We start from the raw sequence: 72,089 nt of genomic DNA, 5'->3' as shown, positions 1-72,089 counted from the left end.
CACTCCTGTAAAATTTTAAAAATGTTTAATAAAGACAATAAGAGACATAAAGTAAAGCAAAGAGATACGGCCGGGTGCCTTGGCGTGCTGCCAAGAGCACACCTGGTATCTCAGGAGTGTCCTTTTTATCCCATCCTTGCTGTGAGAGGTTAATGCATATTCAAGCATGTCCCCTCCCTGGTTCCACCTTCTTGGATCATGTTTTTTTTCAATTTTATTTTCTGCTGGTCAGCATAATTTTTGCTGGTCATCATTATTCTAGCTGGTCAGCATTATTTTGGAGTTTTTGCTTTCCTTTCTGCTGCAGATGGTCACTTGTTGATAAGAGTCCGGGCCCCTTATACTTCCTCAGAGAGCAGATGGGCTTCATATCTTTCCCCCTTGCCAACGTCCTGGTACCGGCTTTTTGATAACAGTTTGCTCTCCATTTCCTGCTGCTGATAATAGCCTGTTTTCCACAGCTTGATCCTCTCATTGTCTTGTCTGTTGGAGTTATCTTGCCTTCTCCGGATGAGACATATCCTTACCATTCAGAATTCCTATCTAAGCCTATAACTTGCTAAGACAGAAAAGAATATAGTGAAAACATATAATATGTTTATCAGAATAATTGTGAAAAGCCAATATTTACAACATGAATTCACAACAATGACAAAAAAATGTTGAGCAGTAAGTATTGAGATTACTTCTTCATCGCACCTAACCAATTTTATGACAATTTACAGTATTTTCATTACAGAAAAAAAGGGTTCTGTGTTTGAATCCCCTCAGACACAAGAAGAGCTTGAGCTCTTGTGCACTGCATCCTAAAGAGGCACTCTCCACACTGGGAAAACAGGGCACTGTGGCCAATATCACGTTAAATGGATGGGCGTAAATAGCTTTTGAAAAATTATGAACTCCACTTAGGTGATTATAGACCTTTGCCAAGGACAAGATCACTCTTGTCAGTTGAAGAGACTGAGGCACCTAAATGCTCAAAGAAAGTGGTCTTTTAAGCTTTTTCTTCTGGCAATCTCTAACAAGCTTTCTCTTCTTATGCCAAGTGGGTTACAGTGCCCTCCTACTTCTGATGCACTTGTTTTACAGATTTCAATCTACATCTGAAATTTAATCAAAGGGGAAACTTTAAGAGAATTATAATAGGCCTCAGATGGTAACACAGAAGAGATGACAATCTCTCCTGGCATCCACAGGTTTCCAAATTAACTCTGTGTTGGGGTTAGGTGTCTTTTTTTTTAGTTCAGGCTTACCCGTGGAGTTTTTACCCATTAGCTGTGGGGACAACCTGACTATGGGTACTTGGTGGGTGCTTGACAAAGGACAACGAGTGGCCGGGCCCAGGGGGGGAAGGGGGGGGCAGGAAAAAAAGGAGGGTGGGGACAGTTTGGCAGGTTTTCTTCAGCTTCAAAGAAGGACACGTTGGGGGCAGAGCTGCTGTGGTGCGGAGAAAGGAATTTCTCCATCACCCAGATGGAGTTGCTGCTTCTTCTCCTTCTCCCCTCTTTGTTGGTGGCCTCTCACCCCCTGTTCTGCCGGGACGTGTGGCAGTGACAGCCACCGCCGCGGAGCTGCTGATACACCTCATCCACCAGCCCAGGATCTCAGCTCATCCCTGCTGTTCCACCTCAGCCACTGGCCCAGGATCTCAGCTCATCCCTGCTGTTCCACCTCAGCCACCAGCCCAGGATCTCAGCTCATCCCTGCTGTTCCACCTCAGCCACCAGCCCAAGATCTCAGCTCATCCCTGCTGATCCACCTCAGCCATCAGCCCAGGATCTCAGCTCATCCCTGCTGTTCCACCTCATCCACCAGCCCAGGATCTCAGCTCATCCCTGCTGTTCCAGCCGAGTGTTCCTCAGAGCCCTGCAGGAGCACCGGGACTGACTGCCCGAGGGGTTTGTGAAAACAAAGCCTCTCCTCCATCCCATCTCAGCCGAGAAAGCTGTCCCGGGGCCCCTGGTTCTGTTTTCTTGTTATTTCTGTAGTTATTGTTTGTTTGTTTGCCTGGTTATACTAGTAAAGAACTGTTATTCCTATCCCCAGATCTCTGCCTGAAAGCCCCTTGATTTCAGAATTATAATAATTCGGAGGGAGGGCGTCTACAATTCTTTCATTCCAAGGGAGGCTCCTGCCCTCCCTAGCAGACACCTGTCTTCTAAAACTGGGACACTCTAGAAGATTTTCCCTTTGCTCATAGTTTCTGCATTTTCAAGCATATTAAACAATATATCTGTTTTAATTGTTATTTTTTTTTTGTTTTAGTTATAGATTGGGTTGGAGTATATGAATATTTGAAGAGAAGTGTGTTACTCAGCTGTGTATTATTCAACAAATTCATATACACAGTGTGAGGGTTTGGTAAGACACAGTTTTTTCAGCTGTTTTTTTTTTTTAAGTTATATGCTTAATGAAGTATTTGCATAAAGGGTTAGAGACCCAGGATAACCTCTTCCCATATTTTCTCTGCAATTTTAGAGAAAAACCAACTCATCTAAAAAACAAATTGATAAATTCTTTTTTATTTTTTTAAAACTGCCTCTAATATCACACCTACCTGCTCCTGCATGTAGAACAGAAGCAGAGACAGCAAACTGTGATTATTTCTCCCATTTAATATTTGTTCTCTATATTTTTCATTAACTTCCATAGTCTTACCATTTCCTGTATTTGACCTCTACTCCTATTATAAGAGAAAAATGAGCATGAAAGCATTCAGTTACCAAAGCCCTTTTATTCAGCACTGATTCCATTTGCTCAGAAGCTGTATCTCCATTGCCACCCCTCAAACACTTTGTGCCTTTCAGACCATAAACTGTGCTGGGTGAACTATTTATCTGTGTTTATTATACAGCACGCAGGACTATCCCCATGGAGGCCTTTGGGTGCTCCATCCTACAGTAACCTCATGTTCATTAGGAAGAACAAAGACAAGTTCATCTGGCAAAAAATAAAGGAATGCACTATGCAGGTCAGGTTTGGGCCTCTGAGCCATGTTTTGCGCTAAGGATTGTTAGTTTTTACTTTGTAATTTTTGAATAAGCTAAAGGGGCTTACATCAGTAATCTAAACACTTCTGCTTTTCAACAAAGATTTGTTGTGGTTTTTAAATAGCAATTATCTATCTAAAAAAGAGAAGCAATATTTCACAATCTCTTTTTTTACTGGGGCTTCCTATATTAGCTTGCTACACTTAGCTGACGATAATCTGGAGTGCAATGCTCAAGCTCAGGTAGTTTAAGGGATGAGGAAGGCTGACTTGGCCTCGGCTACATCAAGGTGTGATACGGTCAGGGAATAAATTCTAAAGTAATACAGAAGCCTCGAGAGAAAATCATATTAGAACAGAGTCAAACTTAAAAGTTGTTCAGTAGGTGGCCTACTAATTACTCCAGGTAGGAGGGAAATGTATTTAGGCAGGAGGCCAGGAAGAAGCACTACCCTTTTCACACTGAAAATCCCCAGAGAGCTATCTCTACTTCTGGTCTCTGTTTACCAGAGATATTTATGCTTATCATTTGAGACATTTATTGTACTTTAAAACAATAACAACAACAAAAAACAACAACAACATCAGCAAGAAGAGCACTTTCTCACCACAAGTTTCCCACGTTCTGGGCTACTGATCTTCTTGTTAGAATAGTGAGCTCCTATACACAGCAGTACTCCCCACAACTGAATAATGATCAAATTATCATAATGGCCATGTTCAGTAGTGGTTTTGATCTTCTGAACCTGAACTGAACGGAACTTCTTGTATTTTGGCAAGATGTTGACAAGCATTCTATGTTTTCTGTTGGTTTCTTCCAAGTAGTTCCTCATTATAGGGAAATGAACCTTTCATATCAGTACTGGTTTGACTAAGTCCTACAACATGCTACATATTCATGTTAAATATCACATTGGTTCATGAGGATAACACATGAAGGCTTGTGTCAACTCCATAAAATCATATCTAGAGCTGTAATATTTCTGTCCTTATGTTCTTCATAGAGAGAACAATCAGTTGAGTGTTCTGAAATGGTGCATGAGGCAGACACCTTCACCAAAATCAAAACTAAAAGAAATAGTCTGAATTGGGCCCTCATTTATATATATATTTTTTAAATGGTCAGTGATAGAAAATCTTCTGCTTCTGCTGTGAATTATTCCCATTGTTAAACCCTGTGTTTTCTCATGTGTTTGAATTTTTTCTGGATTCAGTTTCCATCCCTTGGTTCATGTTACATTTTCTGTTTTATTAGTAAAAGCTTTAGTGCCTTCTACTCATGAAAATAGTTATGCCTTCAGAGAAACTGTTTTCTTATCTCACAAAAGCTTTCATCATTTTGAAAAATTCAGGAGAATAACTTAATTGAAGTGTCTGAAATGTAGACCAAACCCAAATTCAATTACACTTCACAATACAAGGAACAAAATTAAAATATTGTGTGTAGATTTTTGACTGATGAAATTTTTAGATCTTTTTGTTAATGTAATCACAATACTTCTAAATCTTTCATTCATAAATGAAAATGTTCAACCTCTTATCATTCTCTCTACCTTAATTTTTTTTCCTCCACTCTCTGAAATGTATCTGTAATGCTTTTCACTCATTGACTTGCTTAGTGACTGGACAAGTTTTTCAAATTCTTGCTATTAAGTTTTAAAGGTTCTTTAAAAGTGCTGGACAAAAAGACTCACTTTCTAAACACTTCTTTCTCATCAACACATAAAATAACACTTTAATAGCAATTAATTCTGCCCCTCTACTCAGCCCAAGTGAGGTAGCATAGAGAGCACTGTGTCCAGTTCTGAACTTCTCTCTTTTGAGGAAAGATTGAGGGGGCTGGGCCTGTTCAGCCTTGAAAAGTGACAGCTGAGAGGGAACTTCATCAATGTCTATTGGTATCTGAAGGGAGGGTGTCAAGAGAATGTTTCCAGGCTCTTCCCAGTGGTGCCAAGCAATAAATGGTGCCAAAATGGGCAGAGGCTGATGAACAGGAAATTCTATCTGAATATAAGGAAAAACTTTAGTGTTTGGGTGACTGAGCACTGGCACAGATTGCCCAGAGAGATTTGAGTCTCCCTCACTGGAGCTGTTCAAGAACTGTCTGAACACAATTCTGTGCCATGTTTTGTAGGATTCCACTGCTTGAGCAGGGAGATCAGACCCACTGTGGTCCCTTCCAACCCTACCATTCTGTGTTTCGGTGATTTTCCTCACAGCAGTAGCTCTGGAGGTCATGCTGAGTGTTGTCTTTTAGTTTGTCCTTTCTCCCTTCTCTTTTCCTTATTAAATTCCAAACCCTCTTTACAAGCTCTCATTTGCACCAAACAATCCTTCCATTCTGTAACAGGAATATACATTTTTAAACTCACACTAGAAGACGACAGTGAAGAAATACTCTTTGGATGGATTTTTCCCAAGTAAGCCATATGTGACCTATAGTCAGGATCTCCTTATCTCTTGTAAATTCCTCTATAGTCTTTTAGATCTGCTATCCTTGTTATAGATCTTCATTTAATTTCTAAGCGGTCATATATATATATATTCTTTTCTTTCTCCCTTTTTTTTTAATATGTTATTTTTTCTTTTGCTCTAATCCTGTGGACCAACTGGCTAAAAGCCTCTCTAATATCCTTCAGTGATTCTCTTAGGAAGACCTTAACATTATTTATATTTTTCATGAGATATAGTCTCAGACACTTCCCTTCAGCCAAATACTGATTCATATTGTAATACTAGAATTTACTAGAGAATTTTCACTGACTTTGGCTGGTTTGCCATTCTCAGTAAAATTTTATTTATTTATGTTGAAGAAAACAGAAAGAGGTTTTAGCAGAAGAACAAAAATCTGTTCTACCTCTCTTCTTTATTAAAATACTTTGTGTAATATATTCAATAATCTTCATCTTTTAAATGTGATTTTCTATTGTCTGAAATATTCTGACATCACAACTTGAACTGTCATCGAGAGATTTCTTGAAAGAAGAAGGAAGACATAGAAAGAATGTTGAAGCCACCTATTTAGATTTTTTTGTCATTCTGCTCCTGTATTCAATTTAAACTTGGTAACCTCCTGTTACCAAGTTTAACTGTAAATAACAATCCTGTGGGTCCACAATCTCATGTAAGAAGCAATTAGATATATTTATTAAAGTCAAAAGCAACATAATTTATAACTTTAAGAATAAAGTCTGGAGAAGGTCATGAAGATGGCTGAAGCACCTGAGTGATGGTGAGAAAAGGGTTACAGTTTTTCAGATTTCCCTTAGGTTTCTCCTTTCTGTCATGTCTCTGCTACATAGATATGTAGAGTTTCCCTTAACTAATGCAGCCATACTAAAAAGCTTGCATTATTTACATATTTTAGTATTATCTAAGAGTTTCCGTGCAAATGTTCATCCCAAATATTTTTTTTTTTAAATTTGGAGGACTTCAGAATCACATCAAATTATTTATCTGTTTGCAAAACCTCTATTTTCATGCAATACATGTTATAAAAATTCAACCTCTGCTCACAAAAAAATGTAATTTTCTTGCACAGTACAAGAGGACTATAGAGGCATTTAACTGTACAATGGAAGATTTCCAAGAAAATTGGGTGAGAAAATGGTCCTTTCACCTGTGTTTTGCTGCTGAGAGGCTATTAAAACATCTTACAAAGAGATTTCATGAGGTGTTAGTTGCAAGGAAGCCCCCATCATAAAGTGTTTGCAAGTCATTGCAAAACAAAAATATCAACAAGAAAAAATGACAATAAATTGAGAACAGGAGCAAGAGGAACTAATCAGAAGCATATCTACATGACAATGCAAGTGACAACACCAAAGCTGCCAGCCCAAATGCTTAAGAATTCTTCCAGAGAGCCAAAAGCATTTGCTGAGGTAAAAATATCTGCACAGTCTGACATCTCTATAGCAAAAATGAGGGGGATGAGCACTATAATGAGCTGAGAATAGTGTATGGCCTATCCCCAAAAAAGGCAATTTTTTTTTCTTATTTCCAATTGTAAGAAAGGACTTGAGGGAAAATATTTTAAAAAATGACACTCTTACCCTTCCACTTCCCATCTTGAATAATACATTGAACTACCTCAGAACTGCCTTTTATTCTAGCCAACAGTACAAGTACTTTTTGGGCAAGAAAGCATCATATACAAAATAAGTGAAGAGCTTTATGCTGAATGGTTTTCTTTGTTTCACTCTAAATCTTGCTCAATCTTACTTTCCACAGTAACATTTATTATTCTATTTTTTTATGTCTTAATGATACCAAAGCATGAAACACACAGACTTGTAAAAATAGTCTCAGAATAAAGCTTTTGAAGTGATAATACTCATATGCCAATTCAAAAACTACTTTTTCTTTCTCTTAGCATAATGGCCCTCCTTCAACAAAAAGTCAATATGGTGTTGCCTTATTGTCTGAAAAATTGACAAGTCGGTGTGATTATTTCTTGTACATCTAGTTGTATAATGGGAATTTAAAGTGAAAACATACTTTTTTCCATTGAGATTTAGAACGAGTCAGTGATATTAGAATAATCAAATATCAATGGAATTATTTCTGTCCCATTCTGATTTATTATAGCCATTAAAGCAGAAGTTAAAGCATAATAAAGGTATTTTCTTGGTATGCCCAGGAGCTATTTCTCTACAGTAAATAACAATTGTCTTAATTATTTTTTCTTGTAAAAATCAGAGGTTAAGAAGAAATTATTGAAATTTGAAAATAATCTTTTCTTCTTTCAAATGGATGTTTGGAACAATTAGAAAAGGTTTTTTAGTGCCCTTTGCCTATGGAATTTTTTCATTGATTAATACCTACTTTTGAAGGCAGCTGACACTGAGAAATCAGGGGAACTAAGCTGGGTCACAAACTAAAGAAAAACTGGCATCATGATAGGAATAGATAACTGACCTTTTATAGCAGCACTAATGAGAATCACTCTAATAATTACTGTAACCAGACCTTGGAAAACAAATTCTCTCTGGCAATACATGTTTTAGAATATTTAGATGCATTAGTGTCCAATATAATTCTACATCCTTAGTGTTTAAGTGGGTTGATTAGGATTTTCAATATCCTCAAATTGATTCTCTGTGAAATGACTAAATCAGTTAGTTAAGGGTTTGTAATCTGAAAAGAAAATAAGACAATGAATAAACCAACACTTGAACGCTTTTCATACAGGAAGATTGCATAAAGTATTTTAGCCTTGGAACTCGATAATACATACAGCTAGATATTTTCAAATTTGCGCAAAAATTATTTCATCATATCAAATGGACACTTCAAGAAACATAAGGGGTATTAAACCATCACTCTCTTTTTATTCCTTCTACACTACACAATAACAATTGCTCATGCTGTACTATTTAAAGTAAGAGTGCTATCATGGAAACCATAGAAATCCAGAGAAGTTTCCACAGCTGCAAACATTTTGCAAATAAGGCAGAAAGTCTTGAGGAGCCAATTCATTATATATTGTGGCAGGAAAGTTACATTAAAGAAGTTATGGCAAAACAAACACAACAGTAACATGTAATTAGTTGCTATATAGTGCTTCCGAACCATATAGAAAATAAGTAGGACCATGAGTTGCAGTAACAGCAAAGTTCAGTTTCTTGTAGATGTGTGTTTTACTTGGAGGATTCTCAGGCGTCAAATAAAATTTGAAAGGACACAAAAATATTTTCTTCAGAACTGAAATAACAGCGAACTAACTATTTTTCATAATTTTTCAAGAATTTAATATTTATCTATAATATTGAAACAACCTAAGCAGGTTAAAATCTTAATAGGATGATATCTGTAATACAGATACTCACATAAAGCAGATTTTAATTCTGTGTAAGAGATTATAGATGCATAGATTTCTAAAATATTGTAGTAGTCAGGAGAGACTTGGTCGATAAACTCAGGGGAGTCCAGACAGTATTTCAGCTGGCCCTCAGCTACACAGGGGTTCTTTTGCCACATATAGGTGACAGGTACATTTTTAATTCTTTAGGCATGTTGCCTGGCCCTTGGTAGAGCCTTAGAAGGGCATGAGTCTCTCACAGGTCTTGTGTCATACCCGACTGTCCTATGTGATACCCAGGCAATCTAGGGCAGCTCAGATGGCATCAGACATCACTGCGTGAGCAATTGAATCAAGCCTCTACAGGCTACACAGGAGAATAAATCTGCAGGCTTATTGATTTGCTGATTGTGCTGACTAGGGCTCCTGTGCTGTCTTCAGCTGCTCACTCTTGGAGGCCCAGTGACATTTAAGATGGCACTGGATACTGCGCTTGGCCTCCAGCTGTGGCCCTGGGATGGTGCATGTCTTCCATCGTACCCATGTGTATGTCTTTGAGTACAGCAGGGCATTAATAATGACACTGAACATGTAGGCGTGTCCCCTGAGACTCAGAGACAGTAAGAGAAGCCCAGATAACTGTGACACATACAGGCATTTCTATCAATACACTTTAATTTGTCTGCATAAGTCTAAAATTTGAGTTCTCACCAGAAATACATTTACGTGTTGATTGTGTAGTGAGACTTGTTTATTCCAGATGTTAACCAGGCTTCATCAATATGGAATTTGCTAGCTCTATACTTATAACAATAATATTACAAGAAATTTTGCTGCATGAAAATAAATAAACAAACAAATAGACAAAAATCAGCAACAAATCAGGAAGTTATTTCAAGTTAATATTTTACTTATATTGTTTATTGTTTATTACATACAGAGTACAGTATGGACATTGTGTACTGGATGTACATTTTCAGGCAAATAGGTTCTGTAAAACATATGCATTAAGAAAAAAAAGCTAAATAATGATAAAAATAATCAAAATTACAAGGTGTTTTATCTTTTCCTTTACATAATTCTGGAGAAGAAGTCTGACCACCTCACAGAGAATTTTTTTAGGATGAATATTCACTTGAGTTTTATCAATGACTAGGATCAATCTTTTTTTTTAAAAAAAAAAGTCATCTTGGGTCTGAAAGCATAAAATATCTGCATTTAAAATACCACAATTTCTTGATAGTGTTGGCTAGACTATTCGTATTGTCTGCTGTGAAACAAGGATATGGTTTTTGTTGCCAAATATCACACTTTCTGACTGTAAGCCTGTGCAGAGAAATTCAAGCAGGGTTTAAGTAATAAGACATGTGACAAGAACCAACAAAGGACCAAGAACCCTAATTACTGCAGGAAACTGAATGCTACTGAATTATATAAAGATGACAGTTCACAATTTTTTTCTCTGGGTAGAATAGGAACATGTGAAGAAAAAAAAATGTAGAAGACTGACACAGACCAAAGCACAGAAATTAGTAAGTAGAGCAACACAAGCCAGTAAATGCGAGAAAATCAATACAAACTCAGAGTATCACATTTATTGGATCCCTGCCACATCATAATGATTCATCATTCTTCCCACCAAAGCTCAAACTTTTTCTAGTTGTCACAAGTTTGATGGGAGAAAGTTAATAGAGCAACATGAATAAATCACCATGTCATTTTTAGTAGGATTCTGATTCTCATGCTTAAAGATATAGAAGTCCAATGGCATCTATTGCTGATGACATACACACCATTCAAGCATATTCCAGAAGTTCTGCATTGATTTAAAAGGTAGCACTGAGAATTATTCTTCTTGAGAAAGTGATCTGGATATTGATAGTGACACTAATGAAACAAAACACCAGAATACTGCCATTCTGTTTGTTGAAACAGAAAACGGGGAAAAAAACTAACCAAAAGTGATCACTTTATATGTTTTCAGAGTATTTTGGATTCTGTATCACACTTTTTTGCATCCACATATTAATGGAAATTATGACAGCTTAAGATGTTACTTTTTGTTTTCTGCCTATCACCAGCATATAGGTGCTGCTCAGTAACTTTGTCACTGTACTGTTAATATAAGAATAAGTCCAGAAAAAAACCAGACAACCTCTGCATTGTCTAACTCTTATTCAAGAGTTGCATTATTATGCAAGCCCATGGCATAAAAGAAAAATACTATGGAGATTTTAAATCACTGCATTTATTCTTACAATATCTTGTGTTATACTGAGTATTTAATAAATGTCTTACTGTACTTGTTACTGCTTCTCCTTTTCTGTAAACACAGTACTCAAAAAATCTGTGTGAACGAATGTGAGAAGATATGCTGGTATAAATATGATAGAGCAGATGATATTGGTGACATATATTTAGGAAACAGTATATAATGGGGGATAAATCAAACAGAGGGAACAGAGAACTTAAAAATAGAAACACTAGGACTTAAAGAGGAGGAATTTCAGGTATTACAGGGCATCTGGTGACAATTAACCCTATCTTCAAGCAGTTAAAAAAGTTGCTTAAGATGGAAAAAAGTAATTTTCTGTTCCTTCATGGCCCTTTATGTATTTCAAAATTACTCAGTTCAATGCAAATGATGAGGCTGTATTCACCCAGGCCTTTGAACACAATCAAACTAATTTAATGTTGAAATATTAAAACTTAAATTTTAGAATTTTGACTGAGAGAAACTTCTGCTGATAGTTTTCCTGAAACAGGTAACACTGGATTTGAAAATACACATTGGAATCTATTTAAATTCAATATGTATCTGAAATAAATGCTATGTAAACACTAGTTAATGAAGACATTTGCAGATTTTTTTTATTTTATTTCTTGCTTTTCCTTATTGCAGTGTTCTTTACGTCCTCATGGAAAATGAAAATGCCATTCCCAGGAACTCCGAGATTATTTACTACTGTAATGAAAAGTAATACTGGAATTTGACAAATTCTTCTCTGAAAAAACTTTCTGGAAAAATATGCAAATTATTTCTGATAACATGATCTGGCTGGTTTTTATTGTTTATTCCCCTAGTTTAAGTATTTTTTATAATACATGAAATGTGAATGTTGGGGTTTTTTGTTTGTTTATTTTAATTTTTAAGAAGAAAGCACATTTTTCTTGTCCATTGTCAAAATGGATCTTTTTACATTTTCACTATCTGTATGGAAACCTATGGAGCTATTTTGTTTTGATCTATTGTAGAGAAAAAAAGGTGTTTGAACCTTTAATATCCTTTAAATAGATGCATGACATAGGCTATGCAGGGTCTGGAACTTCAGGAACACTTTATTTCTGTACAGAGTAATGGGTCCATAGTTTCCAAGTTTCTGTCAGTTTAAGTGCATTTCCTGAGCTCTGGTTTAGGGCTAGTTCTAAACATCTGTGATCTAAGTTGAATTTCAGCCACTCTTGAAAAAATATATGTTTTACTAGAATGTACATTAAATGCTTAACCTAATGAACCTACTTAGAGCGAGTTCTGAGAATCATATCCACAGAAGAATGATGTTTTTAGAGAAACTGTAGTCATTGAAGATAGTTATATTGATCACCCTGCCTGACTGTAAGCCACTGACAAAGACAATTGATTATACACAATTGAATATACATCAATTGTAAATGATTAATATTTATGTAAGCAATCCCATTTCTATAGCTAGAAGTTTGGTGTGCAGCTTTGAGCACTCTAATATTAAAGAAGGATATAGAGCTATTAGAAAGTATCCAAGAAAGGCCACAAAGTTGATGAAGAGCCTTGAGGGGAGGCCATACAAGGAGCAGTTGAGGTCACTTGGTCTGCTCAGCCTGGAGGAGACTGAGGGGAGACCTCATCACAGTCTACAACTTCCTCATAAGGGGAAAAGGAAGGGCAGGTACTGACCTTTTCTCTGTGGTGACCAGTGTCAGGCCCTAAGGGAACAGCATGAACGTCACAGGAGGTTTAGGATGGATATCAGGAACTCCCAGAGATTGGCTGGGCACTGGAACAGGCTCCCCAGGGAAGTGGTCACAGCACCAGCCTGACAGAGTTCACGAAGCATTTGGAAAACACTCTCAGGCACATGATGTGATTTTTGGGCTGTCCTATGCAAGGTCTGAGTTGGACTGGATCACCCTTGTGTATTTCTTCCAACTCAGGATATTCTATTTTTTTTATTTTTATAAATTAATTAAAAATTTTGTTCTGAAGGCATGGACAAAGCACAAGGCAATAAAATACCCATCAGCAGCTCCAGTTTGTTAATCTGCATTTCATTGTCCAGGCAGAGCACGTATTAAGAGGCAAAGAGAACAAAAATAAGTAAGTAGTTCTATTTCAGCAAAACTAGTATTAAGTCTATAGTAATGTCATGAATGGACCACCTGCCTTTGACATTCCAATGTTAAATCATTCCATGGGATTTATGAACCAAAATAAACTTCCTGACCCTTCTATTCTTATTTTCATAAGAGTCATGACACAGAAATAGAAATGTAATCAATAACATTATAACTTTTTCTAGCTTTCTGATATTTTGTTCAAAGCACTAGACAACCTGTTATACAAAGTTTTTTTAAATTGTGGTTTAGAATTCTTTATTTTTGAATTGGAAAGCAGTCAATGCTCATTTTGGATGGACAGAACCACAAATTGTTGTTTTAAATACCATCCTCTTCTAAGTTCATTTTACTGTAAAAGGAATTAAATTGGCCTTTGGTAATGCTGATCAGATGGTTTCCATGACCTTTCAACATATCCTGTTTGCAACTGGGATGAAAAAGGAAAAATTCAAGACTGTAATGAGAATTGGCATATTACAACATTTAATAACTGAGTTGAGACCAATGTAAAAAGTTTGATGATAATTAAAGTCAAAGTTTTGTTCATTTGCCCGAGTTCAACCGATTTTAAGTCAATGTTAAAAACTCTTTGTAAAACATATTTCCCATTAGACCAAGAGAATTCATATTAAACATAATCATATTTATATCTTTGAATAACATCACAGAATTAGACTTTGTAGTCGGAAATTCGTGCTTGTCATCTTCAGTTCTGGGAAATACCTGCTCTTTTCTTAATTACAAACATCAAAGAAACAAGTCCTGGCATTTCCCAGGTCAATAAACAAAAGATTATTATTTATTTAAATTGTTTAATTTACTGTTATGTATCTGAAATGAGGCAAAATAGATATTTTATAATCAATGCACATGAAAAAATAAAGAAATACATGGCATAATACTAAAATTCAAATACTCATCTTTCTAGTTTTAAATTGATAATCAATTGCTCTTCTCAAAAAAAATTATCAATGACTTGACACTTTTGTATTTAAAGAAAGTGAACTCAAGTGAAAGGGACTCAAGTGCAGCTGAAATTAATGTTTTTATTTCCTTCATGATTATTCAGAAACACTGATTGACAGTGTTCAGTGAATTCTGTTAATTAAAAAAATGCATATGGAGGATCCTTGGGGACCTTTGTAATGCAGACCATCAAATGAGTTACTTCAAGATGAGCCATAGGAGCCTGAAGCTTGAAAATCATAGAAACAGTGAATCATGAAATGGCCTGAGTTGGAAAGGACACTGAAGATCATTTACATCCAGCACCCCTGCAGGGACACCTTTCACTGGAGCAGTTGTGAGAGACTGAAATGTTAAGGTTAATGGTTTAAACATTGTTATGAAGAATATTTTCCTATTATAGCAAAACAGTATAAAGAAGCTGAGACCACCAAAGCTTACCTATACCTGAATATGCCTCCTTTGGACTGTGAGTTAAGTTGCCCAAGGGACCCCCAGATAAGATAAAGGTGACACTGTTGCCCAGTTTTCTCAGGTCTAGGAAGAAGTGAACAAGGCTGAAGACTGTATCCACAAAAAAAGTCAAACCTAGCAGCTATCCTGAAAATTAGCTCTGGATGGGATTAAGGTGGGGAAGAAGAGGAGAATTTTGGTGTGTGGTGTAACCTCTGGTCAGAGGGAGTGAACAGCCATCCTCCCTTACACAAACTGGCTCAGTTGTAAAACCCTCCACCCTGGGAAGACCACATACACACAGAAAATTCACCTGAGAGGCAGCTGAGAAGTGTCATGAGCCATCAGAGAACCCCAAAATGCAACACACACCTGACTGATTCCTGAGGCCCCACATGTGACACAAGGTGATGCAACAGATCCAGAGCCTGCTGCGAGAGACAGTGTCAAACTTGTCCCCCACAGGGGAGGTATCTGGGTATTCCTACCTGACCAAATGTATATTAATCCATTGAATCCATTGAATACTTTGCAAGATCCTCATCACCAAGAAGATCAGAAGAAGGGGATCAGGAGGATGCCCTTGAGATCCATGGAGTGGTGATATTTTCCTCTTAATCTGTTTCTCTGTTACTTTCTTTCTCTCTTCCTATCCCCTTTTCCTATTTCTTTCCTTTTCTCTCTCTTCCTCTCTCTTCCTCACATTTACTGTTACATAAAATCCACACTATTGACTTTGGTATGTGGTTGTGTTTGCACCTTAATTCAGGGAGAGAAGTCTCTCTAACAATTTTAATTTTAATAACCAAGTCTGAACACCATGTTGCTCAAAGCCCCATCCAGCCTGGTCTTACACACGTCCAGGTATGGGGTATCCACAACTTTTCCGGGCAACCTGTTACATTGACTTACCACCTTTACAATAAAGAGTTCCTTCTTAATATCTAATCTAAACTTACCCTCTTTCAGTTTGAAGCCATTGCCCGTTTTCCAGATGAGCTCTTGTAAATAGTCTCTCTCTGTATTTCCTGTAGGCTCCCTTTAGGAACTGGCAGGCCATAATTAGGTCACCCCAAAGCCTTATATTCTCCAGGCTGAATCCCAATCCCAATTCTCCCAGCTTTTCCTAATAGCAGATGTGCTCCATCCCTCTAATTGACTTGATGCCCTCCTTGGGATTTGTTCCAATAGGTCCATGTGCTCCCTATGTCCAGAGCAGGACACAATGCTTCAGCTGGGCTCTCACAAGATCAGAACAGGAGAGCAGAACCACCACTCTACCCTGCTTGCTCTCTGAAGCAGCCCAGGATACATTTGGCTTTCTGGGCTGCCAGTGCACACTACTGGATCATGTCCAGGCTCTCATCCATCAGCACCCCCAAGTCCTTCCTGACAGGACCATTCTTTATTTGTTCAGCTCCCATTTGTCTACCAGATACCAGAACATTCTAACCTAAAAATCTGTGAAGATTACTAACATTATACAGTAAGATGTGAGGGAAGTGCATTATGATTATGAATGTTAATATCAAAGTCAATTGAGAAATAGAAGCCCCAGAAATCATACAAAGCTAAGTACACAACATTAGAAAACAAAAAGGATTAAAACAAGTAAATTTGTCACATAGATCATGCTCTTCTCAGTTCCCTGGCAAAATGCTGTGGTTCAGGAATGGTGTTCCCCAGATGAGCTCTGCCACCAGGACTCCAAACAGCACTGGTGCTCACCCGGTTCCCCTTTCTCCTCTTTCCCACTCCCTCACCCCTTCCTTCCCCCAAGAGGATAACTGGAGGCAAAGATCATGGGCTAAGATAAGAAAAAAATACAAACAGCAATGAAATAACAAAATGAACAATAACAACAGCAATATTATAACAAAAGTAAACAAAAGAGAAGACGATTTACATGCAGATGAGCCTGACCCAGAACAATGTGACTGAAGCTGGTGGCACCTCACCCCAACAGCTCATCCTCCACACTCTCCACTGACCAGAAGCCATCCCTTTCTTCTCAGCAGACAGAGTTCCTTCACCTCCCCACCCCCTTGCAATGAGCTGAGTTAGTGTTTGGTAACATCTTGGTCCTGGCAGCTACTGCAGAAAATTAACCCTGTCTTTGGCTGAAACCAGCACACAAAATAATACTGAAATAGGGCTGTGAAACAGTCAAAAAGGGAATTCATCTGATCCCACTGCATGAAGTGTCTGATATGAGAAATTATAGTATTAGTCATTTTTGGAAGATTTTATGACGGAATCAGTTGAATGTCACTAAACGTATTTTTTAAGCAAAAGGGGAATGTTATAAAATATAAATGCATACTGAAGGTATGCAAGAAATTTCTGAGAAGCTAGGACACACTACATTAACTTAATCTCTTTGTGAAGACAGACAAATAATTTCAACTCAAATGAAAAAGGCTGCTTGCCAGTGTCAGGTGTATTTTGATAATGGGAGTGAAGATACTTTATTTTTACCTGTCTTTACAGATCTCTTTGGATATCTATTTTTTGTTACTAGTGTAGTAGTTTTCCCTACAGTTAAATGAAAATGGATTTTAACACCTAATAAAAACTTTCAGCCATAAATAAATAAATAAATAAATAAATAAATAAATAATTTAAAAAATTGATATTTCACATAGCATTCTTTCAAAATCTTTGCATCCTTAATTTTTGTTATACTTCCAACTGATAAAAGTAAGTACGGACCATAATAATGGTTGGGATAGCCTGAATATCTTATTATTAAAGAAATGTGATATAAACAAGAAAAGAAATTGAGGGACAGTATAGCTATTTCTAGGCTGTTTACCCAATATATACTTAAAATTCTCAATCTGGAAGTAAATTTCCAAGCCTATCACCACACTGCCCTGACAAGAACAATATGAAATTTTCCCAGGACTCTTCCCTTTATCAAAATAGGTCAGAAAGGTGTGAGGCAAGAGATGCAACACCAGGAAACAAAAGGAGAGGCAAAAGACAACTGTAACACACTAAATTTCTCATGATTTTTAGAAGCATGCCCTGTTCCACTGCAGTAAGTTACAGCTATCAATGTTTTCCTTTAGTCTCTCACATTTAAAGGATAAATCTTATGAAGTTTCCAAAGATGAAAACACTTCTGGCCTAAATTTCTAATGTGGTGACACCCAGAGCTTCCTGTGAAATCAGTGCAGGTTTTGAGTGCTTAGATTTTTGGAATTCAGGTCACTTATTTTTAATTAAAAGGCAGATAAAGGAAAGTGGAGAAAGAAAACAGGCATAACTATGTCTAAGCAGTTGGAGTTTTTTGACCTCTGCTTCTTACACTCCTCATAATTGTCATGCTGTTACCCTGTGCTCTCCTCATCTGTTTCTTGTGCCCACCCAGTTTTACAGTTTTAGTTAATAACTTTTTCAGGCAAGAGAAATATTTTAATAACAAGGGAATACAGGGTGTAGCACAAACAGGCTTTGAAGTCTTGCTAAATACTTTCATTATTTCCATAACATTAATTAGTAACAGTAATAATCAGACAGAGACTTCATCACCTCAAAATCTAAAGCAATTTCCACAGGTACTGAGCAAAACTAAAAAGGCAATCTCCACAGATTTAAGAGAGTAAAAGTGTATCTGTGACAATACACAGCACAGACTCTCATCCAATGATGTTTGTGTCCCAACAGTTGAACTGTTGTCTTGGTAAAAGTTGCTGTTGCTAGAATGGATTTTTAAAAGCAGTAGACTTCACAGGTAAGATTCTAGCCTGCCTCTGTGTTTACAGTCATCCTTTTTCTTTATTACACAGTTATTATTTATATATGTATATGCATACTTGTTTGGTGAAGTTGGATATAGTTTTCAAATTGCCTCTCTCAGTTTCATCGATTTCCTCTTGACACAATTGCATTTTATTATTCCTTAGATAGATATGACAAACATGGAAGCATTTTTGTGTAATTTATCTTCCATTTCGCATTCACAGGCGAAATATCCTGTAAACAGAAAAACTGTGTCGTGAAATCCTTCCCTCAGGTTTTGGAACCTACTTCTTAAATTTTGCATATTTGGCTTGCACATTTCTCATTCTGTATCTAGAAGTCACTATATATAGGGCCTTAGATCTTACTGCAATTTTTTTCTGTTTGTGAAGTTAATAAAACCTGTTGTGTTGACAGGTATATCTGACACTACATTATAATTTACAATGAAGTAGTGTAGTTGTATACACTCGCAGAGTCTTTCCAGGTAAAACTGACTGAAAGGCCTGAAGTAATGTAATTATAGTCAACAGATAATTTGAAAGTCATGAAAAATTTAGAAGAGAGAGAAATAAAAATGAGGTGAAAAAAAAGGGGTTGAAAGCAGTCTAAGAAAAGCCTGAGGCATCTGAAGACAGTCATTACAGATGCAAGACAAGGGATATACTAAAGATAGGTAATGTCAAGAGGGAACTATAATGAGCCAGAGTTAAAGCATGGCTGCCTGCCTACTGACAGACAAATAAACTACTGCAGACCTGCTTAAGCCTTTTATTTTGCTGATGGTTATCTTTTGCAGGAACAAAAGATTCCTCTTATGTACACAGTTGATAAAGTGGGCTGTTCTTTGGAAAAATTCTAGGAGCAACTGTCTTTAGTTCTTTTAGGAAATGAGAACAAAAAGATAAGTTGAAGGGAAAATTCCCAATGCATAATGATTTATTAATAACCACAGATATTTCTTCCATCTGGAATTATTAGCACAGGGAGTTAAAGCATATCAGTCAGCCTAAACATTCATTTTTAAACTAAGAACTCATGGATGAATGAGTAAGAGGAATTAATTGTGTTAATTGTTCATTAGAATATTCCTAGTGTGTCTCTTGATCCCAAACCCAGCCTAGAAAAAGCTGTTGGCACTAGGAATGATCTAGAGATGGATCAGTAGTGGCGCACATACAATTGTGCTTTACTTGTATAAAGCCATTTAAGTTTTTTACACAGCCGTATTTTCAAGTGAGACCTGATGCAGACAGAAATAAAGGCATGGCTGTAGCAGTAGGTGGAGTGTTTCTTCCCAGTAAGAACCTAAACAGTCAAGTCAAGGACACAGCTCTTTCTCTCTCCCTGTAACTGAGTTACCATCAGATTCTTCTATTATTCACAACTGGAGACTTTCAGAGAAAATTCTAGAATACCTTAAAATTGGTGGACACAGATGGCAATGCTAAGTGTGCATTGGTTCTGTTTTTGGTTTTTTTTGGTCATGCAAGTTTTGGTTTTTTTTAAGTTCATCCAATTATGTAAGAAGAAAGGAGGGGAAAAATAGTAGTAGTTAATTTTTAATGACAGTATTTTATGATACAATTTGTTGCCTCAACATAAAGTTCAGAAATACTGAACTAAATTCTTTCAGATAGGAATAACAACACAGATGCTAGGATGAGGCATTGATCATGCATTTAAATGGTGACTTCATTGTGCATATATCACTCAACATTACTGAGAATACTTGTGTTGCTACCCATTCTTATTTTTAAAATAAAAATCTATAATCCTTCCACTTTAACCAATCAAACCTCTTTCACTCCATTCTCTGTAATAACTGAGCAGAATTTTTTCTTGTGATTATTGTATGATTTAAAAAGAACTTACATGCATTTGGGAATCCAGAGATTCAGTCTAATATTTGACTTCTTTTTCAAGTATTATTTTTCAGTTTCATTAGAGACTTTTTTTTTTTTCCTATTATCCCATTCATTATTACACTTCAGAAAAATATAGTGCTTATTTTTAAGTTGTGGCTCTCTGATAAACTTGACGATGCACAAAGCTGCTAATCGAGCTGTAGAGCAGTGATTGGCCAATCTGTTCCTATAAATGCTGTGTGTCTTAATTTCATTAAGAAAAAATTTTTGATATACAACATCAACAGGTTCTGAAGGAAAAAGAAACAGCATCATAACAAAATTAATAGCAGAAATAAAAAAAATTAATGTGTGCATATCATTTTGGGATTCATCTGCATAAAAAGGGTTGGCATATACATAAGATTAATAATTTTTCTATTTTTAATATATAAAATCAATTACTGTGGCTAACTTGCACATTTTCACAGACGAGAACAATTATTAAGAATCTAGGACTTGAAAAAAAAAAGTATAAAAATATTCATAATAGTAAGGAATTTAAGAGACTACATTCCTTTATTGCATATTTTAAGTTTCAAGTGATTAGTTTTGACCTCAGAATTCTCCCCAGTATGTTCCTCTCAAAATAGATAGATAGATAGATAGATAGATAGATAGATAGACAGACAGATAGATACATATATACATATATACATATATAAATACATAGGTAAATATTAGGTTTTATTAGCTACACAAACGAGGACATGGCATAATTTCAGTGACACCAAGTATTTTTACCTCTCTTTTGCTGCTTCACACTACAGTAAGAATAAGAAGGATAGAATTTTGCTTAAAATTTCACATACTCTGTCTTGGATTTATTGCCTATAACTTTAGGTGTTTTATTGAAATGTGTCAGATGCCCAGTTGCTGTGCATAGAGCACAGAGAGAAAGATGTAGGTGACCTTCCAGGAACTGAGTCGTATTCAAGAGAACTTCTCTTTCTGTGTTGATTCCAGGGGAATTCTAGCTCATCTCTTTAGATTAGGCATTTATGTCTGATTCCAAGGGAAAATGACAGAAACACCAAAATGCCACTAAACTGAGATGTTATTTTTAGAACTGTTGCCCATGACCTAAATAGGTAGATGGAAAGAGAAAGGAGCAGGCAGATACCCGTCGCTAGAGGACATGAAGTATGAAGCAAGGGTTCAATCAGGAACTGCAGCCAGAGGTTTATTTCATGAGGCAAAAGCCTTTATTTCAAGGTTTTTCAACCCTTTTTATAAGGTGTTCCCTTACAGGTTAACCTGATTGGTACAAGGAACAACACCTCCCTCATCCCATCGGTGGGACAAGAGAAAAACACTCTCAGAACATCTGTGTCTTTATTTTGGGAAACTAAAACCTTGTTTTCCCTTGTTTTCACAACAGTTCTTGAGAGAGAAAAAAGTTCCCAAAAGATTTTCCTGCAGGAACAGATCAGCACCTGAGAGCTTGAAACTCTCTCAGGTTCAGAAAATCATGTCCACAGATATCCACATTTTTAGGGCTAATAATCTATGTGTTTCCTGGAAGGGACACTCCTGTGTCATGTAAACGTCTTGGTTTGCAGTTCAGACCTATGCTACAGACAAAAAAAATCCCCAAAAACTCCCCCCTTCAAAGCCAAAACTCTCCCACCCCCAGAAAAAAAGCAAACAAAAACACTTAAAAAAAAACAAACCCCAAAACCCCAACAACAACAAAAGCAATTGTCCAGATATTTTAAAACTTATATATGTATTAAAATCACTGGGAAAGCTATGAATTGCTGTTTTAATTCTTGTTTGCCCTGACAAGGCCAGTAAAGATGATATTGACTGTGTTAAATCTACAAAAGGGTAAACGGATGTTTCTTGAGCAGCACAATGTAATTCAGAATGTAACTTCTCAAAAAAAAGGAATGGGCTTACATTTTTAAAGAAATATTTGTAGTGAATTATACTACTTAAACAATTCCAGGCTGCTCTAGCCACCCTACTGCTGAGAGTGCTTAACTAAAGTCAACAAAATGAATTGTCTTACTGATACTGTTTGTTGAAACATTAATTCAAATTTCAGATGGAAAAATAAGATCTTTAGAAACTAGCCCTGTTCTCTATCAAAGTTTACATAGTACTGTTCTATGCAAATTGGAGCATGTAGATATAAACAATAAATAAAGAATAAAAAACAATCAAGCTAGAAATAACACTTGAAATTTCTCAATTTTCATGTTTTAGGTAGCATTGTTTTAATTTTCTTGAATACAATTTTTCTTTTTACATGTCTATTCTTAGACTCAAAAAAGCCAAACAGATACAAAAAGACTGAAAATGTTAAAGTGTGTTGTACTCAGCTTGGATTATGGAACCAGTGGGCACTAAGTGCTTGGCAGGGAAATGCTGTGCCATTCCCTGTATGTATGCTGATAATCAAAGCTTTGTACGAAGTGAATGCCACTTCAGTTTTATGAGCTTTTTATGTGACGTGGCATATCAAATCTGCCAAGCACAGGACCATCTGGGAGCAGGTCATCAGAATGGATTCTGACACCCTCTGACAGGCAAGAGTGAAGGCGGAGAACAGAATGGGTGCGGGGGGGGGACCACCCCACCCCACCAAATCCCTGGCCATAAACATACAGAGATTAAGTAAAATGAATTCAGTATCATTACGGAATATTACATAATAAAAGAACAGATTTAGCCAACTGAATATAAAAGCATGTCTTAAAATTTACATGTTTATGGTAAAGCTGCTCTTTTCCTTCCTTTTTTTCTTTCGGTTACAAAAGCACAAATCTGCCTGGGCAAAACAGAAGTGTTACTCTTTTTACCTCTTCTTTTTCTCCATCTAATAATAAAAATGTTTTTTAAAAGCTTCACAGCTTGATGTTCAAGACACACTGTAGAAACTCTCAAAGGCAGATTTTTGATAAGGTTTCTGAAGCCATTAGGCTACTGTAGCTCAGCTGAGAACATATTACACAATCATATATCACTGCACAAGCAAACCCGTGCTCTAAATGTCATTCAGTTATTAAAATACCACAGGCCTTGAGAGTTTGACCAAAATGAAGACCTATGAAGAGTGGTTATTTTCCCTTGTTTCCTGGATTCTTAAGGCAAATTTATCACTTATATAGACATCCTTATCAGGAGTGGATTATAAATAAAAAGTCTTGCTGCAATAACTGAAGGGTTAAAATACTCCTTCAGTTTTAAGTCTTTGAAAACACGTTTGCGCTTTGGATGATAGACAAATGCACGTAGAACCCCACTGAAGACAGTCACAGTCTAAAAACCTGAACAAAACAAACCACATAGTGGTTTAATGTTACGCCACAATTCTTCAAATAAATCAATTTAAGAAAACATTTCCACCACCTCTTTGCTGAACTGAAATCACTCAGGTGGACATGATTATAGTTCCACTCTCAAGACTCAGTCTCAGGGACTATTATAAATCTCATTCTCTCTCTCTCTCTCTCTCTCTCTCTCTCTCTCTCTCTCTCTTCCTGTCTCTCATTTGTTTTCATCCTGCTTATTTTTTGAACACTACTTGGAAAACTCTTCTGAGCTCTAGAGATGCTCGAGTGAGTTTCAAGGTGGAAATGTTGGGAAGTGGCAAGAGAAGAAGTAAAGATTGCTGCTGATTGGCCAAGCAATAAATGGAAAAGAAGTACTTTTAATTCTCTGAAACTAGTTATTGCAGAAAGGAAAAGCTCTAGACCCAGCTCTTTTTTATTTTCCTATAAAAAAAGCTGATATTTCAAAATGAAAATGATACCCCTAGGAAATATAAGACCTTCTTTTTTTCTAATGCTATTGAGGTTTCTTCTTGATGCTGCTGGTGTTAGTGTAATTTATGTGGATATACCAGTGCTGAAAAATAGAGAGTGTTATGTCATATGCTGCTAGCTCCAGGAATGTTTTCTTTCATCCAATAGCATACTGAATGTATTTTATTGGTTTTCTGTACAGACTTTGTTGGATATTGTAACTAATAATTTAAATTTTTTAAAGCAGTGGCTAAACTCATTCATCTTTAATGATGACTAAGGACAGGAGAAAGTAGAAATTTGTACTTCAGACCCTCTATTCAGCCAGACTATAAAGGCCAAGTATCAGAATAATTATATAAAATATTGAGGTGAAAAAACATTGAGGGGAAAATAACTTATTCAGGCATCTTCTTCAGATATCCTTGGAGAAGAACTATTTTGAAGTACCAAAGAGCTGGTGCTGAGAAACTCCTTGGTAAGGGCAAGAAGACAGAAACTCCACTACAGAGACCGAGCAGAATTCCAAAATTAACAGTTCTATTCCTTTAACTCAATCCAGTCTAACAGAACTGTTAGAGCAGCTCATTAGGATATGAGAGACTGACTGAGATTTCATCTCTAGTTTAATTAATAAACAAATGGTTAATCCAGGGTGATCCAAAAGATCTCTAAAGGGCCATTTGCTAATTTGCTAATGAGTTTCTCTTTCTAAAATGTATCCTTGATAAATATTTAATTGCTATATTCTCATAAAAGGACAAGAGTTAGTAAATAATTTTTTTCAAATTGGGAACAAGGGGATAGGAGGTGAAATCTCAAGTGAGGTTTTTTTATTTTACACGTCTCATCCTCCTCTATAGAACCGAAGATTAATGGATGATATGCTGCTATTTTCTACTTCGAAATACAGCAATATAGGACTTAATCTTTTTGTTGCCATGACACCAACCAAAAATGGGTCAGATGTGGTGTTAAGGAAAGATTTTAACTGAATTTTTTAATATATCCATAAAGCCTCTCTTATGATGTCTGTACATTTTAGTTTATCTATAATACGTACATATAGATCTACATATTCTGATCTATTTATTCTGTAAATATGTTTTTTGATACAGAGGACAAATCTAATCTTTCTTTTGTAGATGGTGAACCAAAAGACAAATAAATAGCTCCTCAGGGTAGAGATGGAAAGATGTTAGTGCAGAATATCAGCTACTAGCTAGCACTATGGTCTAGATGTTCTGAAACCCATTAGTGTTCAGCATGAGAGACCTTTGTTCCATACTGGCTGCAATTTTGGCATTTATTTGAAGAAAAGGGCTACCAGAGTATTAGTGCTATGTTCCCTAAAGAGTAAATAAGCTGCAAGAGGCAAGATAAAAGGGCAGAGTGGCTTGGACAGAAGAAGATAGAGTTACACATTGATAATTAATTTCTGTAATCTTTAAATTATGGGTAGTAGTGAAGGAAAAGTCAGTGAATGGATTTTAAAAGTGTTCTGGCTTATTTAGACTGATTTATGTAGGAAAATTCCTGCCGGTGCATGAAGATAATATACAATGAGTTTGAAGAGAGACACAGTGAAGACAGATTCATCTGCAATAGATGTGGAGCCTGAAAAGAGCATAAAGAAATCAAAGGAGGGCAGAGAAAAAAGACAAGACCTTTTAGACAAACCATGTGTGCAAAGAGAGGGGGGAAAGTGAGGAAAAACTAGATTTGGACCAATCAGCTGAAAGACCCTTCTTAACTGCAAAAAGGAGGTGTTCCCAAAAAATGCTAATGAGGAAGATATGTCCCCTGATGTTGGATTTGTGAAGAGCTGTATGGTTCTGTGTAGGTTCTCCTATATTTACATAGAAAGTAAGCTTATTGATAAATTCCAGTGACTTTGTTTAGAATTCTGTCACACAATAACTTGCTATATAATATGCCAGGCAGAAAAAAGAAGTGCTGAAATCTTAGCCAAAGTAATATTCTGTTAAGGAATAAAAACAGAGATTGCTAGGCACTTCTAGATGCCTTTTCCTACACTATTTATTTGGTTGTGTAAATGTATGGAGAGCCTGGATTCCATTTTAACTAAAATCAGTCCATAGCTAAATTTTTGCTGGTATAGCTTTTTAATCTTAACTAATGTAATAAAAAAAAATAAATTATAAATTAACTGATTGGCTTGCTCATTTTCTGTGTAACTTTTTCCTAAAGAGATTTTTAGAATATTTTATTACTAACTAGAAACAAACTTTTAAACTTGCATAGGGAGCAATTGAAATTAGAGTGTTAGAAAATACTAAATGGGAACCAGGTAACAGAAAGAGGAGTCATTTTCCACTCTCTATAGCATTCAATCTGAAGCAGCAAAGGAAAAATTACTGGTGCAAACTTTGTGAAAGAAAACTTCACTTCTGATAAAAACTTATTAGTGGAATTCCAAACTGCCACTTAACACCTTCAATTAACTGAAAATTTTGTTTAGACTGGTTATTAAATAGCAAGTAATGTCCTTAATTTATGTGTACGTTTGCATTGATGATACGGCATTATGCCTTTGCATTTTTATTTGTTGAAGGTAAATGTATTTTGACAACAGATATAATTTGTCTTAAATGAAGTGAGAAGCTATAGCAGGCAGAGATCATGGGATGATTTCTTATGTACTGTGCCACTGTATTTTGTAAGCATTTGATTATGAGGTTTGAGTAAAGAATCCTTTTACAAGGTCTAAATTTTGACTCATTAAACACATATTTTGATTCCTGCATTTATCAGAGTACACAAAAGAGTTGTCTTCAATACTGAGGTAAATCATGTGTTCACTGCACAGATTTAATGCTCAAGATTGAAAGATATAAAAAATGGATAAAGTTTTCTTTCCCACATGAAGTGTGTAGGTGTGTGGGAAAGATGGGGAAGGGGAAGAGATTTGACAAAACTTGGTAACATTAAGTTGCTGCAGCCTGAAGCTGAAGTAACCAATCTCTTGGTGACTCTTGTGGGATTTTTTATTCTGTCTTGCCTAGCAAGTCATAAAAAAATCATACCTTAGCTATTCTAGCCAGCTGCCACATTTATGAGTAAGGTCGCATTCTACAAAACTACAGATGGACAGGTATAGAGATACCTATTTCTGTACAGTAGACAGTAAATATTTATTCACAGCTGGCAGGTCAATTCCACTTGCCAGCAAAAAAGAAAATTCACTTCACCCAATTCTTTGGTCAAGGGAAAAAAAAAAATAAAGAAAACATATGAAAGCAAAGAAAGAGTAAATGATATTGAAGAAAAATGAAAAAGCAGGAAGAAAAAAGTCTTAGTGCATTATGCCTTTTTCCTGAAAGGTGTTTGGTAAGTGAACTGACTGCTATTTGATTTAAAATTTACATTTCGATTACATTAATTCAAGTAGTGCACATAATCCATACAGGAGAAACAAAGAAATAGAAAACTGAGTCAGTATTGTGTTTTCTAAGACCATGAATTTTGGATTAAGTGATCATTAATTGTTTGCAAAGTCTTGTAATATAATGCCATACATGCAATAATTATTAAAAATACTCAGGTTTAAGAATCCTGCATTTTTTAGCACCAGAGGTCACTTAAACAGCAGTTAAGAGCAGGAAACTGCCAAAAGATATTTTTGTACATCCTGTATATGATGTCAATATGCAAATGGAAAATTAGGAGGACTGGAGTTCTAGCCTGAGTACAGTGTTCCTTGTAACATTTTATTTTTTTTTGTTTCTGTACATTACTGAGTGTAAAGCACATTCCTGATACCATTTCATTTTATCCTACAACATTAAGTTGTAGAGACTCCCCTGCAGTCTGTGGTGAAGACCATGGTGAGACCATGGTGATGTCACTTTGCAGCCCATGGAGGTCCATGGTGGAGTAGAAATCTAGTTAAAAAATTGTGTATGTTTTTTGTGTGCTGAAGTTGTTTTTCATATATTACAGGTTAGGCGAATATTAGGTAAAATCAGACAGAATCTATAGCATGGGTGTGAGATGCGCTCTTTCTCAAGAAGAGTGTTTATGCTGCAACATTGGACCCTTGTTTGGTGTAGCTGGCTTTCCTATTAAGCCCTTTTCAGAAGCTGCTTCTGCTCACAAGGCAGGAAGACCTATGCCATAAGGACATCTGTCCCTACTTTTGAATAAAATAGATTGTGACTTGCATTTTCTGCTGAACTCAGAGTTGTCAATATATGTTAGCTTTGCTCCGAGCATGCCTGGTGAATGGTGCCCATGAGGGAGCACAGCGCTAACAATACCTAAACCATGAGCCTCTAACAGCTCTATGAAGACAACAGTTGCATCAATTGGTGCAGTATGTTTTTGCTGATGCAGAGCTTTGACACCTAACAAAATTGCTTCTTAGGAACAGCTGTAATGTCATGGGAGATTGTAGGTAACTATGTTCTGCCCAGGGAGTTTAGCTGCTGAGTTTGCATCTTAATTTGTGCATTTGTCTCTTCCACAGAGAGTCCTTACAAAGAACTAGAGGCATCTCTATGCAAAATTCCATACTGGGTAAAAGATGAACTCTTATTATATCCCAAGGAGTTTCAGAAAGCATTAGATATCTCAAGCCTGTGATAATTTACTATCCACAGCCATAAACAGACACCACCTTATCTCTGAGCTCCTCCTAAAGTTACATATTTAAATTCCATTTCCAGAGTCTTTATTCAAAATTAAGTGTTTAGACATTTCTTCTCATCTCTTCTAAATAAGTAGAAGTGGGCTAAATTCAGTGGGTCAAATATTAATATCAAATTCTTCATTCAGTTCCTTCTGAGACCTGACTGAACAATTGTGCACAATAGTTTTGTAATTGTCTGAGTTCCTGTCCAAGACCTTGTTATAGTCTAAGTTGCAGAGGAGAATTGATCTAATTAATCTAAAGCTGTGTACAGCTTCTGAGTAGGGAAGAAAGTTGAAGAGAATTTTGCATGGTATACTAGTTATCCAGCTGGGTGATTTTTCAGTATGCCTGATCCAATTACCTTTATTACCACCTTCTCTGCAAATAAAGAGCTCAGGTTGTATTTTTGTAGATTCAAGAATGCAGGCATTTGATGGCTGCATGGAATACCTTCATTTCAGGGTTTGAAATATGGAACCCTGAATTTATTGAGAGTCATACAGACACCTCAACTATCTGACTGTGGGCTTTGGAGTGATTAATGTGGATTTTCTGCAACCTGCTTCTGATGAGAAAGATGCGGATGCATATTTACTTCTCTCAGTCTCTGTCTCTGTCTCTGTGTAGAACAGGGCTTTTTTTTCCCTTTTTCCCTAGTGCATCATATCTCTGTGTGGTGTATCTAATTGATTTTTCTATTTCAGAGGATTGGAGCTCTGCCAGTCTTGTAGGGTCTGCCTGAAGCTTTTTATAGACTTCTGCTTCCTGCTCCCTTTGCTTTCCTTATGAGTCTTTTCCTATTGTCGGATTTTCTACATTTAAGTAGTTTTTTATTTAATTTTTGTCTTGTTTAAGCAGGAGATGAAAGGAACTGTTTTTTTCAGGTTGCTGCTTTGGTAGGCTTTCCAGTATAGGAGGGTGGATCTCTACTCTTTTTTAGAGCAAGAGATAAAGACAAGATCAAGGGCCTGCTCTGCTTATGTTACAGGGAAGTCACAGGTAATTAAAGGGAAGCTGAAGATGTATTAATGTGTGACAGAAAGAAATAAAAAAAAACATTTAAAGCATTTTATAATAATGTTACTGTAAAGAGATTATAGATTTTTTACGCAGAACCTGGCTTACACCCTCTGTAAGAACAGGACAATTCTGAAGACTTGATAAGATGCCTTAACAAGGGGAAGGCTACTGAGGTTACTAAGGGTGCAAAGAAAGTGGTCCTAGGTGTTTTCTTTCTATAAATCCCTGCTGGTGTTTTCAGAAGGGCTGTGTTCTAACATGTATAATGTATCTCTTCTGAGGACCAAGGCATGTTTTGATTATTATAGAGTAGGAGACGAAAGGTGAACAGATGAAAGGAAAAAAAAATCAGAAACTATTTTTCTTTTCCTCCCAGGTATTCCAGACAAAAAGAAAGGTTTAAGTGCATCCATGTTCATCTAGGAGTTTCAACAGCTTCGTAATCTTAGCCAAATTTTTACTCAGGTTTTAATGTGTGTAATAAAATCAACTTAATCTGAGGTCACAGAAGGTGTGAAGGAAGCTTTTCTCCAATTAAATTGCATTTTAACTTCATTTGACCAAGTCCATAGTTCGGCACTAACAAGTGAAAACTAAAATAAAAGTGGTATTGTAAACTTTATAAATGTCCTTAATAATGGAATCCTAAGAAACTTATATTGTATTAGTTAGATTTTTTTTTCTCTAAGGTAGATAAGGGAAAAAATAAATATGAAGCTAAGCTATGTGTGCCTAAAACCTTTACAGCATGGAATGTGATTTAATAGGTTACTGAAAATGAAATGAAGGTATTAACTGATCAGAAATTAATATTATAAGAAGCTTCAAAAATGAGGAACTTTTTTTATTATTTACAAAATAGGTTTTAGTTCCATGAGCTGTTAAATTCATTTCAGAATGTAGTCAGTCATGGCACCAGGCTATTTGATCAAAGCATTGATGCAAAAGCAAAATGGGTAAAAGCATTCTCTCAGTCAAAACTGATCTAAACTTTCTGAAGGGCTGACTTGTTCAACATGTTTTTCTTTATTCGCTTATCATATAACTAGAACCTGGCATGCCACAGGCCTTTTGCATCATAACTTCCTTGTCTTTTGTCAAAAATCGAGTCCTCTAATGTCAACAAGAAGCTGCTGTCCTCATTTGGGAGAATATATCCCTTCTGTAAATTCATTCACTTTGGTTCAATTCTTTCTTTCCATTGCAGAAAGATTTTTCTTCCCTAAGCTGTCTTGATGCCTGCTGCTTCAGAGCTCAAGACATATGTGTCTCCTTAACCAAAAGAGAAAATACTGCTTTTGATTTCCAAGTATGAATAGCCAGAATCAGCCAGAAGAGAAATTGTACATTTAACGATTTGTCCACCCTTATAATTCCAGCTAGAGCCAAGTGTTAGATCTTCTCAGGTATAAAAAGAAAACCTCAGTAAACAGAAAAACTTCTGAAAGTTTGAAGAATGAGATAATATGTCATAATTATTATGTCACATCTATAGTCTGTTATCAGAGTATAGGTATGCTGAATCTGGACTGGTACTATGAACATTGTGAGCAGCCCTTCTGAGAAGGACTTGGGGGTGCTGGTGGATGAGAGGCTGGACATTACCCAGCCACATGTATTCTCAGCCCAGAGAGCCAAATGTGTCCAAGGCTGTATCAAAAGCAGCATGGCCAGCAGGGTGAGTGAGGTGATCCTGCCCCTCTGCTCTGCTCTGATGAGACCTCACCTGCACTGCTGCATCCAGCTCTGGAGCGCCCAGCACAGGAAAGACAGCAACTTGCTGGAGTGAGCCCAGAGGAGGCTACCAAGTCAATTGGAGAGAGGCAGAGCACCTCTGCTATGAGGAAAGGCTGGGAGAATTAGAATTGTGATTCTGCCTGAAGAAGAGAAGGCTTTGAGGTGACTTAATTGCTCTCTTCCAGAAGGGAGTCTATAAGAAAGATGGAGAGAGTATATTTACAGGAATATGTCCTGTGACAGGAAAACAGGGGATAACTTTAAAGAGAGTAAGAGCAGGTTTAGATTAGCAATTAGGAAGAAATTCTTTCTTGTGAGGGTGATGAGGCACTGTAACAGGTTGTTCAGGGAAGTTGTGGATGTCCCATCTCCAGCAGTGTTCAAGGCCATATTGGATGGAGCTCTGAGCAATCTTTTCTAGTGAAAGGTGTCCCTGCCTATTGCTGGTGAGTTGGAACTAGAAGAACATTAAGGTCCTTTCCAACCCAAGCCATTCTATGATTCTGTGTTTCTATGTCATTGCATCCTTCTGCATTGCAAGAAGGATAACATACTAACCCTCTTGGTATGCAAACTTCTGGTCCTCTGACCTGAGACAGGAACAAAGAGTTTGAGGAACTACTTACCTAACAAAAAAATATTTTAGGAGAAAAATTTAAAAATAATTTTATGGACCACATTTATACTGTAATTAATTTAGTGAATAACTAGAAATATTGTATGAAATTCTTCTCTGTGTTTTTTTTTTTGTATGCTTCATTTATCTAGTAATAGAGTGAACCTTGTCTTTGAATTCTGTTAAAGTTGCACCTTCAAAAATTTATGATAAAATCTGCTTTTTGTCAATATCTTTGGTATGGATGCTAGCTTTGGAGCAGGCTGCAGGCCCATGGCCTCTCAGTCCTGCCTGAGAGCTAGCCTGAGAATTTCATAGGAGGATTTCAATACAATCCTCAGAGATGGAAAACAACTGCCAGGTGCTGTTTGTCTGTCCTCTTGTTCTTGCAGGAGGGAGTCAGGGGGGTAGTGAGCCCCCCTGACCAGTGATGGTGATGTAGCGCTTTGTTGGCCAATAGGAGTTTCTTTTCTGTGCTTTCCACGTACCAGTCTATAAAACAGGCCTGAAGTAATAAACCAGAGAATTCTCGTGTTGTGACTCCCTTGAGAGTTTATGTCGTTCTTTATCGCCGTTCCCAATTGGAACGACACTTTGGTGATTCTTTAGGCTTCATAACCACTCTCTGTGACTGATACCAGGTAAAATATTCAGGGAATGTAGATGGCATCAGGTAAGATTTGAGGAGCAACTGAATGGAACTTTGAATATTCTGAACAGTCCCAAAAGCTGAATTCTTCAGAATTCCTCCCAATAACTTTGGGTAGGTCCACATACGACTGTTTTATTTTCCAGTATACTTTTCTTGCTGACATTACATCCAGTCCTGTGCCCTAGATCTGATGGCTATTCTAACCTATCTAGTGTATACATACCATCAAACAATGAGCAGAGTGGGCCACAGCAAACAGAAACAAAGCACAAGTCCTCAGATACTTCAGTGGACTTAATGCATGGTTGCATTCAGCATAAGAAAAACATGCAAGAGCTAATGTAGACGATAGCAGGTGACAGAAAACTTGACATGGTCCTATGGCATTTGACTTCAAACATCCTGCTCCCCAGTCCCCAGGGATTTTTAATTCATTTATATCTATCTGCAAGTATATAATTTTTTTTTTTTTCCTTTTGTCCAGCAGATAAATTTCCTTTAGCATTTCTAAGTGAAGGTAAGGGATATGGGGCTGCTCTGTTGTACAGAGAAAAGGCCTATATGGGCAGGAAAATAACAACTACAGACCTCCAGAGCCAGGCTTGGCAAGACCTGTGAACAGTACAGAAAGCAGTAAAAAAATCAAGGCTTGTGCAACATTTTTTTTCCCTTTAAATATCAATAAAATACATAGCAATAGTCATGGATCTTGAATGGAATAGTCTGCCAGAGCCATAAGTACAATGTGGCCCTGGTGGTTGTCTGGACCACGAATGTGTGGCAACAGGCTCTGTTTCAGAGCAAGTTCCTGTTCCCAGATTTTTTCATTTCCCCCCCTTTTGCAAAGAAGCAGGAATTTGCAGGCATTAGAGTGGTCTTATTTCCCCATGAGAACAGCAGTCTACGAATGCAAGTCTTCTTCCACTTGTCTGAAGAAGTTGTCATCCAGCTCTTTCTGCCCAGGAGATCTGTAGCAGACACACAGACCTTGGTTTGCCCTTTATTTCCCACCTGTAGTCCTCAGCTGGATCATCATGTGCCTCTTGGCAAAGGTCCACACACTCTCACTGATTTTTTACATAAAGGGCAACTTCCTTCCTTGCCCTCCTGGCCCCTCCTGCCTACAAAGCTCACAGCCATCCCTGGTAGCCCTCCAACCGCGTGAGCTGTACTAGCCCATTCTCATGGTTTCAGGAACTGGTAGCCTTGCCACAGCACTCTGACCCCTGATTCCTCACAATTCTGCACATTTGCTCCCCAAGCTGCATGTGTCAGTGTATTCACACTCCAGAGAGGTACACAGCTCTGTTTTCCAGAAAAGGTATAACACAGACAAAGGTATAACCCACCCCGACAAAATAACCACAGTGGACTGCATTCATTTACTCCTGTGAATGTGTTTTTAAAAGGAATTTCTCAACTATAAAACTATCTATGGAGATTTATTTCTCTCTTTTGGAACCTTTTTTTTTCTCTTAACTCAGAATTCTTAAGACAGCAGAACAATATCTTTCAGGAAAATCTTAACAAAATGTAGCATGTTCATATGTCAAAGAATTATTTTTTAAATTTTCATGCATCAATTAACGCATATGTTTTGTATGCCAGATATAATTTAAACTACAGATAATAGCAAAAAACCCAAACAAACCACCAAACTGGCTGAAAGGAGCTGTGAAAGAAGTTTCACTCAAGTCTACCTTGAATATTATAAGATGGAAGAACAACTGAATTTATTGAATTGATTTTATATATACATTTCTTCGGTAAATTGTACTGTTTGCTATTTATTTTTTTATGAAGGATAATATGAAATTTTCTGCATGAAAAAAGAGGTTCAAGTACAAATGGACAGCTACTTTTTGCTGTGTTTAATTTCCTTTTCCTTTATGTGAGTTTATAATTCTCAATAAAATTTAGTCACTTTTATTTCATCTATACTACTTATTAAATGCTTTTTTTAAAAGAAAAGAAGTATAAAACTTTAATAATTTATTTTTTCTGGTCTATAAATAAATCAGAGTTGCTAGTTGATTGCAATATCACTAAAAAGTGGAAATTTTAATTTCATATAATTTAAAATAATTATTTTACATTCGGTGTATTAGTGCTAACACATGAAAAAAAAAAAATATGTCTGGACCAAAATTCAAACATTATTATTAATCAAGAAAAAGTATGTACAATTAAGAATACATCTACTTTTATAGGTGAATGGTGAATTTCAGTGGGAGGTAGATTGGTCATAATTGATAGGATGCATTTCTCTGTGTAAGATGAATCCTGGCTACAAGAATTTTAAGAGTCGTGTAAAAATCATATACAGAATTTCTACTTGTGTCACAAATGAGATTAATTTCTTGTTAGCTATATAACTCATTTAGTTAGGGGAAAAAAAAATTGTTCTGTAGACTTAAATCTTATAACTCACTTATTAAGTAGTTCTACATGAACAAATTTTGTGTATATCCTGAAGAGGCTCTCCAGCAGACCTTTCTGCATCTCCTGCTGTACTGAATTACAAGGACAGGTTTTAGAGATACTACTCTCCTATTTTGTTTTGTTCCTGTTTGCTTTTGTGGTTTGTTCTTGGTTTGTTTTTTATTTTTTTTTTAACATTGACTGCATATGCTAGCTGGAGAAATATATATTAGAAATAATTTATTTAAGCTCAATTCACACCTATATAGAATACATATAAAGTGGATTAAAAAGACAGGCTACCCAGTCTGAGAGGGCCAAGGAAGCCTTTTCTCCCTGCTGAAATTTGAAGACATGGTCATCATATTCTTCTCACATCATTGAATTTGAATGGAAATTGGCATGTTGCTCACCTGTGTTTAAAGCTGAACTTATCCCCACTTCATGAGCTCATCAGAAATTCCTGTGCCTGTCAGTTTGAATGATACTATTTTCTATTAAAACTTCTCTGCTAGTCTCTAATCTGACATTATATTGTATTTAATTCTCTATAACTTTCTATTTGCTTTCATAGTAGTGAATTATTTTATTTCTTTACTGTATTCAGATTTTCATCTGTATCTGAAAAACAAAATTATTTTATGGCTTTTTTCTGATGTGGCTCACTTCACTGATTCCAAATTTCTCATCAGCATACATATTATCCCGGTGTGCAATTAAGTTTTCGTAAAGTATATATTTCTGGAGTCTGGTAACAATGAACTGAGAAAAGCATCACTTTCTTCCCCAGCCTCTCAGTGTTTGTATTTCCAGATATTGTTCCTTCCTTAATAACGATTTAAAAATGAATTTAGGGTACTCTAATTACTACAGTCAATTTATACTACATGATTTAATCATGAGAAGAGAACCTGCATAATGATTTACTTCTGTGTAACTCCACATATATCAACTGGTGTCAAGAAAAGATTCCTCTTACTATTTTTCTCTCTTGTATTTCTCATATTACCTCACAGACAGAGCTATAAAACAATGCTGTTGGAAGTAATCCCAATATATGAGATTAGTGCCATAGTAAAAGGGGCAAAAAAAGGCATAGAAAAAGATCATGTAATTTCTAAGCAGTAGAAGGCTGTGCTGAGAACAGAACTTCAAAATTATGTTTCATACAACAATGGATTGTCACAAAAATCAGTTGTTGCATGGAGCTTGACATGCAAACCTTAGAGACATAATCAGATTTGTCTTTGTAGAGCTCAGCTATTTCTAATAAATATTAAAGTCAGCAGAATATAAGACAGACACACCACAGTATCTATTACTTATAAATCTAACTTTCCATGGAAATGTTTTGTTCAAAAGGTGCTAATGTCAATAAACATTAAACTGGAATAAAAATAAATTATTTAGAATAAATAATATAATAATAAAACAGTGCTAATTCTGGTAAACTGTGCCTATTGTTATTGGCATTGAGTTAACTTTTATCATAGTTGCTAGAAAGGGGCTGGGGTTTTGCTTTGTACTGGTATCAATATTATTAACATAGGGATGTCTTAGTTATTGCTGAATAGGGCTTACACAGGGTCAAGACCTTTTCCTTTCCCCACCCCACTAGAAAACAGACTGGAAATCTGCAGGGATCTGGGAAGTGACACATCTGGGACAGTTGGCCCCAGCTGACCAAAAGGGTATAACATACCATAGGGCATCATGTTCAGCACACAAAGATGGGGCACAAAGAAGGGGACATTCAGAATGACGGTGTTTTGTCTTCCCAAGTCACTGTTAATGCGTTATAAGGGCCTGCTTTCATGGAGATGGCTGAACACCTGCCTGCCCATGGGAAATGGTGAATTAATCCCTGGTTTAAATTTTCTTTTGTGGTCAGCTTTTGCTTTATCTATTTTACTGTCTTTATATCAACACAAGTGTTTTCCCACTTTTACCCTTCCAATTCTCTTCCCCATTCCAATGTGGTGGGAGGGTAGGGGGAATAAGTGGGAGGCTTCAAGCTTAGCTGCCAGCTGGGGTTAAACAACAACAAAAGTCTTGAACAAGTTTATAAGAAAGCCATTAGGTGAAACAGTGAGTCTAGTGATTACTTCACCCTCAGTATATCTGTGAAAAAAATCTTGTGGGTTGATGGCCTTACAGAAAATGATAAAGAAATGAGTTGAATTGCTTTTTCTAGTGGTTATGTTGTAATGATACCTAGTCCTGAACATTTTCCTCACAATAGCATATATTTATATTAACAGTATTATATTTAATTAAATATATATATGATATCTATATTATATAATTATTATATTCTTTTATATTATACACTGGTTTTCATTCCTTTCTTGTTAGCTTATTATGCATTGATTTACTTGATAGTATGTTGATTTCACATAAAATCTACAAAACTCACTGGACATTGCCCCATAATAATTTGATAAATACATTCCTTACAATTTACTGTATTGTTTAAATAACTATCATTTGATCTTCTCTTTTAATATTAAGAGAACCAATCTCAGCCACTTTCGAGCAATATTCCTTAATGCTTTCTTATACATTCACATGTGAGAGACAGACACTCATGCAGGTAGAGCTATCCCTGAGGAGCTTCATGGAGCCTTATTGCATTCTGTCTGCTTTGTGGAAATTTTTTCTGCTCTTTTTCAGACAAGATATGCCCCAAAAGACTGTATTTTCCCTGATGGGGGCAGCTTCATTTTGTGTATGAGTTAGACAAAGTAAATAAGGCACCTTGAATTCAGTTCAGAGAGCTGAGAACTTGTGTCATACAGTAGTCAGGCTAGCATTTAAAAATAATATCAAGAATAATTTACATACTGTAACAAAATTCAAATTGAAAAGTGGTTGAAATAATCAAATCTTGAGGTCCCATGATTGATGTGTGTCAGAGAGGGGAAGAAACTTGATTTTTCCAGAGATGAAAAAAAATATTAAAACCAAAAACTAGCCCAGAGAAATCTCTTGTTTTTCAATAAATTTAGTCAGACTAAAACATAAGGCTTTACATAAATAAGCAAATCATATAAATAAATTAGCAATATGTAAATGAAATTCTGGATTTCTTTATGTCTTCTGACAGTAGGCCTTAAGACAAATCTAAAGTCAGGCTTCTGGCTAGATACCAAGAAGCCTTAAATATTTCCCACTCCCATACCCAGGGGATAGCTGCAGTAACCGCAATTATCAATAATAACACAACTGGAGAGGCATTCAACAGGGAAGAGGACATTATTTTATCTTTTATCTAATTTTTTACATCAGGCTTTTTTCACACTATCTTAGCAACAGAAAATATTTCATGCTGACTGAGGTTAGCTGCTGGAGAGAATATTAAGGGATAAATCACATGCACTGTCTAAGACTGCATTTTACATAACTGCCTTTATCTGCATTACAATGGGAAAAAAATTACACATATTTGTTTTGAAAAATATTGACAAATGGCAAAACTGAACAGAAAAGTACTAAAACAAATAGAAATTTGAACTTATAAACAGTATTATAGCAAGAAAAAGGACATTGGAAAACTATTATTAATATATCATTATTATTTAGAAACTATTATTTAGAAAAATTCCCACTGTACATATTAAACAATAAAATTTTGTTCATAAAAGAAACAATGAGAAACAACAAATGGTTTTATAAACTAAATTTCTGCAATTGAAAGTGATAATTTTTAGTAAACATTCTACACAGAATCAAGAACATCATACTTAGCTTCACAATTAAAATATATATTAATAATATTATTAACTCTAGGTGCTTTTGGAGAAAATTTTAAGAAATTAGCAAGGTTAAATTGTCTCCAGTGCTTCATGGAAGTCAGTGCAGTAAGAGAGCAGAAGAAAACTGCATGGGTAACAAACTCAGCATGCAGTGTCAAGTCATTACAAACACTATTGAGATCTCACTTGGTGGCATTGCTAAATTTAAAACTACATGGAATATATGAAATAATTGACTCTTGGTTAGTTATCTACTTATTGCACAAGTTTTCATCTGAAAATCTTTTTTAAAAAGTGAAGGATTCACTTGGGTAATTGCAAGTGTCTGAATCCAAAATCTTCCAATTAAAAAAAAACACCCCCAACTCTAGAAACAGGTATAAAGGATGGTGGTATTTAAGACTTGATGGAAGTAATTTTTAAGTTGTAGAACAGCCCTTCTTTTCTTCTTAATAACAGGCTGTGATCCATCTGATAGAGCACAAATGGGAGACCCTGCAGACAGGTTTTTTAATTTAGTATCATCTGCCTGACCCCCTAGATCAGAGTCTTGTACCTATTCTGTTAGGGTATCTGGGGGTCTGGAGTGGGCTCTAATCTCCCTTACCAGGAACTCATTTCTCTTCCCCCAGATCTACTAGGTGTCCTCCTTCTGCCTGATGGTAAGAGGGCCAGGACTCCTTTGACTTCTGCAGAGCTTCTCTCAGGGTTGGAAGGGTGCAAGTCCACCAGTCTCTGTTTCAGTCTCTCTGATACTCCTTAACCTTTCCACTTCTTCCTTGAGCTCTGTGACAGACAGAGAAGATCATTCACCAACTCACAATGCACACAGGTGTCTTGTGAAATGTACTGAAGCACTAACACCAAACTGACACCCTGCAGACAGTGACAGATAGCTGGGTCTTTCTAGGGGAGCATGTTAGGGTTACCACAGTCTTGGTAGCAGCAGTAGCAATGGTTTCTGGCTGCTTGCAAACCATTGCTGGATCCAATCAAGTAGGGGAGAAAAAGCAAAATAGGACAAAACCCTACCAAAACACCACACCCACCTAATACAAAACCCACACAGGTGAGTGCCTGCACCCTTCTGACTCTCCCTATGGACTCACCCTACCCACATGATGTGCCATACCACACCCCTATTGGCCACACTCCTTAGAGCAGTTTAAATCTCCTGCAAATGCTCCAGGTGTTGCATACTGCTTGCCTGATAACAATTTAGTCAGCTCCTTTAAATCTCCTGCAAATGATCCTGGCATTGCCCTTTTCTTGCCTGATGGATTGAAAAGAGGAAGAAACATCTCTCTAATGCCCTCTGGTCCTTAGGAAGTAACCTAGCTGGCTGCTTCCTACATCTCAGAGTCTTTTGGGCTTCCTGTGAGGTATAGGCTTTCAATCCTTGCTGTGAATCCCTCTCTAATGACCTCTCAGAAATGGTGCAATCTGGAAGCATTTCCCTGCTAAATAGGCTCATTCACTCCCTGCTGACTTGGCACAACCTGGCACCTGTTATCGGTGTTTCCAACATGATAAAATACTCAGCTGAGAAGTCACATGGACCATCTCATCAAGACTGAAGATTTGCAAGTAGGGATTACAGTATCTCAGATGATAAACAAGGTGATATTCTAAATGATGAGTACAAAAGCCAGTAAAATGGGTGTCCATAAAATATTCTTCATATTTCTAAATTTCTAAATCAAGGTCTTATATTATTTTATATTGTTTAAAGAAAATAATTATTCAACCTGTTCTATGCAGAACAGTCAATTCATATTATTAAAATATCAAACTATTTAAAATGTGAATGATTATGATAGGATTTTTTTCATACCATCTCATGTTTTGCTATTGTCAGCAGTGCTTACGAACACTGGCAAAAACTTAACATTCCCCCTGTAAAAAACTTTTCCATTTTCTGTAACCATTTAGACAAGTTTGTTCTGAAAATTAAAGACTACTGTGCTTATTGCTAGTCATGTTTGTTCTGAAATCATGAGGTGGTATAGATGGAAACCAGTAGAGAACTCATCCTATAGCTCTGAAAATATGCTATATCACATCTTTATATACTTTCTACATTTGGCAGTAAATCTGCTCTGTGAAAACCTTTGTAGCTGACTTGTGCTTCTGCTTAAAATCTCCACCTAAAATATTTAACTGTTCAAAGCATGAGCAAGACAGAACTGCACCACATTTTCACACCAACCTGGCTTACTAAAAGAATAAGGGGTGTTTTTTTCCCTATCTGAAAGTATTTTACTCTAATTGTTATTCATTACCCTGCTATTTAGGTAATAAAAATCACTGAACAGTGATCCACAAAGTTAAGGTAAGTTTTGTGGTGACAAAATCTGGGAGCATTTTTTCACCTGCTAATTTCTTCACAAGCAGAAAAACCCTTATTTCTTATTTATGGAAGCATTCATATTGTAGGAGCGTAAATGCTTGGTGGAGTTCCTAATCATAAGACCAAAATACTGTCCAAATTGGTAATTTTAAAGAAACTCCTTGTCAGTGAGGGTTGTGGTTGATACCTCCTGGTCAGATACTAAAAAAAAAAATAAAAAATAAGCAATTATGTGTAACTTTGTATTTTCATTGTAGGATTCCTACTGAAATTTTAAAGAAATGGAAAAGACTTCATTAATATTATTAGAAATTATATGACTTTGAAACAGATATTTTTTATTAATATACTTTATTAATATTTTTCCTCAAAAGCATGTGAAATATTTTTATTTTCTACATTTTCCATATGCTTTTGTGCTTTTAGTTAAAAATATTATCAAAATTTTTGAAAATTTTGTATTTAGTAGAAATTGGTGTTTATTTACAACACTAGTGTATTCACTAACAAAAGATGTTAATTTAGAAATAAATAATGAAAATAACTCACTAATGTTTGATATCATTTCTCACAGAAAATGACACCCTTTTTTTTTAGGTAATCAAAACAAAATGAGGTAGATCTTTGCTGCCATGGTTAATATAAACAAAATTAATAACAGTTTTTCTAGTACTGGCTTTCAAACAGGTACACTTATTCTCCTTGCTGGTGCTGACTGTCTCCTAGGAGATGGATCACATTGTCAAAGGGTATGTGAAACTAAAAATCAAGTCAAAATTTATTGACTGAATTATGTTGGTTTTTTGTATCTACCTTCCTCTTAAGCAAAGCAACAAATCTGGATTATAAGAGCAACACAGACGTGGAAATCAAAAAATTAATTAGTCCAACCAACTGTTTTGCATTTAACTGACTAAAAGAATACCAGGATAGCTGGAAGTTCAAGAGGAAGAAGGGGAGAACAGACAAACAAAAAAATCCAACCCAACAAAAAAAGACGACTTCATAAAGTAAAAGCAACTAATAATGAAAGACGATATATACCAAACTGCAATTGGTAGCGTGGGGTAAGTGAATAGCACCATGAAGTAGTACCACAGAAGCAGCAGGAATCTTGTGACCTCAGCACAGTCCAGCTGCTGCAGGTCTGTTCCACAGCATCAGACACCCCCAGTCTGATCTCATGCAGCTGTGGCTCTCCTCTCCACCCACCTTTCCCCAGGCCAGAAAATTCTCAGGATGGCTTGTCAAGGGACAGAGGACCTGGAAGGCACTTCCAGGAGATGGAAAAGATCCAGAGAGGAGATGAAAAACTATGATTCTCAAGGCCTAGCATCCCAAGAAAGCTGCTTGGAAAACATCGAAAAGAGCAGGATAGGTTATTTTATATTTTTTCTCTTTGCAGAAGTCAATGGACTCCAGAGCATTCTCACACCATATTTCTCTTCGCAAATCAATGTTATCCAGTGAAAAAGTTTTCATTTAGGGAATTCCTGTCTAGGATTATATAAGAAAAACAGACACTTTAAGTATGTTTTAGATTAGGTTTATATAAGAAACACAGATACTTTGGCTGTTCCATTCAGTTTCTGATAAAAACCATTTTGAGATGCCCAAAGAATGAAGAGAAGCCGTTATCAACCACAGTGAACTATTATTATTATTATTGTCATTGAAAAAGTTTATGCAAAAAAATACAATTTTTCTTTTTTTCACTGAAGTAATTTTTTTGCTAAATATATTTTTTTTCCTCCTGAAGAATGATGTTATTTAAAAGATGGTATTTTTCCTCTGGTGTTTGTGTTGTTTCCTCTTTTCCTCTCTGACTCACACATGCACAAACAAATTCATGTGCACATATATGTTGATGTACACTCTTAAATCCTCTTCCAGAGGTTTGAATGGCAGCCAGTCTTGTTCCAAAATCCACCATTTTATAAGAACAATACATTTCCTTTTTCCCCACAGCACTAAATGACTCAGGGCTTGCTTCAACATAGCTGTTATTGCACTACCTTGCATTTCTGCCCACTTGCCTCGCTTGCAAAGGGGAGGGTGACGAGAACTCAGGAAAGATGACTGGGTGATGGTGGTTGGTTTCTATTTGGAGGAAACTGTTTGGAAAACTGTAGAGTTCTTTTATCTGTCAATGATATAACAGAGTCTGACATGCCTAGCAGTAGGCAGAAGCAGCTGTCAGTAGTAGTATAATTTATTAGTATCTCTTTTTGAGTAAGAGGGCTGACAGACTAACATGGGAGCAAAGGGGAAATATGCCAAGTTATCGTCTTGCACCTCAGGCTCATACTGCTGATAGCCCACTGTGGAGTGTATGCAGCATTAAATATGTTCTGATTAATTCTGTGGCACAGTCCACTGACTGCACTGATAAGGAAAATGGCCGAGGCGTTGCTTCATCTTCTAGCTGAGAGTCCCACGCCCAACATGCTGTCTTCCAAAATCTCACCAGGAATAGCTAGAGTTGTCCACAAACAAGATGGACTGGAAGAAGAAAAAAAATTTTGTGCATGCTGTATAAAAAAAATTGAGAATTAAAAAAAAAAAGATGTGTTGGATAAAAAAAATATTTTAAAAATCAGGAGCTAACAATTGTTACTTAATAATTCTACAAGAAAATCAATTTGGTTGATGACATTGTGCTGCTGATGTTTAAGATGAGTGATTAACATATATTAAAAAAGAAGAAATCAGTTTTCTGTGCTTATTAGATGAATATTGGTAAGTGTTAGTGAACAGAAAACACCTGCTTTTTTAGTTCTTACTAGTGCTTTGGGAAGTGCTAGAAGGAAGGTGACTCATGGGCACTCCTCAGAGTGCCCCCACACAATGACACATGGGGTCCAATTCAATGTGGACTTGTCATAGCTACTAAATACTATTTTAAATGTCAACTCTACAGTCACTTTTAAAAAGCCAACGTTTCCTCACCTTAGCTCCTGCAACATATAAGTTGTGTCTGTAGCTGGCTTTTTTGGGGGAAAGTTTTTCCGATATTTTTGTGGGTATTTTTCCCCTTTGTAGTTCATGAACAAAAAGTGACTATATAAAGTAACTCCATGGTAACAACAGGTAAATAAAAATGATGTCTTATTGGTGAATTCTGTGCTGTACTAAAGGACAATCAAAATACAAAATCCAGGCAGTTTATAAGAACTTACGCTTCCAAGTATCATGATAATGATTACAGGCAGGAGCTGCTTCACTACTTCAGGTTCATTATCTTTAAGAGTTTATTGTGAGCCTTTAAAAAGTCTTTGCCATGCAACAGAGAAACAGAAGCTGAATTAACAATTGCCTCAGCTTGATAATGAAGCTAAAGAACAATTCCTAATTCAATCTATTGTTAATTGATATTGTGCTATAAATGTTGGAGAGAAAGGTAGCGGTGATTTAAGCAATGGCTTAAGCAGTAATGGTGTTGCTCAGATTCTCCATGATCCTACAAAAACAGTGAAGTCTTGTCCTGAAGTATTTTTTTAAAATTCTCTATTTTTAATCCTCTCAGCTGGTGGAAATTCTGCATCTTTAACAAGAACTGCACAAATCATTATTTAACACAGCTAAGATCTGAAAAATGTATTTTGGTGTATTTCATGCAAAGATTTTGCTGGACTTAATAGACAAGTAATTGCAACTTGAACTTTCTGGACTTGCAAAAAATAAGCATATATATTAAAATTTCTGCACTGGACTCAGTCTTCCCCTCTACCCTCTCCCAGTGATAAAAAAGGAAAGGTACTATTTAAAGCTGTCAATTAAATACATGTGTAAACCTGTTTATAATTTAACTGTAATTTCTTTTCCAAAGAACAAAAATGTGAGTAATGTTAAATGTTTTGATTATAGTTTAGAATTCATATTTATACAAACTTTGGAGATTACATTAAACTTTCCTGGGAATATATTATTCCACAAGTAATAATTTTATTTTATTGTAATTTCCTTTGGGGTACTCTGTACTGGTGACCACCTCAATCCCTTTGGTAGCAGGGAAGAATGCCGAAAAGAAAAGGAGAACCTGCATGATCAACATGTGCTTAAAGACCGGTGCTATCAGTAGAATTTTGGTTTTTTCAGTTGTGGTTTTTAGGACACCAAGCCTGCTGGGGAGAAAGATGGTTTTCACCTGTCTAAAAGGGGGAAAAGGACTCTAGTCCATGAGTTGGCAGGGCTGATTGAAAGAGCTTTTAACTAGTTTTAGAGCAGGATGAGGCTAAAGACAAGGCTTGCAAGAGAGGAACCTGGTGATGGCACGCTGGTGTTGGGAGGTGAAATAAACAGCCCAACTGAAGTGCACCTACACCAATGAATGCAGTATGGAGAGCAAAGAGGAGGAGCTGGAAGCCAAGAAAATTATGACATAGTATGGATGCTGAATGTGAGAAAGCAGGCAGGCAGACAGCACAGTGTCTGTGTGAAACTAAGTCACATAATTTTCTCAGACTGGCCTGTGAAAGTGTGGCTTGAGAAATCATAAGGAGGAATCAAAACAGTCCTTGGAGAGGGAAAACAACCTTTGCAGGTGTTGTTTGTCGCCTTGTTGTTTTCTTTCAAGAAACAATCAAGGAATGGTGTTCCTAACTGTCCAATGATGGTGATGTGTTGGTTTCACATCCAATAAGAGTTTTATCTTTCTGGACCTTCTTAGACATGTCTATAAAAGAAGATCTGGAAGAATAAACTTGCTCTCTTTTGCAACCAAGGTTAGAGAGTCTGTGTCGTACTTTTGCAGTTCCTAGTATGCTGTGACAACATAGTTACCATTACAGAAACTGGAGTGATGCAATGAATGGCTCTGAGCTCTTCAGATGGGACTGGTGAGGTGGGAGAGGGGGTGGAGTGGCTCTGTACATTAGGGAGTGTTTTGACTGTACAGAGCTCCAGAACAATGATGATAAGGCTGGGTAAGAATCAGGGGAAAGCTTAACAAGGCCACTGTCCTGGTGGACGTCTGTTATAGATCACCCAACCAGGATGAGGAGGCAGAGGTATTCTAAGAGTGTGTGTCTGGTATTTCACTGTTGCAAGTCCTTGTTCTTGTGGGAGACTTCAGCTTGCCAGATACACCTGGAAACTCAACACACTGCTGTGTGGACGAGGGAAAGTCTGTGAATGTAGACTTTAGCAAATCCTTTGATACCGACTCCCACAGCATTCTTCTGGAAAAGCTGGCAGCCCATGGCATAGACAGGTGAGCTCTTCACTGGGTTAAGAACTGGATGGCTGAGCCCAGAGAGAGGTGGTGAATGATGTCACATCCATCTGATGGATCAGCATTGGGATTTCCTAGGGCTCATTATTGAGGCTGGTGAAGGGTGTAGAGAGTAAGTCCTATGGAGGAATGTCTGAGGGACCTGGAGTTGTTTAGCCTAGAGAAAAAAGACTCTCAGGGCAAGCCTTACTGCTTTCTACAACTACCTGAAAGCAAGTTACAGTAAGATGGAGACTGTCCCTTTTTGTTATGCAACCACTGACAAGACAAGAGGAAATAGCCTCAAGCTGCACCAGGGGAGGTTCAGGTTGGGCATCAGGAAGAATTTCTTCCCTAAAAGGGTGATTAAGCATTGGAACAGGCTGCCCAGGGAAATGCTTGCTTCAAAATCCCTGGAAGTGTTCAAGAAATGACATGACATGGCATTTAGACCTATGGTCCAGTTGATGTGGTGCTGTTCAGTCAAAGGTTAGAATTGGTAATCTTAGATTATTTTGTGATTCATTAGGGTTGTATGTGATTCAGCTTGCTGCTGAACCTTTGACCTGATCTATTCTCAGTTCCTGTACTGAGAGAGTTACATAGGAAGTGCCCTAAATATGTACAGGGTGCTGCAGAGACCAGAAGGTACACTTGCTGGCTACTGGGGGGACCAGGAGGTTTAATCCAGTGACTGCAAAGTTCACAGGATCTGGGGTTCACTCCTGGTGTGGCCTTAGGTCTGAGCCAGGTAAAAGAAAGACCTATTTATACATGTGCCTGCAACTGGGGGGGCATGCCCATTGTATATGTTTATATATATATATATATTTGCATAAATATATATCTGTGTGTGAATGGATATATGTGTGTGTGTATCTTCTGCTAATGGCCTTTTATGATGAGAGAAGGGAACAATGAGGCTGTTGCTGGTGTCTGCATTTGAGCAAAAGCTGTATTTTCTGTCTGTGTTGGCCTAGACAGCCAAATAGGTGTATATGTACTGTGTATATGTGTGCCTGCTGGGAACACACACTCAGCTTCATTCCTAACTAGACCTGGGCACATAGAGCTGTGGTAGCCTTGCCTCTGTTGGTGTACCAGGTTCAGTAACTTCTAATACTTAAGACCCATGGGACAAATGTACAATTTAAGTGTCATTACCTTCCTTCAAAGAAAAAGCAAAAGTATTTCTTGCAAATTGGTTTTACACGGATGCTGAGAAATGTTTGCTTAACCAGAAAATCTCTTTTGTAAATAATGACTTCAGAGACCTTGAGGCAATTTACAGCTGGCTGAAATGCACATAAAAACAGGGAGAGGGGTTTTAAATTTAAAGCATGATGCTAACTCTCCAGGGACCCAGTCTATAAAGGTATTTACCAATGAAGTTTTCCTTAGGGACAATGTCAGTGTAGACATCAGTTATTGGGGAAGACAGAGTGTATATGTTCTACCTTTGATAAGACTGATCCCTTAGGGTGAGTAGATATTAGCCTTGGGAAGACTCATTTTTGAAGACAGCATTTAAACAGTCAGCTAAAATGAGGTCTGATTGCAGCAGCATCTACCTACTGCCCAGTTTAATTTCTCAGAACTTCATATGGAGCTTGCAATCAGCAGCTATTTAACCTCAGACTTACAACAACTGGCCTTTGTAAGAGGATGCTCACCTGTTTGATCCATTTTCTGTCATCTTCATGATAACTAACTCTAATATAGTCTTCCTGGTAAGTTCTCCCTGTGCAGTTCAAGAATCAATGTATATGCAAATATTTCTTTCTTGTATATCCTTCCTGTTTTTTTCCCCACCTCTGTAAATAATTCACACTCAAACTGCTTATTGTGTATAAAGAAAATTTAAGAGAACGTTCCAAGCTGTCAGAGATGCTTTGATGCTCAAGGGATTCCTCAATCTCCATCTGATCCCTCTGAGATACAGGCAAATAACCTACATCTCAAGTACAATACACCATCATTCCCAATTGTATATATAATTTTATGAGCTTACACCAAGTGTGACAATTTCAGTGCATATAAAAAAAGTCATGATTGAATAGCCCTTGAGACCCACCCTACATTTTCCTTTCATGAAATTATTGCAATGAGAATACACAGCTATATTCTCTTCAGGCTTTCCAAAAAAAGGATTTTTTAAGGATGATTTCAACCACAGAAAGTCTCTGAACAGCACTACTTTATTAGTTCTCTAGCACACTTTTATCAGCTTCCTCCTGAGAGCAACTCTATTACCATTTCTCTTTGGAGAAGCACAACCTTTCCTTATAATCCTAAGGTCACGCAGCGCAGCTGAGTGCTCAGCTGTTAGGTGGTGTCTCTTTGAGCTGAGTCAATACCTTGATTATGAAATAACCTTATCTTTAGTGATTGACTGGTTTGAAAGGGCTTCCTTTTCCAGTTGATTCTGGGTACAACCCCATAAATGTAGGGAAGCTTGTAAACTTCTTATCATACTTAGCTTCAGATAAGGTACAATTTGTTTCAGTAGGACAGGACCAGGGATGTCTGAAGTGGAAGGAAGGTCTGAGTATCTGTAAGGCTGAGCACCTCTAAGTGACACCCCTTGTGTTCCCTTTTGGCTGTCTGCCCACACAGCTGCTACCAGAGGTGGGATATATTTCCACGTGGTACTCCTTTCATGGTTCCTTTCCGTGGATGTTGTTACACCACTGTTGGGTTCTATTGCCTGTGATCGTAGGCTGTGCTCTCTTTGTTGTTAGCTCTAGACTTTATGCAGTCTCTTGGCTGTCTAATACCTTTAGGCCACATTTATTTTTCCCTTGTTGCTTTTGATTAGGTAACTTTTACTGTTTTGCAGCTATGACTGTCAATGCACTAAACTGGAGATGTCATTCTAATGGGGACAGAGAAGGAAAGAGAAGGAATTCCAAACGTTTAAATCCTGGGAGATGTACCATAAAATTTGTGTTTAGGATTCAGTGTATATTTGACCTTCCAGTATCTTTTGAGGAATTAAAAACAAGGCCAGTCAGCTACTACAGTATACATACTCCGTAGTGAATGTCTGGAATTTCAACAAATTCTTTGATCCCCACTTTTCTTCTTTCTTTTATTTATCAGAATAAGAATATCTCATTTGGGATGTACTATCTTCATCACTGAAGATATTGTAATATTGGTGAATAATTCCAGGTTAAAATTAACATTTTTCCTATTTCTCTGTGCTTTTAAATTCAGGGTATTTGTTAATCCATTGATAGTTCTCAATTTTTTTCAGGGTACGTCTCTTCCTAAATTTCTACTCTAAATCAGAGGGATGAATTTCAACTCTTTTTTTTCCTTCTAGAGGGTCTGATCTGGAATTTGCAGCTCTTGATAAAATAATTCACAACCCTCTTCACTTTATCAATCCAGAAACTGTATGTAAATTACAGTTTAGATAACTGTGTATAAATCCTGTGCTTGAAATAATGCCTGTGTTTTCTGTAATGAGTAATTCTGGATTTTTTACCTAACAGCTCCATGAGGTGAAGTGATACAGTTCTGTACCAATTCATGTGCACCATTTCCTCTTCTTTTGCACTGTTTCCTAAGTAATAATGTGCAAGTTTGCTCCAATAGCCCCATGTATATATATATAAAAGAACCCTCATTTTATAAGATCCCTCATTGATAATATATATGAGCAGCAATTTTATGCCTCTCTATTTTCTGTTTTCACTTGACTGCTTTGATGTTTTTTACATTTTTCAGATTGTTTGTAACAGTGCTAACAGAACACTTCAAACTCCATGAAGAGTAAGCCTGAGGGCCTAGTGGCAGCAAGCTTGTGAACTAAAATTAGCACACTGTGAAATGCATGCTTGCCATCATTTAAAACTATGGTGAACCATTAAAAGTCAATGTCAATACATAAGACATTTGTAAAGGCATCACTAAATTTTAGATCAAACCCAGTAAAATATTTCTGGCATAATTATACAGTCTTTTAAGGCTTGAAAGTTCATTTCAAAAGAAATTCTTAGTGAATTCAAAAAATCCAGCTTAAATTTAGATCAATTATCATTCAATTTATGTTATTTTTTTTTCCCAAGTATCGTTTCTGTCCTTCACTAATATCTAAAATAAAATAAAATAAACTAATATTTTATTCAATGTAGTCAGACATTTTTTATTATTACTTTGCATAATTTTTATATCAAAAATATATGCATTTTTATTCGTTCAATGCACAGCATATAGCAATCATTGTACTAATGTTGAGTTTTCAGCCAATTTATATTTTTAATCTTTAATCCATTCAGGCAGTATAATTTGTATATCAAATTGAATCTAAATCTTAAGCTATGTGTTCATGGTTCATAAAAATTCATTACAAAGCATTTTTAGATCACCTAAGCTGATGATATATCAAAGTGCCATTGACCTCCTATATACAAAGGTCCCTAACCTGTTCACGTTTATCAAACACTTTACTTAATATCCCTTTTAAAAACCAAAAGTATCAGCAGTATGCTGTAAGATCAACCAAATGAAAGATCAAGGTTATACCAATCGCCCAAAATCTTTCTATGTTAATGTTTTTTTTGTATGAGCTATGCCAAAATGAACACATTCTCTGTTGCAGAGATCACTTTAGAACCATAGACTGATGTGAGCCTTAGTATGTAAGCAAGATTATGTTTCTGAGAAACTGGATTATCTACATAATATGTATTAGATACCTCTGGCAAATATTTTCTCTCTTACTATGACTAGTGTCTGATATTAAAGAGGATGGAGAAAACAACATTAAATAAGATTTATTTGACCAACTTATCATCAAGAGAAAAAGTATTTCTCAAACTTATAGACATACAGAGAAAGCCTTTAAACAGGAAATTTATTTACAATAATTAAATTTATCCAAATCATTGAATATCTGTTTCATCAGTGCAAACATACACAACTGAAGAGGGTGATCATAACAAAGGACCCAAATACTTTTGATCTTTAAATATATTAATTCCCAAACTGCAGTGAAACTTACTTTTAAATAAAAAAAATTTAGTCTGCTTCTTTTAAACAAAGAAATTTAGTCTCCTTGGACAATTTCAGCTGAAAGTAAGACCAGTTCCAAGCACTCTATTGAATATCTAATTACCTCACAGCTAGGAAATTACATCTTATTTCAAGCCTGAGTTTGTCTAATTTTAGTTTTCAGCCCCTGGAACTTGTTACATGTTTGTCATCAGCTGTGAAGAGCTCCTGTTCAGTAATATTTTTTTGCCATGTGTTCCTTTGTTTAGGGATTGAGTCATGTCTTGAACTTCTTCTTGGTAAGGTGAAACATTTTAAGATATGAGTTTTATTTTTCAGCCCAAGGACCCTATAAATCATTCTGATATTCCATATTTCCTTTAAAGAATAGACATAAAAATTAGATACAGCATAGTATTTCCAATCGGTGCAATTGCTTTGGTACAAAATGACCAAAGTAGGAGCACATTTTACTCTTACTTTTCTGTATCCAGGAATCTCATTAATCCTCATAACATTAAAATAGAATCTTATGCTGAGATTGTTTGGTCTCTTAGTCACTGCCTTCCAAGACAGTCTTTCATGTCTTATTTGTCCTTATTTGCTTTTCCTCAGTGGAACAGTTTGTATTCAGTTCTTTATTACATATTTTGTTAGAACATAATCAGTCCACTGCATCTGAGAACCAGGATGTTCAGTCAGAAAGTATCACACTGATCTGATGGAAAAGCATGAGTTTCTTAAACTATCATAAGCAAGCAGAAGATGGTAACTTCTGGAAAACCAGATCTTCCTTTCATATTCTCCACCATGGTAAAAATATATATATATATATCAGAATCCTATATGCAATGCATGGAAAGAGCTGGGTCTATAGTAAAGCAATAATGGGTCCAGTAAATTTATCAGGGAGCCTTGTAATCATAGAATCACAGAACCACAGAATGGTTGAGGTTGGAAGGAATGTTTGGAAGTCATCTGGTTTAACCCTTCAGCAACAGGCTCACCTCGAGCTGGTTGCCCAGGATCATGGGCAACCAGCCATCAAATGGAATTTGAATGTCTCTACAGATGGACACATTACAACCTCCCTTGGCAACTTGTTCCAATGCTCAGTCACCTTCACAGTGAAAAAAGTGTTGCTTGATGTTCAGATAGACGTTCCTGTGTTTCACTTTACATCCTCTGTCCACATTGCCTCTGTCACTGGGTGCTATTGAGAAAAGCCTGGCTCCGCTTTCTTCTTTGCATCATTCCTTCAGGTATTTATATCCACTGATAAAATTCCCACTGAGCCTTCTTTTCTCCAGGTTCAACACTCCCAGCTTTCTCAGTCTTTTGTCATGGAGACATGCCCCAGTCCCTTCATCATTTTAGTGGTCCTTTGTTGAACTCTATTCAGTATGGCTATATCTTTCCTGTGCTGTGGAGTCCAGAGCTGGCCACAGCTCTCCAGGCGCAGCCTCACCAATTCTGAGTAGGAGGGAAGGATCAGCTCCCTCAGCCTGCCAGTAAATCTCCTCCTAATGCATCTCAGGATAGGTTTTTTTCTGCAGGAGCACATTGCTGGCTTGTGGGTCACTGGATCCTTCGTTCTAAAAGGTGTTTCCAGACAATTGGCCCCCAACATATATTGTGCCTGGGGTTCTTCCTCTTCAGGTGCAAGACTATGCAATCCCCCTTGGCTGAACTTCTTGAACTTGCTATTAGCCCACTTCTCCGGCCTGTCAAGGTCCCACCTCATAGCAGCACAGCCTCCTGGTGTGTCAGCCACTCCTCATTTCATATTAATTAACAAATAGGAAACAGCAAGGAGGTGGCTGGCTTTAAATTTCATACCTCTACAAGCTTTAGCTACCAAACTGGGAAGAGAGAGTAAGAAGCACTCTGCAAGGGATAAAGAGGTCCCTAGTTCTGTGAAAAATCTTTCTTGAAATTAGTTATCTATGTCAGGTGAATTCTTAATTATTAAAAAAATAAATAAAAAAGGGTGGAGAGATTCCACTTTTTCCCATTCCCTCTGAGCTCATGCTTCCAAGTTGCAAGAAAAGCCATTTACTAATGGAATTTAATGAATGAGAGGTGTTTAAAAATGAAGAATTTATGAGTGCTAATTATTCCTTTTCCCCTCTGTGTATGACCTAAGCCAAAGCTGCCATGGATAGAAGTGTCCTTTCCCATTAAAGAGTAATCAAAAGGACTTCAGAAAGAAAAATATGAGGGACAAGGCCAAAGAGCAAGAAAGAAGCATTACTAGAGGAAGGTGAAAGTGATACATGTCTGCAAATTAATCTAATGACACACACAAAATTCTTCAGTATTAAATTATTTATTTATTTATTTATTTATGTATTTATTTATTATCTCTTACTGTTATTCCATGGTGTAAAAGGCTAATGAAGCTCTGAATTTTCACTGGGCATAAATATGTTCTTATAAATAAATATGTATGGGGTTCTACTATCTCTGGTGATTACTTTAAAGGAATGTCCAACTTATATCCCATGGAGAAGCAAACTAAACATTACTGTTTGCTCGTATTTGGGGGATACTAAACCATGGCTTATAACAGGACAAACATAATGGGGAATATAGACACATCTTTTGCAAAGTTTCATTACTTCAGCTGTTGTTGAACAGCACTGATTGTAACTTACAGCTTTCCTATTCTTTCCTCATGACTTGTCTTAAAGTTAGGAATGATTTTTTTTTTTTTGTAGTCAAGGATAATTCTCAGCTACTACTTGATTTTTCAAAAACAAAAGGAATGGCTAGGAGAAATGTATCAACAAGCAAATACTTAGCAAGCTTCTCTTAATTTCAGCTTCAGAACTGGTATCTACCAAAACCTTAAATACCCTGATATCAATAAAACTGTTAAATCCCTTCTGGAAATTGTTGCCATGAAAAGCAAAGCTACTGATACATTTGTGTACAATAAGGGACCAGAACACCAGCACTATGTCATTTTTCAATTAAAACAATAAGCCACAATGACCCTTCCTCTTGTTCACTCATTTATTTTTCAACATGGTTGAATTTAAAATGAAGGAAGCATGGGGAAATGAGGCAGGATGGAACTGCTTTTGAAGATGGTACTTTGTATGGATCTGTTCATCAGAGATCTGAAAGAGAAAATCTGTAGATCCTGAGAGAGTTATTCTTTTGTGTCTTAAAGAAAATATGGTAGTGACTGCAAAATGTCGATATTTTACACTGACATTTAAAGTATTATGTATTCTAACTGACATTTTTGGCTAAGTATATATATAAATAAATAAATTAAATTACATGAGTAGTTGAAGAGTGATTTTGAATGAAAAAACACAATTGGCAGCTTATGGGAAAATCATGATGTCCAGTCAAAGTTAGTAACACCTAGTATCAAGTATCTAATAAAATTGATTATAGATTTAAATAAAGTCTGTGTATACAAATATTTTTTGTACAGATATAAGTGAACTGATCTGTGTTTAAAAAGATCATAAATTGTAAACATTACATGTATCCATATGTAATATGAAAACTAATTCTTTGCTAACAAACAACATTCCTTGAAAAAGATGCAATCACAAAGAATATATTGTTCTTCACAGTATAAGCATGAACTTCATTGCTTAATCGGTAGCTCTAGATATTTACCACTGTGACTTCACTTAATTACTTGCAATCTAAACTAACTGTAACTGAAATAAGACTCAAGTTTAAAAGATTTTTTTCTCAATATTTCATGAAATGTTGGTATACTTGATTAAAGTAATATAAAATATTTCTTTTATAATACAATTTAACTGAGAAAGTATTTTGCACTCACTATCTCTGAGAAGACAAGCATTTCATATGACCAGTTGGAGGATTTCTGTTTGTCTGACATTGATATTAATCTAGCAGTAAACTATCTTTTTGCAAACAGCAACTGATGTCATAATTGTCCTGGAAAAATTAAAGATTGAAGATGATTTTAAAAAAATCAATTGAAAAAAAAAATGTAGCATAGCTTTGAGAACAAGTATGACAGAACAATTATAGTTTTGTTTCTTTTTCCTGTGCCTTCATCTCACATATTTCTGTTCTTGTTCATGATTTCGTTTACAATACCATACACACAGAGTTATTCTCATAAATCTGCCTCCAATACCTGATTTTTAGCTACTGAGTAGGCATACATGCTGTCTGCTTCAGTGTTGCTATTCAACATGTCTGAAATTACATTCTTGTTAAATTACTGGAAATTTTAGATTGCATATATTGTGGCCTTCATAGATATGTCTTCTCCACTAAGAAATGTCAGGAGCAGGCAAAATGACTGATAATTGGGAAAACATATGTGCAGTGCAACAGGTTAAATGAAAGGAAACACAAAGCAGAAACCCTGAGTCGGTGTATCCAAATAGCAAATGGCAGTGAGAAGTTGAAATGAGAAAAGGTGAGAGTGACAATCGACGACATGGAGAGACATGTGGTGCACTCTGCAGTTAACTATGAATTAGGCAAAGAAGGTGAAAATCATGTGAATAACATCCATTAAAGACAGGTGGATATCACCTACCCCCACTTAAATATGGCACCTAAAGCCCTAAGTTGCTATAACACAAAATGTGTACAGTGGGTTTTACATGTTGAGGAGAAGGAATATGGAAGTCCTCTTGATGTATGTAGGTAGAAGCCAGAAGTGAGAATTGAAATAAAATGTTTTTCCTCTTGGTTTAGAGATGTAGGTAAGGCAGAGGATGCTACCAGAGGTGTGGGAAGAGTGGAAGAAACAGCAGTCTGGTTCATTTTTTCACTAATTTCTGTTGCTTTTGCAATAACATATTAGCTCTATCAAGTTTCTATTCCTTCCACAGTGGATTTGAATTCTCTTTACCCAGTCAAATAAGAATATCTTAAATTTTTTTCCTTACCAAATATCCCTCTAAGCTATTTTTCATTAGTACTTCTCAAAACAGGTTTAGCAGATTGCAAAGATAAATGGAGTTCGTTCACAATGCAGCCCTGGATTAATTTGCCCTTAAATTTTCAAAATAAAAGTTTAAGAAACACTAATTGGAAATGAAACTGTTGCAGGAGTATGAAAAGTTATCTTAAGGGACAGTAGACAGATCTGTGATTATTTCACTTATTTGTAAAAACCTTTTGCATAAGCCAAATTCCAGACTTTATTAGTTGTAATTTCTTTTCATGACAAATAGGATTTTGTCTGTTTTTGTTGTCAAGGTTTGGGGTTTTGTTTATTTGTTTATTATTTTTTAATTTATGTTGGAATGAATCTGTGAGCTAGGGAACAGAAAATGCATGTGGGATACTTCCTTAATTTGAGAACTGGATGCTTCTTGCAAGATGGTCTGAATACCTTTAGTTACAGTAGCTATACAAGAGCTTATCCCTCAACTGGGATTTGAAAGCCAATGAGTTGGAAGGCACTTTTCAAGGTGATCTAGTCCCACCCCTCTGCAATAGACAGGTAAGTTTCTTTATACTAATACCTCCTTACACACCCTGTTAGGAGACAAAGAACAAGTAATCTAATACTAAACCTTTGACATAATTATTGAAAGACATTTAAAATAAATTTTTCTCTTTCCATAAATTTAAATTTTTATTTATATTTTTAATAAGTAAATCCAAATCTATTTGCAAGGACCACTTCTTACCTAAAATTATTATTTTTTCAGTCATTTTCCCTCTTATATTACCCTTTCTTTGTGTTTCTCACTGTTCATCTCTCTGCCATACAGCAATGTCGATTGTACTGCATGAGAGTACAGTTACTGAAGAATTTTCCTTTGATCCTTTTAACACGGTGGAAAAATACATTCCTTCCAAGCAGCATAATTGCCTTTTTTTTTTTTTCCTCAGCTCAGTATGAGAAGTAAAGCTCCTGTAGTTTGAGCAGTTGACAAAATAAAGATGAAAAGTCTATACATCTTTTTCATTTTTCATCACAATACGAGTAATATTAGCTGAGGAGATCATATAACAAGCCCTGAAACTGCCGAGTAAACTAGATCCCTCTTAAACAGCATATCCCAGTGGAAGCAGAATGTGCCAATTAAATGATCATCCCAATTACAAGAGGCTCATGGGGATACATTGTGCTGGTGTGGTTTATAATCGCTTTCATTTCATGGATTGATTAAAACAAGAACAGTATCAGCTTCCCATCTTGATTACCTAATAGAGATGATTTATTTTGTATCCATACAGGGATTCTTCCCTGTATCTGTGACAAAAATAGTGGAACTGTTTGTACAGTATGTGCCAAAATAAAAAATAACATTTTTATTCCTATGTGGCTCAGCTGAATTGTTTATGGTTTGATGATGAAAACTCCATTGTCTGAGTAATGTGGTTTAATATCAGGGAAAGAATTAGATATTGAGCTATTGAGCTCTGTCTTCATCCCAGAGGAATCAACTGGAAGTATTGACTCTTGAACTGAGAGCAAAGCTCAACCCATGTTTTAAACACAGAAGGTGAAATCAATGAGCTGAAGTCATCAGACTTCAGTGGAAACAGAATTTTATTCAGAAAAAGAAGAAAAAAAAAGGAACTAAAACCAGAAATAAACCAATCCATCTTGTCCTCGAGTCAGACACCTGCTTTTGGAGAAACTTGGAAGAAGTGCACACTCTTAGGGAAAAAGTAATTCTTTTACTGTTAAAAAAATGTTAAGGAAGAGGATATTCAAACTAATATCATGCTGTTTTACTGGATTTTACCTTTTAAACCACCCCCCAAAAAAACCAAACCCAAACAAACTAAACAAAAAAGCCCTCACAACACAGTTACTTCCATATATTTTCAAAATTAGGATAAGTCAAAGAGCAAATCTTGTCAGAGGACAAGCAAGTGTGGTTGAAGCAAGGTAGTTATGTTCCTGACTGCTTCTGGTGGTATGTCACTGACTTTTTAAAATTGGCTGAATCAAGCCAAGGAGTGAAGTTATTTTTATCACTCACTTCAGGTGTTTCATTAGAGTGTGATGAAGAATATCTGAAAGAAATCCGTGTTCTTATAGAGTTAGTAGTTGACTCCAGACAGCTAAATTAGATATCTTAAATTTCAGGATGTGATTACCTTGCTGAGAAACAATAGGGAGGTATGCATCTGTATTTTTAACTGGTTGTAAACTAGATACAGCATTCCAGAAACTTAAATCCATACATCAGAAGAAACTTCAAAATAAAACCGCTATGGTATCAGTCTCATTTCTCTACCTTTAAAATTAGCCAAGAGCTATTCAGAATTTTCTGCACTCATAACTTGACATTTTTATTTTGTTTTAATGGAACACATAATTTCAATTTCAGGCAGCTTTTATTTTAAATGACCTTTAATCTGGTCGTTAAGACCCTTATTAAATCTTACCATTAATTCCAAGACCTTCAAGATTTAAAGTAAGAACATATTTTATTAGGTTAAACATGGGTCTTGGACCTTAAACTTACATTTATATTTGAATAAATTATGTCAATGTGTACATGTGAACATCTATATGTATTTTGATAGTAACTTTCAGATGACTGTACATAAAAAACTTAAAAAGGATAAGTATCAACAGTAAATATAAGCAAATATAAATAAAACAGAACAGACCATTAATGCCTAAAGGAAAAAAAAATATTTCCAGTGCCATTTTAAATGAGAAAAACTGAGTAAATTGTTGCAATAAGGTAGAAGTGATGCATTAAAGGAGAGGTTTTGCAAAAGAGATGTTCTTGTGCTGACATGGCTGAGAATGTGCAGGCTGAATATGCAGTAAGCATGTAGACAAATGAAAATCATAGGTGAAATTTTGGGATTAAATTCTGCCCACAAAAGTATCTTTCTATTAATACAGGACTAGCATTCTATCCTAACTCTGCAAAAACAGACTTCCCATTACCCATCCTCACACATTTACTTGCAGGTAAGGTCTTTCACTGCCACTTACCTTTATCCTTCCTACATATACCTATAATAGATTGGCAGGAGCACTTTATCTTTCTTCTCTTTCTGGATCATCATTAAAGGCTGCTGTACCTCCTTGCCTAGTTTTCTACCTTTTCCTTGGCTTTTTAAAAGCAAGCTCCTTTAGGAGACCCTCCAGTTATGAGTAGGAATCCAAGAATAACTGCTCTTATGTTTAGCCATCAGCAATTTAATGTTCCTTTCCAGTCCCAGGGGTAACAACCTGTTTCTTTTATCTTTTATATTTTATCTTTCTGTACAACCACTGCTTCTAGGACCATTTTTCTAACATTGCTGCTTATCCTTGTATAGCCTTCTTTGGAATGTAGTATGTTATCAGTTAAATACAGCTCCTGAAATTTCATTTTCTTTTCTCTTCAGGTATCAAAATCTAGTTAAGTAGTCCATTACAAGGGTTTCACCCTCACGGTAAGTTTCTTGGCTTTCATGACTCTTGAGGGGGAAATATTCAGTGTGATCAATGAAGAATTAAAAGTGCTGCTGCTATTAATGGGAATGCTGTTAATGGGAATAGTGAGATGCTTTCCCACACTTCACATTGTCAGTTCACCTTTTGACATCTAGGACATGCTTCAGGGCAAAACCTAAGTTGTAAGCCATTATAATTGACAATAACATTTGAAAGAAATGCATTTATGTTTTCTTAAATTCAGCTTACAGTGATTGATTTCTTTAGATATGCAAAAAAATATTTTAAGAAGGTTACCAGAGACAAACCTTCCAATACCTACTTCTAACAAATGCAATTTCTAGGAGTATCTAATGGCTTCCAAATTCCTATGTCAATATGCCTGGTGAAAACTTTTCTAAAGATAATTATGTTTATATATATATAGATCCAGCATACTAAATATACACAGATGTAATTAATTACTCAATATTTCACAGAACCCATTCTTTTTTCTTTAGAATATTTAATTGTAAACATTTCTATTTCAGAAAGGAATAACATTGCCTTAGAAGCTTGAGTTTACAAAAATTAGCTCCCTTGCTTAAAGAATGGTGCTAGTAACACCAAGGTCATGGATTTGATTCCCATATGGGCTATTCACTGAAGAGTTTGACTGGATGGTCCTTGTGGGTCTCTTCCAACTCAGAATATTGTCTGATTCTGGGAAAATAGTTTAAAAGAAAATATTTTAAAGTATTGAATGGAGATAGATATGGCTTGTATTATTTTTCTGAAAAGAAACAAAACTGGAAAAAGAAGTTTTAATTACTTTCAGCACATGACTACAGAAGGTGTGACATCCAGCTCAAGAAATGCTCTCATAAATATGTTTATTAAGCATATGATATCTCAGATTCTCAAAATTAGACTCTCGTTAAAAGTTATTGTGGCTCAAGTTCTGCTAATTTATCAGCAAATTATTAGCAATATATCTGTTGGCTCTCTATATGCTAACTTCTCTAATAGCGTTGAGTGCCAGCAGATATGTATGGTATTGCTAGATATGTAAAATGCAAATAGCAAGCCATGACTATAAGGCAGAAAACTGTAAAATTTTTGGAGAATTTATAAGCTAATGTACCATCACATACTTAGGTGACAAAAAACTCATACATTTATTACATTAAAAGTCCTTACTGAGAAAAAAAAAAGCCTACAGCATTTTTATTTTGGAAATTGTGTTTACCTTACATTCTCCTACTTGCTATTTCCTTACTACAGTAACAACTGTTTAAATCCATGACATTTCTGGAAAGAAAAAGAAAGGAAAAAATATAAAATCATTAAAAACATTGTCTACCCTTTTTCTCTACAGCAATTTGCTTTTTAGCTACAAATAGATTAAAACCTCATGGAAATTATTTACGTCTATGAAAAATTGGGGCTTAATGTCATGGTTTAAGAATGGTACTCCCAGTCTGGCTCTTCCACCAGGACTTTCCAAGTTGCACTGCTGATTACTCTCTCATCACCCATCCCACCTCTCTTCTTCCTGCCCCTCCACCAGTAGACAGAGGAGAGAATTGGAGGCACAAAAGGAAAAGATCATGGGTTCATCTTATCTGGGTTCAGATAAGAACAATTTTCTGGAAGCATCAATGAGAAAGAAAATGAGCAGTAAAAAACAATATAAATAACAAAAATATAAAAACAAGAGGGAATTATTCAAAGGCAAAAACACTCACTTCAGAGCCCAAGACAATGAACAATGGGCTATGGGCTCAAAACCCTGCCACGCTTTGTTTCACCAGAAAGGGTTGCCATCCTTCCCAGAAGTGAGTGAATCCCTTCTCCCTCCTCTACCCCATCAATGATGTAATGTGGCATCAAATAACACAGTTTCTTGGCCATGTCCTCTCCTGCTGATCTGAATCAGAACCAGGACACTTGACAGACAGAAGTAATTTGGTGGCAGGATAAATTAGGAGTATGTCTACTGTAATCCCTGCAATTATGTCTCCTCTATACTGTGGAAGTGATGGGAAAGCAAGATTATCCCCATAGGGAGCACAGAACCACCACCAAGAAAGCAATGCAGAAATACCTAAAGGATGAGACATGGCAAGAACATGGCTTGGCAAACTTCAGTTATAGGGCTTGAATACAACTTTCTCATATGCCTGGAGGTAATTCTATATAGGTAACTTCTAATCAAAGACAATATGAAATGTAAATCAAGTGGCTTTTGATTTTCTAACCTTCTATTTAGTACAAAATTAAGAAAAGATTTTCAAATGTGTTCCATTTTTATGTTTTTTAATATTCTTGGGTAGAGGCTTTATACAGTTCTGTATCACTAGAACATGCACGTACCAAGGGCACCGGGGATATTTTTAGAAACTGAAGTGAATTCATCCAGAATGGGAAAACATATAGCTGATGCAAATACTCCTGCTGAACGAGAAGTCAGAGGGAAAAATCCATGGAAGAGCATCTCACAGCTTGGTGATTAATAGTTAAAACAGGAGAACAAGGCAGTTTCAATTGTGGCTGTGTGTCAGAATGTTAAAAAACTTGTTGCACAATGCTCCTTTTGTGTTGCCCACTGGGGGGAATGAAAGCTATTCAGTTTTATGATTGTGACTGTTCATGTAAAAAAAAAAAAAAAAAAGTTGCATACAGAAATACTTATAGAAATTAGCTTTAAAATTTTCACCTGATAAAAACCCTTGAGGGGTGGTTGATAATACCAAAGGATTGTGCTTCCAGTCAGAGGAACCTGAATAGGCTGGAGAAATGGACTGATAGGAACATTATGGAGTTCAGCAGGTAAAAGTGCTGAGTTCTGCACCTGGGGAGAAATAACCCCATGCACCAGGATAGGCTGGTTAGTTATTGACTATCTGGAAAGCAGCCTTTAAGAAAAAGAGACCTGGTAGTCCTCATGGACAACAGATTAAGTATAAGCCAGGAACCTTGTAGTATCCTGGGCTGCATTAGAAAGACCACTGCCAGCACTTCAAGAGAGATGATTCTTTCCTTCTGGGTCAACCCTGGTGAGACATGTTTGGAGTGTCAGGTCCAAGTCTTGGTTTCCCAGTACAGGAGAGATGCAGATGTACTGGAACAAGTCCATCAAAGATGATAAAGTGGTTAGAACACTTCTCATGTGAGGAAAGATTGACAGACCTGAGACTGTTTAAGCTCAAGCAGAGAAGGCTCATGGAGCATCTTATCAGTGTATATAAATACTTGTATATAAATGGAGTCAGTAAAGGAGATAGGGCCAGACTTCTCTCAGTGATTCCTTGTGAAAGAACAAAAAGCAATGGGCTTAACAGAAATATAGGAAATGCCATTTAAACATCCTCTTTGATGAGGATGGTTAAATAGCAGCACAGTCTGTCCAGAGAGAATGTGTGCATGTATTCCTTGAGCTATTCTAAACCCAAGAGGACATGTCCTAAGCAACCTGCTGTAGATGCTTGCATGGGAGACTTGGACTGACCTTCAGAGGCTGCTTCTGACAACTGATCTTCTGCCTCAACTGATCTGTCATTCTGTTATTCTGTGGAGAGGTGGCAAGGCTTGAAGTGTTACGAAACCACTTGGCCCATGGAAGTTACGGTTTTACAGGATGCGAACAAGCAACTGGAGCAAAGAAGTGATTACACAGGTTAAAAAAAAGCAAACCAAAACCCAAAAAAACCCTTACAATTGTGAGTTTTACAAATTACCATCTCAACAAACAAATAATATATTTCAGCTTAAAATAACCTCCATCTTAGATACTCCAACCAAGAAGAGATTAAATGTTAATAAACATTGGTGCTGTTGCTTTGGGGAAATGCTTTAACAACAAAAGTTGTGTTAATAATTTTCTGCTGCTTTGAAGACAAATATTCATAAGAAGTTGCAGCTTCCCATATCTGTTCTTCCACTCTTGCTTTGTTTTTTTTTTCCTGACTCCTATCAGGCCTATTGAAAGGTGGCAAAGCTGGAATTTAAGTTCAAATAGCTGTGCTGGCAACCTGTCTCACTATCACCTGCTCCTGACACACTGAGAGATGAAAGTGATTTATATGGATTTATTATACAACAAAAAATACAACTACCACAGAAATTGTACCATGGTTTTCCTGTACTTCACCCACCAGCTCAGTAAGTGGGAGATAATGCTTTAAGAATTTGATGAATGGAAACCAGGTTCTATTTTAGTCAGACAGTGCTTTTGGGCACCAAATTTATGTCATTCCCAACTGCACACCGTCTGGATGATGGATAATGCCAAGCTACTGGGCACATTTTATTCCCCCAGTGTTACAAAACAGCAATGAGAAAATTAGGAAAATGCCCAGAGATTCAACTTGCAGATTTTCCTTTGAGGACTACCCATGCACAAAGGGACAAAGCTGCTGCTTCACACTGCTAACTTTATAATTTCACAGGTATCAACAGATTTATCCCAGATGTTCTGCTGATGTCAGCATGACTGCCATGTCTATTCTCTGTCATTTCCTTTGAGGTACATTGGTATAGGATTCTATCACTTATATATAATTATGAAGACAGTACAAGGGCTGCTTTTGAGCCCACTGAGGTATGCCAGGGTCAATATGAATAATCTACATAAATTCAGTTAGTAAAAGACTTCAAAAATATAAGTCTACTCCCTTTACCTACTGCCTCTGTCTGTTGTGATGGGGGTGGGGGCTGTTTATTATTTTAAAGACTATGAGACAATCAAATCCACTGTACTTTAACATATTAAGGTAGAATATTTGCCAGGAAGAAAAAGACATTGCAGAATGAATCTTTTTCATGCATCTATGCATCTTAGTACCGGGAATACTAGGTGTGGTATAACAACAAGGAAGAGTTATAAAGCTATTTGATACTTTTCATTGTGTAGTTAAAATTTCTAAATTAAGCTGAAACCACAATGTACAAGAATGTGTCAAAACAGACATTGTTTAACACATGTACAGAAAAGACTTCTTCCAAAAGAAAACTCGTTTCAATGAGATAGAGAAAAAGAAGATTTTGAATCATAGAATTATCACTTAGATAGGAAAAGGCTTCCAAGGTCATTGAGTAAGCACCACCGCACCAACAAAATCATAGCAATAAGTGCCACACCTGGTCATTTCTTGTACACTTCTAAGTATTGTGACTCCAAAACTTCCCTGGGCAGCCTATTCCAATGCTTAACCACCCTTTCAGTGAAGAAATTCTTGCTATTGACCAACTTGAACCTCCCCTGGTGCAGCTTGTTTCCTCTTGTCCTGTTGCTGGTGGCCAGAGAAAAGAGATTGGCCTCCATCTTGCTACAAGATCCTTTCAGGTAGTTATCAACAGTGATAAGGTCTGCCCTGAGTATCCTTTTCTGATGGCTAAACATCCCCAGCTCCCTCAGCTGCTCCTCATAGGACTTGTTCTCCAGACTCTTCACCAGCTTCACTGTCCTCCTCTGGACATTCCAGCCCCCTCAATGTCCTTCTTGTAGTGAGGGGCCCAGACCTGGACACAGCACTTGAGCTTTGGCCTCACCAATGCCAAAACCAGATGGACAATCCCTGCCCTGCTCCTGCTGGCCACACTATTGCTCATCCAGGCCAGGATGCCATTGGCTTTCTTGGACACTGGGCACACCCTAGCTCATGTTCAAACTGTTAACCAGCACCCCCAGAGATATTTCCACTGAGCCCTTTTCTAGGCACTTTGTCCCCAGCCTGTAATGCTGCCTGAGGTTGTTGTGGCATAACTGCAGGACCCAGAACTTGGCCCTGTTGAACCTTATACCACTCCAGTCACCAATCCAGCCTGTCCAGATGCCTCTCGATGGCTTTCCTGCCCTCCATCAGATCAACACTGCAGCACAACTTAGTGTTGTCTGTGACCTTACTGAGGGTGCACTTGATCCCCTCATCCAGATCATCAAAAAAGATATTAAACAGAACTTGCTCCAATACTAAGCCCTGGGGAACCCCAGTAGTGGCGGTCTGTCAGCTGGATATAACTGCATTCACCACCACTCTCCGGGCCTGGACAGTTTCTAACACAGCAAACAGTGCACATGTCCAAGCCGTGGGCTGCCAAGATCTCCAGGAGAATGCTGTGGGAGACAGTATCAAAGGCTTTACTGAAGTCCAGGTAGACAACATCCACAGCCTTTCCTTCAGTCACTAGGCAAGTCACCTGGTCAAAAAAGGAGATTGAGTTGCTCGAGAAGGACCTGCCTTTCCTAAATGGATACGGGTGGGCCTGATAGTCCGGTTTTCCTGCATGACAGCACTCAAGACAATCTGTTCCATAACCTTCCCTGGCACCGGGAATATGTGGTTATAGTTCCTCACATCCTCCTTCTGACCCTTCTTGTAGATGAGCATCACACTGGCTGACCTCCAGTCATCTGGGATGTCCTTCATTAAACAAGACTGCTGGTAAATGATGGAGAATGTCTTAGTGAGCTCTTCTCCAGTTCCCTTGGTGCACTTGGGTAAATCCCATCCAGCCCTAGAGACTTGTGGGTGTCTAAGTGGCTCAGCAGGTCATTAACTGCTTACTCCTGTATCACAGGGCGTCTATTCTGCTCCCCATCCCTGTCTGTCAGCTCAGGGTCTGGTTGCCGTGAGCATAACCCGACTTTCTGTTAAACACTGAGGCAAAGAAGGCATGAAGTACTTCAGCCTTTTCCTCAGCCTTGATGAGAATATTTCCCCTCACAGACTCTCTTTACACTTTACACTCTCTTTACACTATACAGGGTATACAGCTGTAGGGAAAGGTACAGTACAACAATATTTTAATAGGCTGCACTGAAGCACTCAAATAGGTTTTAAAGAGAATATCTATGTGAGGAGTGTTTTCACATATTAGCTGGGTGTACATCACTACAATAAATTACTGAGAATGTGTGGAATAATTTCTGATTAATAAACAAGATCAGATAGGCTTTGAATATTAAGATTAATGTAGAAACAGAAATATTTGCCTTTACATTTTGGTGTATCTGTTTCTTTGCCATCTGAGAAATGCCAATAGGCATTTGAATGTCTTTGCTTTCACTTGTTACAAGAATTCATCTCTGCTCATCTATTCAAAGGCAAAGCTGTGAGTAAACTTCATCTCCCACATATTCTGATATAAATAAAGAATATAAACAGAAGTCTGTACAAATGCAGTATCATTCCACATTCATACTTTGAATGCTATTCCATGATCTGTCTTTGGAATTTATCACTTGAAGCAGGCAGCAGATTCTACAGTGTCTTTTGTTATAGATTATGTCTGAAGTATTTCTGCTGTTCTTCTAAGATCAACTTTATGAATCTGTGTCATTCACTTAAAGCTTAAAAAATATGTCTAAACAAATTCTATTTCTGACAGTTTTGTTGCCTGAAACATTTAGCTGTGTAATTTATGCTACTTAGAAGTAAGTAAAAAATATTTATATAAGTATGAAATTTCTAAAACCAAAGAAACTTTTTCTCCCTGAAAAGAGTATCAAAAAAAAAAAAAAAAAGGTAAAAGAAAGGTATTGGTTGGCTGCAATATGTGCAATATGAATTAGTAAGAAAACTGTGTTAAGGTTAAAATGTTTTGTATGGTCTGAGGTGTAGGAGAGGAAGAGTTCAATTCTCAATATTCTATTTTCATAGGCTGAACCACATCTGAAGTCCCTTAGAAAAGTGTGAGGACTTTCCAAGATTCCTTAAAATACTAACAATGACAATCTTCTTCCTTCCTGCTTCCAATGAACTATTGAAACAAATCACCTGCATTTGAGAAGAACAAGAAAGGTCAATGTGCAATGTTTAGGGTTTGCCTCTCCTGATTACAAATGTGTTGAGAGCTGAGCCTTGATAGGCTTGATTTTAGACAAGAAAAATACCTAATAAACACGAAATAATTTTATGGCATTTTACTATTAAAAGTGCAAGATAATTGTAAGTCTGCTTATTTATATTTACTTGGATTTTCAATGGGATAGGAAAGTAAATACTGCCTTTTCTGTCAGTTTGACAACTCATGTTCAGCATCCAAAAAGATAGTTTTTTCTGTAGGGTTCAAGACTTTTTCAGTGACTAGCATTGTTAGTGTGTATGCTAATTTTATCTTATATGAATAACTTTTAAAAATCCATAAATGGTGAAAAATAACCCAGAACCCACCTCAGGCTTACAGTCTTATAGAAAAAATAGATCTCACTGTTTCAAAAAAAAGTGTGCATTAGCTAAAAAGCAAAAAAAAAAGGAGTATTGCTTTTATGAATTAAAAAAAAAAAAACAGTGAGTATTTTTTAAAGAGATGATGAAAATTCGTTTCATTAAATGCACAATCTTATAAAAATTTATTTTTTTTTTGTCAGGATGGTAACTGAGCTTTTTAAGATACATTTTTGAAGACACAGTTTTTAAGTGGGTTTTGTTTTGGTTTTTTTAATTAAGAGTCTGATACATATTTAGATAAAGGGTTTTGATATAGAAGCAGACTGGAAACAGTGATTTAAAATATATGTCTTGCTCCAACTGAGACAAAGGAAAGCTTAAGACATCTGATATCTTGCTAGACCATAAATGCCTGGCAGATAATTAGGAGCAGTTTCTTGCATTGTTGCTGGAGGTAAACCATCTATATTTTGCTTCACAATATTGTGACTGCAGTTTTATTCTGTGGATTGCTACCCTGAGATTCCTGTCTCCATGTGTTAATATGTGGCTAATATCTAGCATTCTACTGAACAGACTGCAGAATCTTCTAGAGTCTGTGTTCTATTCCCCAAAGTGTGATTGCTATTCTGTATAGTGGTTTACCTGACAAATCTGGAAATAGACTAATGTTCACAAGAGTAGTGTTTCTGTAGCTTATAAAGATATGCCCTATTATGTTGCATCACCTCTGCTGAAAGATGAGAGCAGACAGAGAGGAAGTTGGCAAGATTATGTCTGTATTTCCATAATGAGTGTTAACTGTCCCACTACCATACACTATTTTCATTGTGTAAGGAACTCATTAAATCATTCCAAAAGTCTTCTTTTTGTAAATGAAAATACATCCATTTCAAACAGTCTGAGACCCAGGAGTGACCTAAGAAACCAAGTTATATTGCAGATGTAGAACATGCATATAGTAAAATAAGCTCTATTAATTACTGGAAGTCAATACCTCATTAGTATGGGGCTTTCAGTCAGACAATTTATGATGCTGATATCCACCTAAATAGTAGTGTTTATTTGACATGAGTTATGTGACAGACAAATTAGTGACAGATATGTAACTGCTTAGATTAGGTATACTTTGACCAAACACAGATACATATGCAACATTCTTCCTTTGAAAAATGGAAAGCTCATCTTTCATTTTCACAATGCTATTTTGAATGCGTACAAAAAGCTAAACAAAAGCTAAACAAATTGCTGGTAAAGTTTAGAGCTCAAAACATTTTTGTATTCTTCTAATTATTCAAACCTCAGTTAAGCAAGGAAAGAGAAAAACGTCTTCAGCAGCTTTCTTAGTCTTTTCATGAGATTAGTTTCAGAGAATGCTTGGATTTTTAATCATGTGTAGAAAAAAAATTCCCCATTTCCTTTTGCATTTTAGATCTCTCTAATCATGTGTAGGTGCTGAAGATTGTACAAATCTTCCAGTCCCCTCTGAAACAAGAGGGCAGACAGCTCCAGGTTTTCCTGGTCAATGTAAGCAGTTTCACATGTCAGCTTAACAAGACTGAATGATGAGGCACTTCTTCTTGTTGGAGACCATATGGCTGTTGTTCTACTTGAAGATTAAACAGTGCCTGAAATACTCCTGGGTGCTGAAACTCAATCATCTCTGCAGTTAAACTGCTAAGGACGTCTCATGTTTTCAATCTGTGTAAACTGGAGGTGGCAAAAATGATTTCTGGATGAAGTTTGGGAGCTACAAGACTCTATTGACCATTTCCAATGCATTTAGCATGCAGCCATGCTCTTCTGGAGGCTAAAACATTTTACTAACTTAGATATAGGCTGCTTTTTTTCAGTCGTACCTCAGTGCCTGGGGATGTAGCAAGGAATATATAAATTACCACTGTAACGGTAGTCTGTGGCCCACTTGAGGAAATGAGGTTTTAGTTTGGGAGTTCTTGTACTTTAAGATTTGAAAAAATGGATTATGAGAAAACTGATCTCAAGAGAGAGGTTAGAGAAAGACAAGTAAAAAAACAGTCTGTATGTATACAGAGCTGAACAGTGTGAGTTGAGCTGGGTTGGTGGAAAATTGGCTTCAAGGACTGAAGTTCATATAAATACAGTAGGATTCAGAATTAAATCTGCTCAAGGTGTTTTGCATCTCTGCAGTATATGGGGCCTTTCAGGACTTTGATTTTGTTCACCCCCTCAGTATTTCTAGGTGTTAAGTGTGCTAGAGACTTTCAAGTAATGTTGCAAAGGGTAAGATTCAATTTGAGAGGAGTCCAAATAGTGATAGCAACATTTGTCCTTTTTATAATCGGTGCAGACTCTATCATACCAAAACAGTCAACTGGCAATTCAGCCATCAGCTGCTAGGGATGAAGTTTTAGCCCTGATTTAGATATCTTCATGTTAGTGGGCTGAGGTTCAGACAAATGTAAAGACCATGAGAAACTATTTGATTTGGAGTAAGAAACAGCTGGGCATAGCAGGGTTAGAAGTTCATGCAAGTTGTAGATAGTGCCATGAGGTATGGCCGATTTCAGAGATGGTTCAGGGGGATTTTGAGTGATAGCAAAATTTTGCAGATAATTTAACAGAATATTAAGGACATTTTGGAGAGGAGAATCTGATAAGTCCATAATTGTCTATTAGCAAAACCGCAAAAGGAGAATATTGCCTAGGTAGTCACAACAGATTTACCAGAGTCAGTTTCCTCTGGTACCAAAACTGAGACCAGTGGCAAACAGGTAACTTGGAGTAGCTTCTATATTTAGGAAGAGATGAGGGCAGAGAAAGGCAGGGATAAAGGTGGGCAGGAGAAAGAATGGGAGGTGGGCTGAGGGGTAGAAAGGGCTAGCCAGGTATAACCAGGCTGTTTGTCTGACCTCTCTGATTATTGCAGTCTGTCCTGTGACAATCAATTGAAGGAAGTTTCCCAATCTGATTTCCCTGGTAAAGAATATGAAAGTAGACGTATCAAAGTTCATGGCTGTAAGTAGCTCTGTTTCCTTTGAAAGTTCTTTATATCACTTTAGGGAAATGCAAAATTTTAAAAGAAGATATTAGGTTTTTTTCAGCTTTTAATGCCTAAAATATATCAGGAGTGCAAATCATCTCTGCTATTTCATTGTCTTTTTAGAAGATCTTAGGAGCTTCAGAATAATAAATTTAAAGTTTCATCTTTTAAAGGAATAGTTGGAGTACTAAGTATTTTCTTGAAATTTTTTATCTCCAAAATTTATTTAAAGGCATCTGAAAACAAACAAACAAAAACCCTGCATTTTAACTTCCTGGGTTTTTTTTACTTTGCAATTCAAATTTTACTCTCTTGCTGTTATGATATTGTTATTTCACTAGTTCACTAGTTGCCTAACTTTGAAAGCCATGATTTTCTAATTTAAAAGTCAAATAGAAAGTAAACAAATGCCTGCATTTTTCTCTTATTCAATATAAAAAAAGATAAGAAAGAACAAATCTAATCTTTTCCCTTCAGATATCACCTTCCTAAATATTCATTTATTATGTCCAGATTCACTGTGCAAAGAAATATGTACACTTTTGTTTGTGGAACTAAACCAGACCTCTAAACCTTTAAAAATATACGCATGACTAGTTTTTCCCACCAGTGAGTGAAATAAGGATGATGAAAACGTCATTTGATTTTATGCTTGGAGGTTCAGAGACCAAATGAACCAGGTATCATGTTTAGCAATACCAGAAAATAAGTATCAGTCCTAGTCAGCCTGATTTAGTTTCTCACAATTGTTTAGTGAGCTTATTGCAATGGCTTTGCAGATCAATTCAGGGTGAGCAAGACACTGAACCCTCTCGGGGGTCCGTCTCAGGAGCCTACACTTTCAGCCACTTAACTCAGTCAACACAAAATTCCAGGAACACAGATATACTTGAATATACCAGGTGCTCGCTGCATACATGGGATTTTAAAATGTACAATCTTGTCCCATCAGGAGGTACCTCCCAAATATGGATGAAATCGCTCTGAATATGAAAGCTGGAGTGATACGGGCACCTCCATTAGCAGAGAGTGGCCTGAGTTCCTCCCTGTCCCCTCTCTACAAGCTACTGTGTGTTTTACCTTAAATCTATGTCCTGACCTGATCTGTCTACTGCATGAGAAAGA

The 72,089-nt window shown here is 36.6% G+C and overlaps 3 long non-coding RNA genes across 3 annotated transcripts; 1 reads left to right on the top strand and 2 right to left on the bottom strand.

Annotated features, from left to right (window-relative positions):
* Positions 1-38,324: 38,324 nt before the first annotated feature.
* Positions 38,325-39,984, bottom strand: LOC147654691 (uncharacterized). Its single transcript, XR_015282905.1, has 3 exons — positions 39,953-39,984; positions 39,451-39,629; positions 38,325-39,338 (listed from the first exon to the last, which is right to left on the bottom strand). It is a non-coding gene; the product is annotated as an uncharacterized LOC147654691 (long non-coding RNA).
* Positions 39,985-40,103: 119 nt separating this feature from the next.
* LOC111926083 (uncharacterized) lies at positions 40,104-42,666 on the top strand. Its single transcript, XR_002862663.2, has 4 exons — positions 40,104-40,225; positions 40,312-40,463; positions 41,138-41,175; positions 42,019-42,666. It is a non-coding gene; the product is annotated as an uncharacterized LOC111926083 (long non-coding RNA).
* A 17,682-nt stretch (positions 42,667-60,348) lies between these two features.
* LOC147654690 (uncharacterized) lies at positions 60,349-63,418 on the bottom strand. The gene is made up of 3 exons (XR_015282521.1): positions 63,280-63,418; positions 61,018-61,079; positions 60,349-60,491 (listed from the first exon to the last, which is right to left on the bottom strand). It is a non-coding gene; the product is annotated as an uncharacterized LOC147654690 (long non-coding RNA).
* Between the last annotated feature and the right edge of the window lie 8,671 nt (positions 63,419-72,089).

Source organism: Cyanistes caeruleus, chromosome 2 (genome assembly GCF_971803275.1).
Source record: "Cyanistes caeruleus chromosome 2, bCyaCae1.hap1.1, whole genome shotgun sequence".
Lineage (NCBI taxonomy): Eukaryota > Metazoa > Chordata > Aves > Passeriformes > Paridae > Cyanistes > Cyanistes caeruleus.
This window is presented reverse-complemented; position numbering and strand designations above follow the sequence as displayed.